General features: G+C 40.3%; 7 protein-coding genes across 7 annotated transcripts; 1 reads left to right on the top strand and 6 right to left on the bottom strand.

Annotated features, from left to right (window-relative positions):
* The first annotated feature begins 5,522 nt into the window (after nt 1–5,522).
* Nucleotides 5,523–6,464, top strand: LOC110146687 (olfactory receptor 1J1-like). The gene has a single exon (XM_020907623.2). The coding sequence runs from the start codon at nt 5,523–5,525 to the stop codon at nt 6,462–6,464; it is 942 nt and encodes a 313-aa protein (XP_020763282.2).
* Nucleotides 6,465–11,587: 5,123 nt separating this feature from the next.
* LOC110146682 (olfactory receptor 1J21-like) lies at nt 11,588–12,523 on the bottom strand. Its single transcript, XM_020907619.2, has one exon. It carries the CDS (start codon nt 12,521–12,523, stop codon nt 11,588–11,590), a length of 936 nt encoding a protein of 311 aa, XP_020763278.2.
* Nucleotides 12,524–26,688: 14,165 nt separating this feature from the next.
* On the bottom strand, nt 26,689–27,630 carry LOC139037315 (olfactory receptor 1J4-like). Its single transcript, XM_070473733.1, has one exon. The coding sequence runs from the start codon at nt 27,628–27,630 to the stop codon at nt 26,689–26,691; it is 942 nt and encodes a 313-aa protein (XP_070329834.1).
* A 6,547-nt stretch (nt 27,631–34,177) lies between these two features.
* LOC110146686 (olfactory receptor 1J4-like) lies at nt 34,178–35,128 on the bottom strand. Its single transcript, XM_020907622.2, has one exon. The coding sequence runs from the start codon at nt 35,117–35,119 to the stop codon at nt 34,178–34,180; it is 942 nt and encodes a 313-aa protein (XP_020763281.1). The 5' UTR covers nt 35,120–35,128.
* A 9,564-nt stretch (nt 35,129–44,692) lies between these two features.
* LOC139037286 (olfactory receptor 1J4-like) lies at nt 44,693–45,634 on the bottom strand. The gene has a single exon (XM_070473732.1). The coding sequence runs from the start codon at nt 45,632–45,634 to the stop codon at nt 44,693–44,695; it is 942 nt and encodes a 313-aa protein (XP_070329833.1).
* Nucleotides 45,635–58,108: 12,474 nt separating this feature from the next.
* Nucleotides 58,109–59,047, bottom strand: LOC110146685 (olfactory receptor 1J4-like). The gene has a single exon (XM_020907621.2). The coding sequence runs from the start codon at nt 59,045–59,047 to the stop codon at nt 58,109–58,111; it is 939 nt and encodes a 312-aa protein (XP_020763280.2).
* Nucleotides 59,048–68,386: 9,339 nt separating this feature from the next.
* LOC139036966 (olfactory receptor 1J4-like) lies at nt 68,387–69,325 on the bottom strand. Its single transcript, XM_070472813.1, has one exon. It carries the CDS (start codon nt 69,323–69,325, stop codon nt 68,387–68,389), a length of 939 nt encoding a protein of 312 aa, XP_070328914.1.
* Nucleotides 69,326–71,970: the final 2,645 nt, after the last annotated feature.

The following is a 71,970-nucleotide window of genomic DNA, read 5'->3' as shown; positions in this document are numbered from 1 at the left end:
TCCCCTGGAGGAGGAAATGGCAACCCACTCCAGTATTCTTGCCTGGAGGATCTCATGGGCAGAGAAGCCTGGTGGACTACAGTCCATGGGGCCATAAAGAGTCAGACATGACTGAGAAATCAAGAACATACACATTACAATAAAATGGGAAAGCTACTATCTACCTCGAAAGTGATTGAGAGGGTTAAATGAGTTCCTAGATGCAAACATCCTTTAAATGAATCTGAAATAATAAGTCCTCATTTGTATTCCCAAAGGAATTGACTGTCTGTAGTGTCTGGTGAAGATACATCCACTGGGATTGGTTAAGGGAAGTGCATTTATCACTCCCAAATTGTTACTTGACAGAAATTGGTGTCCTTGGTCTCCTGGGTCCCAACCTAGCTGCTAAAAATGGATACCTTTGTCATTGCCTTGGATCTGGTGAAAAGAAGAGTGTACATCCTCCCACTTCAAGACTGAGTGTGTGACTTTTTCCTTTCCCAATATCAAAGTATTTTGGAGAGAAAATGAAAAATTAGTTCATACCCTTGCATACTGCATGATAAGTCGCTTCAGTCATGTCATACCTTTGAGCTCACACTGAATTCATCACTCCTGTGCTAGGTAAGGGTGGTATTTATAGATTTCACTCAGTAGTGTGTGTGTGCACGTGTTTGTGTGTGAATGAATGGTCTGGTACAAAATCTGAAAGATGATTATACTGTGCTTGGCACCTTTATAATTTTGTTGTGTCATCTCAATAACTTAGTTAGACATAATAACCATAATTTCTTGGAGTTTATATCTTCCCCTTTAATAAATTGTTCTCTTTTTCACAGTTTTGATGGATATCTGGCATGCATGCAAGCTAAGAACAAAATCTTCCAGGTTTAATAATAATAATATAATCTGTGTTGTTTTTGCAAATAGTAGTAAACATGTGTGTGCTCAGTTACTCAGTCATGTCTGACTTTTTGTGACCCCATGGACTGTACCCCGCCAGACTCCTCTGTACATGGAATTTTCCAGGCAAGAATACTGGAGTGGGTTATCATTTCCTACTCCAAGGGATCTTCCCAACCCAGGGATCAAACCCAAGTGTCCTGTGTCTCCTGCACTGGCAGATGAATTCTTTACCACTGTGCCACCTGGGAAGCTTTCTATTATGTTCCTTCAAAAATCATACTACAAGCTTAATGAATTCATTTTATCAGCCACATGATATTACTTCCAATAGATGTTTACCATAATTGTCTTAACCTTTCATTCATTGATAGAAATTAGGTAGTCTATGAAAAATACTGATCAGAGTTTGATCTGCTTTTGTACTGGAGCTCTGAGAAATTCATTTTGTAGGCAGCTGTCTTTGTAAATTCAGTAGCTGGTCTCCTAGTCTCTCTATCCACTTCTGATTATTTATTTAAGGACTGATGCAGTACATCCACCCAAAAGCTTTGGGGGAAATTACAGATCTCACCTTTTCCTCTTTACTGAGGAATATGTATCCAGATGTCTCTTTTTTGTCAGTTGACTCTGCTGGAGTCAGTGTAGCATGGTGACTGGGAACACGTGCTTGAAATCAGATAAATATGGAATCGAATGATCTGTCCATCATTTTCTTGCTTAATGATTTATGGCCAATTATTTACGCTTGTAAGTGCAACTTTCCAACTGTTTAAGTGAGAATGATGCCTTTTTGTGGTCCTTTTAGATATGATATGATATATAGTACATCACAGCAGCTGGCCCATGTTATTTGAACAATAAATATGTGGTTAAAAGATGATTGATAGTATAATTTTATTATCATTATTATTGACATGACCATCTAGGCACTTATCTTGAAACCACAAACCTTCCACTCATCCTCAAACTTCCTGATTTAATTCTGGGTATTTTTGAACGTTCTTAGGCAGCAAGTACTGTCTTATCTGAGGATATAGGTAATGAGGGCATGTAATATAGTAATGTAATAGCATGTAATATAGGGAAGAATATGATCTTTGAAGCCAGGTAGACATGGGATCAAATCCCAGGGTCACGATATACTAGTGCTATAAGACTGGGCAAGTTTTATCACTGAGTCTCAATGCTCACCTCTCTAATGAGGATCTGAATACCTATGTTGAAACGTTTAGGGAAGAAGTAAAGAGTATTTGAAAATCACCTGGTGCAAATCAGGTGCCAAATCAACGTGACTATTTCTAGCCCTATCGTAGTCGTCTGGCCAAACTGGAAAGACAGGAAACTGGCCTCTGTCTCCAGCCTCTGCTCGTATTCTTCCTATATTTCCCCACTTTGTCTGAAGAGGTCAGTGCCCTTGTTCAGCCACCCAATCTGGCCCCCAAATGTGAACAGTTCCCGGTCATTCTATCTCAGTGAATCCCTATGGCTCTCTCCCCCAGGATTACTTATTTCTAAACCTCATCTATAATTGGAACCTTAAAGTTTGTTTTTTTTTTTTTTTTTAATCTAACTGAAAGAATTTTGGGTACCAGCAGCCTGTGGAGGGTGGAATTCTGGGTAGATATACAGAAAGTTCAATGTTGATCTGCAAATCACACTGCACAGTCATAACTCTGGATGTCCCCCAAGAAAAACTGTCCCCCAAAATCTGAATCTCGAGAATATTACAGAGAGTATTGCATTGCTCATTTCTCCCACTCCATGAAAATTTTGGGGTCGGGGTTGGGTCTAGGTGCTAGAAATCTGGCCAGAAAAGCTTCTGCCTCTAGGACTAAGTAGCAAACTATCTTTCATCTGTTTCTGGGAGACTTAAAGGTAAACAATTCATAGATAAGCTAATCTGATATCTGATTCCCACATTATTGGTTCCTTTGCTGTAATCTCTGAAATCACATCATTTGACATGGATTTTCAGCTACTGGATTAAGTTGGTTTGTTATTACACTGTTCCTTTCACTCAGCTGGGGGTGGGGAATTGGTGGTACATGGTTTCCTTTGGAATCCAGTTGACAGAGTGATGGTGAGGCCAAGTCTTCATTATAAATGTGTCTTTGTTTCTAGACTCTCTGTTCCTCTCCACTGCCTTATTGCTCTGTGCTTCTGAAAGTATATCATTTGTTGTAACTGGTATAGCTTTATAATAAAGTTTGATAGGTTGTAATGAATTCTTACCTTCTCTTTTAAAAATATTTATAGAAATTTGGATAAGGAGATAAATATCTCCTTATTTTAGAGACACTGAAAAAGATTAGAATTCCTTTTAAAAATTACATTTGGCTTTTAGATTGTTCTTACTTGATTGTCACAATGTATAGGAAATAAATGACATGGGGCCCCTGAACGACTGGGATTAATCCTGGGTCTTGAACAAGACCTGATGTAAGTTTCTGGTTTTTTCCTTGTCCAACCTTTTAATAACCTGCTTGTTGTTCCCAAACCACTGTTTATTCTTCCCCCCTCACAGCTCACTCCTCACCCAATGCCCCAACAGTGGCAGCCCTATTGCTGATCTATTTCCTCCTTCACACTAGGATTTCGAAATGTATTTATTATTTTTTAATTGGAGGATAGTTGCTTTACAATGTTGTGTTAGTTTCTGCTCTACAACAACGTGCATCACCTGTAAGCATACAGATAGCCCCTCCCTCCTGAGGCTCCTCCCACACCCATTCCGTCTCTACAACAGCATGAATCACCTGTAAGCATACAGATATCCCCTCTCTCCTGAGTCTCCTCCCACGCCCATTCCGTCTCTACAACAGCATGAATCACCTGTAAGCATACAGATATTCCCTCTCTCCTGAGGCTCCTCCCACACCCATTCCGTCTCTACAACAGCATGAATCACCTGTCAGTATACGGATATCCCCTCTCTCCTGAGTCTCCTCCCACACCCATTCCGTCTCTTTATCATGGAGCGCCACGCTGAGCTCCCCGTGCTGCGCAGCGGCTTCCCGCTAGCTGTCTATTTTGCACGTGCTAATGTGTACATGTCAGTGCTGCTCTCTGTTTCATCCCACCCTCTCCTTCTCCTGCTGTGTTTGCAAGTCCATTCTCTATATCTGCATCTCACACTGGTCAGAATGGCCCTCATCAAAAAATCTACAAATGGTAAGTGCTGGAGAGGATGTGGGGAAAAGGGAACACTCCTGCACTGTTGGTGGGAATGTAAATTGATCCAGCCACTACGGAAGACAGTATGGAGGTTCCTTAAGAAACTAGAAATAGAACTACCATATAACCCAGCAATCCCACTAGTGGAATATAACCTGAGAAAACCATAATTCAAAAAGACACATGCACTCCAATGATCCTTGATGTAAGTTTCTTAAAGGGGCCACCATAATGTGTTTAATTGGATGTGACATCTTGTATTTGATCAACAAACTTACAATGTGTATGCATTAATTGTCTTTGATAAATTCTGGGTCTACAACCAATGAACAAATTAGAAGTAATCATGGAGGGTGTACAGAAGAGGATGCAGAATTAAACATATTGTTACACACAAAATTATGAAAGGCAAAGAGATTTCTTTTTGTTTGTTTGTTTGTTTACTCCCCTATTTATTTATTTTTCATTTATTTTTATTAGTTGGAGGCTAATTACTTTACAATATTGTAGTGGTTTTTGCCATATATTTATGTGAATCAGCCATGGATTTACATGTGTTCCCCATCCCGATCCCCTCTCCCGCCTCCCTCCCATTCCATCCCTCTGGGTCATCCCAGTGCACCAGCCCTGAGCACTTGTCTCATGCATCCAACCTGGGCTGGTGGTCTGTTTCACCCTTGATAGTATACTTGTTTCAATGCTGTTCTCTCAGAACATCCTACCCTCGCCTTCTCCCACTGAGTCCCAAAGTCTGTTCTGTACATCTGTGTCTCTTTTTCTGTTTTGCATATTGGGTTATCGTTACCATCTTTTTAAATTGCATATATTTGCGTTAGTATACTGTATTGGTCTTTATCTTTCTGGCTTACTTCACTCTGTATAATGAGCTCCAGTTTCATCCATATACACAATGGAATATTACTCAGCCATTAAAAAGAATTCATTTGAATCAGTTCTAATGAGATGGATGAAACTGGAGCAAAGAGATTTCTGATGTCAAATAATTTGTTTTGTTTCCAGAGAACAAATTCTGGAGTCAACATGCTTGGGTCCAAATCCCAGCTTCCCTTCTTACCTCAGGGTCTGTTGAGACTGTCTGCTTCAAGTACCCCATCTGGAAAGTGGAAATAATAATATTAATAGTATCTACATGGCTCCCATTCTGAAGAATATTACATTAGTTACTACACAGAAGCCATAAGAACAATGAATAAGGATAGTATTTAACAAAAATTAACTGTTAATATTGTCATTCACAGAATCTGGCACCAGATTGAGAAAGAAACATACACTTTTGCTACATTTATCCAGAAAACATGGTATAAATGTAAGAAAAGATCGGTGAAGACCTTCCCTAAATCAAAAGAACATCTTTATCATGCTCTGCCACGATGATCACATTATTATCCCAAGACATTCACCTTTTCCCTTCAACTTTCCCTACTAATCCCCTTCAGCTGATGACCATGGAGAACCAGAGCAGTGTGTCCGAGTTCCTTCTCCTGGGGCTCCCCATCTGGCCAGAGCAGCAGGGTGTGTTCTTCGCCTTGTTCCTGGGTGTGTACCTGATCACGGTGGTGGGGAACCTACTCATCGTTCTGCTCATCAGACTGGACTCTCGCCTCCACACCCCCATGTACTTCTTCCTCAGCCACTTGGCCCTCACTGATATTACTTTCTCATCTGTCACTGTCCCTAAAATGCTTATGATCATGCAGACTAAGCACAAATCCATCCCCTATGCAGGGTGCCTTTCACAGACGTATTTTTTCATACTCCTTGCTGATCTGGACAGCTTCCTGATCACTTCGATGGCCTATGACAGGTATGTGGCCATCTGCCACCCTCTGCATTATACCACCACCATGAGCCAGACTGTCTGTGTCACGCTGGTGCTTGGATCCTGGCTCATTGCTTGTGCTTTTGCTCTTTGGCACACCCTTCTCCTAGCCCGGCTGTCGTTCTGTGCGGACAACACTATCCCCTACTTCTTCTGTGATCTTGCTGCCCTGCTCAAATTGTCCTGCTCAGACACTTCCCTCAACCAGTTGGTAATCTTCACTGCAGGGTTAACAGCCATTATGCTTCCATTTGTATGCATCCTGGTTTCTTATGGCCATATTGGGGCCACCATCCTCCGGGTACCCTCTGCCAAGGGCATCGGCAAAGCCTTGTCCACATGTGGCTCTCATCTCTCAGTAGTGACTCTCTACTATGGGGCAATTATTGGTGTATATTTTCTTCCATCATCCAACAACACCAATGACAGTAACATAATTGCTTCAGTGATGTACACGGTGGTCACTCCCATGTTGAACCCCTTTATTTATAGCCTGAGAAATAAAGACATGAAACGGGCCTTGAGAAAACTCTTGAGCAAGAGAACATATTCTTCCAACTGATATTTACCTTTCCTTTAAAAACAGTCCCTGTGATTCTATTTCCTCAATTATATGTAAATACAAATTATTGAAAATATGGCTCCCTTGTCTTCCTTTCTTAGCTGTCACTCAGAAATCTTTATTGACAGTATTCTTATACTTGTTGGGGAAAAAATAAGGGGGGATATGCTTTATAAAACTTAATTTGCTCTTTTCTTGGATAATGGGGATTGGAAAATACTTTGAGGATGCTATGCCACTTTGGCTGCTGCCATTAAATGGAAGCTGTCAGGGCTGGCCCTTCCCCAGATTTTAAAGTTTTATAAAATGTACCTGAACATTCATATCCCTGTTTCTAAAGAATTTTCCATTTTGGTGAGAATATGGTTCCTCTTGCTCCCAGACACCCAGGCATCCAGAGACCCCGAGTCCTGCTACAACTTGCAAGGAAAGAAAAATAATTTTTTTTCACTTTTTGGCCACACTGCAAAGCATGTGGGATCTTTTAAGTTTCCCAACCAGAGATCGAACCCACATCCCCTGCAGTGGAACCACCAGGGAAGTTCTCTACAACATACTCAATTTTTCTCTTCCCACATAATAAATGTACTTCTTTTGTTCTTCAGGAATAGAACCCACACTTACTTTCTCCCAAGACCTTTGCAGATAATCAACAACAAAATAAATGTCACCTCTATTGTTTCAGGTGCCAGTCAAATAATTTACTATGTGATAAAATCTTCTACTTTAATCCTGACAGCAACCCTCAGAGACATGTTGAGAAACTCAGGCTCAAAGAGGTGGCGAACACTTTAGGATCACAGTTAGTGAAAAGAAGGATTGAATCTTGGCTGTCTAACTCCAGAGTGGAGTCAGTGTTGTTATTGTTTAGTTGCTCAGTCATGTCTGACTCTTTGCAACCCCATGAACTGTAACCCGCCAGGCTTCTCTGTCCATGGAATTCTCCAGGCAAGAACACTGGAGTGGGTTGCCATTTCCTTCTTCAGGGGATCTTCCTGACCCAGGGATCGAGTCTGCATCTCCTGCATTGGCATTGCCAAGGACTATAGTCATGTATATGGAACACTGTGTCCTGGGGAGGAAGAATAGTTAGCTCAGCCTAGTGGCAGAGGATACATGAAAAGCTTCCTTGAGAAGATGTCACTTTACTTGAGACTTAACAAATCAGAACTATCCAGACAGACACATTCTAGCTCACTCTGATGATCACTGGTAGTGGGGGCAGTGTGTTTCAGGACAACAAATTGGCTATTTCAACTGAGGAACCAAGATCTGATAGACACCAGGTAACAAAGTGAGTTGTAAGACATAAAGTGAAGATGTTTATAGGAAATGTCCAGTAATCAATGTCATAACTCCTAAGACTCCCAAGCTAGAGGAAGGCTAAAGATATAGATTGTTAGACCTAAAAAGTGCTAAGAGGTGGGCATGAGAGGTTTTTGTAAAGATGTTTCTTTTGAAGAAAACGTTTATGTTACTTACAATTCAGAGGGTTGGTTGAGGCTTGGCTGACTCAGTTCAGAATGGTGATTTTTCTGGACATGGCAGGTCTCACTCATGCTTCTGTGGCCAGTTGCAGGTTGAAAAATGAAAGTGAAAGTCACTCAGTCGTGTCCGACTCTTTGAGACATGTATAGTCCATGGAATTCTCCAGGCCAGAATACTGGAGAATACTGGAGCCTTTCCCTTCTCCAGTAGATTTTCCCAACCCAGGGATCAAACCCAGGTCTCCCGCATTACCAGCTGAGACACAAGGTTAGCTGATCTAAAATGGGCTCATTTTGGGTGGTTTTGAATCACACATCCCTCACCTTCTTACTAGGACTTGCAGCCTCCTACCCAGCCCCACCTTTCCTTATGCACTACTAGATTGTCTGTTGTGAATTTAGCATCATCATCACCCACTTCTAAGTCTTCCCCTCCTTGTAGCAATGAGGTTGGAAACATTTTCAGATTTTTCCTTTCTGTATTATTCAAGTTTAATGCTTTCTAATAAGAACTCACGAGAAATTTAGAAGGCAGTAAAGAAGAAGGTGTTACTTTCTAGAGGTAATTACATTACAGGCAAAAACAGGCATAAGTGAAATTCACAGAAATTTCCCAGTGGACTTCTAAGAGCTGCCTGCATGGCTGCAGCAGGTTGAGACATTTTGTGGAACTTTTCAGTATTTTTTTAGATTTTTCAGCTACTACCCATCAAACTTTTAAAACCATCTATTTTACATTTTAGGTTGAAATCTTTAGTTGTCGCTATTTTAGTCTTCAAGGGTCACTCCTTTGACCTTCATTCTCCAGCTCTTGTAATAGTTGGCTAAGCAAGCCCCTTTGTTCTACTCTTCTGAGCAAATCCTTATGGAATACTTTGCATCAAAATTACCCATCATTTATCTGAGTCTATTTTTTGGTATAGAGATGAAATTGCCAGATTGGTATTTCAATTTTAGTCAGGGACATCTATTGCAGAGTAGTGAAGAAAGCATGAACCCTTTAAAAATTAAATTTTAGAAGTTCATTATTACTATGAAGAAACATTAAACTAAATCTTTATTTCCTACTGCATTAAAAACAACTCCATGTGTTTTAAGAACTAAAGGCAGGGAATTCCCTGGCTGCCCAGTAGTTAGGGCTCCATACTATCACTGCCCAGGGCCAGGGTTCGATCTCTGTCAGGGAACACGAACCACATGTCAGGGAACACATGTCAGGGAACATATATTTTATAGCCAAAAAATAGTAAGAACTAGAGGCAAAGTTTTTAATTTTTACATAAATGTGACACTATGTACATGAATCAGGGGAGTCCTTTCTTTGCTTTTTAAAAATTCAGATATATTTCATATAAACCACACTGAAAATCACACAATATACTACCAAATGCTACAACAAAACCCTACTGAGGCATGGATGTCCAAAGTGCTACAAAAACTGAAGCCTGTTCAATTGTTAGCAAGAAATACACTACTGATATTCTATTATTCTATTCTGATGACAGGTAGCTCAGGTTCTTGTGCTGTATTAACAAGTACAGGGGCATGGGTTTTACTCTAGACTCTCAATTGCTGCTATTTTCCAAAGTCACGAACCTCCCCGGGACTCTGGACAGTGCCTTGTACATAACAGTTGTTAGTCATATGGTGTTTGTGTGTGTTCCGTTGATATTAATTGATGCTTGAGTTTGGAAGACATTGACACTGACAGTGCAGCACCATATCTGTCTTTTTTAAAATTATAGATCTTACGGTTTAAGAAAAGTTTTAGGTTTACAGCAAAATTGAGTGTAAAGCATGGAGTTCCTATATACCCCTGTCACAGCACACCCACAGCCCCTCGACTCCACCAGAGTGATATGTTTGTGACAGTCAGTTAACCCACATACCATAACTGTCTTGTTGTAGACTATTTTGCTAAACAACTCTACCCTGTACAAGGTAGACCCACCTAATGTTGAACCCACCTATAATAAATTGTATTAGAGGATATTACACTGGGGTATTCCTACTATTTATGCACATTCATGATGCTGACAAGAAATCTGAGTCCACCTTTCTTCAGACCCTACATTTTTCTGATGTCACATCCTTTCTTGTTGTCTGTAAAATACAGTGGTTGCCATTTTCAAGGTGACTTTCTCAAGGAAGCACTTTAAAGTCAATAATGCAAATCATAAAATGATACATTAAAATTAAATTTAATCACATTAAAATTAAAATATGGATAGAAAGTAAGAAGCAAAAGTAGCAAGCTTCCAATAATGGACAGCATTTAAAATATATACAAAATGACAAAGGATTAGTTTCAAGATTATATGAAGTCTATCTGTACTACAGTTTGCCTTTTCCAGCATCTTATATAGTTGGAATCCTACAGTATGTAGTCTTTTAAAACTGACTTCTTGGTACAACTATTTCAGAAGATTTTGCAGTGATAATTAAGTTGAACATAGACATCTACAATCCAATAATTCTTTTTCTGGGTATATAATTTACATAATCTCTTGCTTGTACACAATAAGTAATGCACAAAAATATTTGTTGCTACATTGTTCATAATAACATAATGCTTAAAATAAACAAAAAACCCCAGAGAATAAAACAGATTAGTGTTTCTTTTATAAGAAATTATAAACAAAAGTATACAATGTGATGAGTTGAAATACATATATATTGTGAAATAATTACCAAGATTAAGATAAGTAACACACCTATCACCTCCTTTAGTTAATCTTTTCATGTGTGTAGTGATGCTTGTGAACTATCTTCAGAAACTTTCAAGTATGCAATGCCATGTTATTAACTAGCCATCACACTACACTTGGTTCTCAGAACTTATTCTTCTTCAAGCTAAAACTTTGAACCATTTGACCTACATTACCCACTTCTCTCTACACCCTGCCCCTGGTAATCACCATTCTATTCTCTGTTCCTATGAAACCAGCATTTAAAAAGTTTCCACATATAAGTGATACCATATAGTATTTGTTGTTGTCTGGTTTATCAAATTTTCACATTGTACACTCTAAATATATACAATTATATTTGTGAACAAAAGATAGCCACAGAAAAAGAAATGTTTCAAAGAAAGCTTAAAAGGGATTTAAAAAATGTAACAGGAGGTTGCTTTAAAAGTAAAAACATAGTAATATGTTGAGAAGAAATTAAAGATAGAATTAACACTAGATTTCTAACTAAGGTCAGTCAAACGATAAATTTTAAATGTATTATGGAATTAAACTAAAAATAAAATCTCAAACCAACCAGAAATAATATTTTTGTTATCTTGAGAAGGGGAAAATGCTTTGTTACATAAGGTCTGTAAATTATCCACACCCCCTCACCAAAATAGTGAGAGTTGTGACTACAAATTTTTTTTTTCAATGTTTGTGGAACAATGGATACCACAGAAAAAAGGAGGGGGGAAGGAAATGGTAGTTGTGCAGGTATATTTGTAAAATCTTTCCCTCTCTATAATGAGCAAAAAATTAAACAGAGAAGAAAGTATGTCCAAGCTGAAGCAGAGACTGAAGATAGAAGGCCACATCGAGACTCACTAAGAAACAATTAGAGAGGAAAAGATGCTCACATTGTATGTATGGGATTCAATTAATAGGGAAACAAAGGTTATCCTTATGAAAATGTTCCTCTACTAAGTATATTTCCCAGAGCGCCTTTCATATCCTTATTCCTCAGACTGTAGATAAAAGGATTTAGCATGGGAGTGATCAGAGTATACAATACAGCCACAATAACATCATTGTTATTGGAGTAATTAGATGAGGGAAAAAAGTACAGTCCACTAATTGTTCCATAGTACAGAGCCACCACAGAGAGGTGGGACCCACATGTAGACAAGGCTTTGTAGAGTCCCTTGGTGGAGGGGACCCTAAGGATGGTGGCCCCGATGCAACCATAAGAGACCAGTATGCATGCAAATGGCAGGGTAATGACCACCACTCCCACAGTGAGGATAAACAGCTCATTGACTGTGGTATCTGAGGTGGACAGTTTAAGTAAAGTGGCGAGGTCACAGAAGAAGTGAGGGAGAAGGTTGTCCCCACAGAAAGAGAGACGGGCCAGGAGGAGGGTGTGTAAGATGGCACTACCAGAGGATAGGATCCAGGACACAATTACTAACAGGAGACACAGGCTCTGACTCATAACTGTGATGTAGCGGAGGGGGTGACAGATGGCCACGTACCTGTCATAGGCCATTGAGGTGAGAAGAAAGCTGTCAAGACACCCAAGCATTAAGAAGAAATACACCTGAGAAATGCACCCAGCATACGAGATGGATTGACTCTGTGTCTGCATATTCATGAGCATCTTTGGAGTTGTGACTGATGAAAAAGTGATATCAGTGAAGGCCAAGTGGCTGAGGAAGAAGAACATGGGGGTGTGGAGGCGAGGGTCCAGCCTGATGACCAGGAGGATGAACAGGTTGCCCAGCACTGTGGTCAGATACATGCCCAGGAACAGGGCAAAGAACACACCCTGCTGCTCTGGCTGGATGGGGAGCCCCAGGAGGAGGAACTCAGACAAGTGGCTCTGATTTTCCCTCCCCATGGTCTCTTTTGCTGGAGTTGAAAAAAAGAGATGAAAATGTGGAAGAATGAGAAATCATTATGACTATCACATAATGAAACATACTTTTGAACAAGTCAGTACATGAATCTTAACCTGAATGGCTCATGCTTTTTGCTCCACTAATGGACTAGGAATGGTCTGGATAAAATTGTCCACCTAGAAACCAGCACTCTTTCTTTTGGGGAAACCATGTAACATCAGAATTATTGTTATATCAAATCAGGTTCAAACCCGAGGAGTTCAGGAGTTTATAACAGAAATCTGAGATTATTAATAGAATATTAGATTGCATGGCTATGTCAGTAACCTGTTATTAGAAATACCAGTAGATACTCTACAAGTTGTCTGTTGGCCTTTCTTAACCTTCTGCATACGTCTCACACACTTTAGCTTATACTCTGTTTCATGGATTGGATCAAGATGAGACAACCCAATGGACTGCTCTGTATCTCCCAGAAATTGGGATTTGGAGACTTGGTGAAAACATGTAACTGGTCAAACAAAGGCACTAAAGATAGGAGTCTTTGTCAATAACATAAAAGATCTAGTGACATACCATGTAATATAATCAATTCTTAAAAAAATGCCTTCCCATTCCTCAACATTTTCAATCTGCCATCATTTTTGTAGAGAGATTTTCTTGAGACATGGAGGGAAAAAAAACCGTTTCCCTTCTAAATTCCAAACTTATTTCCTCAGTTCTGACCAGATCATTTTATTCAAGTTTTCAAAACACCAGTAAATGCTTTGACTTCTGCCAGTCATGTTCTGGATCTGCCAAAAAAAAAGAAAAAACTCATCTTAAGTATCTGGCCAATATAATTTACCGAATAACTTTCACAGTCCTAACGTAGGTTTTATGCCAGTGATTCATAACTGATATTTCCTTGTTGTATTCTAACACTTTTAACACTTTGCTAACATTATCATTTTTCTTCTTCACATCAGTTAGATTTGCTCATGTGAATGCTCATGAAATAATAGAGAAAGAGAACATGGTGGTCTGTTGACTAAAAAATAGAATCCACATACTCTATAAGCATATTTACTCTAAAGTTCTCTCTCTCTTTGGGAGCTGAGAAAGTATCTCACAATAGAACTCGTCTTTCATCCTGGGGGTTAACTGAAGTTTACATTATCTACCAGTTCTCCCAATTTGACTCAAGTTATCTCTATAATTTTTATATTCCCCAATTTACTGCATTAAAAAATCCTATTTACTTAATATTATTACCTGAGATGAATTACACATTCAGTGTTGCTAATTATTACTATGCTAGTACTAATCAGTTTATCACAATAAAAGTGCTAACTAACTGTCTATGGGCATTTAGATTGTTTCTAGTATTTTACTATTGCCAATGATACATCATTAGTAACATTGTTCAAATGCCTTTTTCACATTAGCTTATATATCTGTAGGATAAATTCCTAGAAAGGCTATTGGAGGCTGTATAAATTCATGATAGTGATAGATACTGTTAAATTACAACCTGAGGTGATAAGGAAGTCTGTCCTGACAGGTTCTTTAAAATGAGTTCTAGATAATAAAAATCCTGTTGAATAAAGCTTATAAAGACAGGCTTTGTAGTTATGTTGGATAGTACAGGACTGTGGTGTTTGAGGAATAGGTAAAATTCAGGAGCAATGTAAGCACAGGAAACTTACATGGTTGGAGAATTATCAGTCAGCTTATAAGAATTATAAGAATTATAAGTCAGAATTATAAGTCAGCTTATTTAAGACCTTTTCTGCTGTGATTGAAAGCTTTGATTCTATTCTCAGAGCAATAGACACCTATGAAGATATTTAAGTAAAGGACTGAATGAAAAATTCTAGGTTGTATGCTGGCTACTGGATAGAGAACAGATTACATTGATAGCAAGGCAGGAGTGTTAGGAAGAATTTTAACAGGAGGTATTGCAGTAGTTCAGGTACAAAAGAATACCTGCTTATTATACCTGGATCATAACAGCAGAAATGAAGATCATCACAGATTTAGGATAAAATTTAGAGGAAAAGCCAAAAAGACAACAGTGAGGAAGAAAGATAAGTAAGAAGAGATATAGTTTTCCCTATCCTCTCAAAGATTGGCTAGAGGATCAGTTTGAGATAAATTATTCTACATGGAGCTGTCTGTTATATGCTGGTGAGAAAAGTGGTAGAACTACAGGAGGGGTCAATACTACACACTGGACATACGCACAAACATATGCATCACAGTACTGAATAAATTCTACTCCTCCTCTTGCCTCTTAGGTGGTGAGCACATATACCTTCAGCTACAAGGCATGGGAATGTTCTTCCATTCCTCTCTAGAAGACAAAAAGTACACTGAAACAGTAGAGGCTCTAAGGATATTGAAGAAGCCTTGCAAAGGGGAGAATTAAGAGTTCAAAACCAAATAAGATAGATGTTCTAACACACATTTTCTTATAACCCCTGAGCAATGGGAATGGCTTTTAAATTTATGAGTAATGGAGAGGACCAGATTGGGGATGGGAGGGGAACCCCCACTGCTAGTTCCAGGCTAGAGACAAATGGGAAATAATTCCTTCGTTGTCTTTGGTTCCCTTGAGGGAAGAACTGTCTGTTGACAGCAGGAAATAGGAGAGTTCACCCCAGAGGAATAATGGATAATACCCACAAAGCAACATTTAGGAACTTGGTGATTCACAAAGCTTTTTGCTTTCTCAGTTGATATTGGGGAAAATGTGTTTCAGAGTCTATAACAAACCAAACTGGAGCTTGAGTGAGTTAACCAAAGTCTCTTCTTTCTGGATTCCATGTTATTTTAAGAACACCAGAAACACTTTAATACTCTTGTTCTCTGAACAAAAGATTGAGGGATTTTATGTCTTGTCACCACAACTGTACCCTGGGGAATGGACTACAGTTTGTTTACACATTATGATTAAGTTGATGATTTCTTAAGTTTGAATACAGTCTAACAACCCTGCATTCTTACTCCCTGCAACTACATTTAATTTTTTTGCATCATATTTTACATCCTTTTATTTTGAACATCCCTGAACTACCTATTGTGACTATAGATGATTCTACTGCTTTTTCCTTTACTCTTTCTACCAGCTTTATGACTGGAGATTCTATTATTTTTATTGGAGTAGAATTGCATTACAATGTTGTGTTAGACTCTGCTGTACAATGAAGTGAATCAGCTACATGTATGTGTATACTCTCCCTCTTGGGCCTCCCTCCCACCCATCTAGGTGTTACAGAACCCTGAGCTGAGCTTCCTGTGCTTAATGACAGGTTGTCACTAGCTGCCCATTTTACATGTATATATTTTTACTCTATGTTTGCCTTTACCAACAAGATTTTTCATTTTATCATTTTCATTTTTCCAGTTACGGTTTTTTCTGCTTAGAGAAGTCCCTTTACTATTTCTTGAAAGTCATTTTAGTCTTTTAGCTTTGGCTTGTCTGTAAAATTCTTTGTCTCTCTTTCAAATCTGAACAATAGACTTGTTGAATATAGTAGCCTTGGTTGTAGTTTTCTCTTTCCAAACTTTGAATATGTCATGTTACTTCCTTTTGGACTGCAAAGTTCCTGCTGACAAATCAGCTGCTAGTCTTATATACATAATGAGCTGCTTCTCTCTTACTGCTTTTTTAAACGAGATTTACTTATTTTATTATTTCTGACTGTGCGTGGTTCTTGATTGCCGCACGCAGGCTTTCTCTAGTTTCATTGAGGGAGGCTCCTTTCGTTGCAGCACACAGGTCTCTCATTGTGGTGGCTTCTCTTATTGCAGAGCACGGGCTCAGTAGTTGTGGTGCATTGGTTTAGTTGCTCTGAGGCACGTGGGATCTTCCCTGCTGCTTGCATTGCAAGATGGAGTCTTAACAACTGGACCACCAGGGAAGCCCTCTCTTATTGCTCTTTACATTCTCTCGTTATCTTTGATTCTTGTCACTTTAATTATGTGTCTTTGTATAGAGTCTCTATACTTCCTGGATCTAGATACCTGTTTACTTCCCCTGGTAAAAGAGTTTTCAGAAATTATTTCTTTAAATAAGTTATTGACTCTTTCTCTCTCTCTTTTCCTTCTGGGACCCCTATAATGTGAACGTTAAGTTGTCCCAGAAATCTCTTAACTCATCCACACTTTAAAAAATTCCTTGTATTTTTTTTTTCTTTTCGCCTTGGTGATTTCCACTTTCTTGTGTTATCTAATCTATTGATCCATTGATTCCTTCTAGTGTATTTTTATTTCAGTTTTTGTACTCTTAGATCTGTTTTGTATTCTTTTATCTCTTTATATTTTCTAACTCATAAGCATCTCACCATGTTCATCTATTCTTTTCTTAATTTCATTGAGCATCTTTAAGATTCCTGGAAGAAATATCAACAACCTCAGATATGCAGAAGGTACCACCCTAATGGCAGAAAGAAAAGAGGAACTAAAGAATCTCTTGATGAAGGTGAAAGAGGAAAGTGAAAAGGTTGGCTTAAGACTCAACACTCAGAAAACTAAGATCATGGCATCCAGTCCCATCACTTTATGGCCAATAGATGGGGAAAAAGGAAACAGTGACAGACTTTATTTTCTTGGGCTCCAAAATCACTGATGATGATGTCTGCAGCCACAAAACTAAAAGACGCTTGCTCCTTGGAAGAAAAGTATGACAAACCTAGACAGTGTGTTAGAAAGCAGAGACATCACTTTGCTGACAAAGGTCCATCTAGTCAAAGCTATGGCACTTCCAGTAGTCATGTGTGGATGTGAGAGTTAGGCCATGAAGAAGTCTGAGTGCCTAAAAACTGATGCTTTTGAACTGTGGTGTTAGAGAAGACTCTTGAGAGTCTCTTGGACTGCAAGGAGATCCAACCAGTCAATCCTCAAGTAAATCAACCTTGAATATTCATTGGAAAGACTGATGCTGAAGCTCCAATACTTTGGCCATCTGATGTGAAATGACCCTGATGCCGGGAAAGATTGAGGTCAGGAGGAGAAGGGGGCGACAGGATGAGATGGTTGGATGGCATCACTGACTTAATGGACATGAGTTGAGCAAACTCTGGGAAATGGTTAAGGACAGGGAAGCCTGGCATGCTGCAGTCCATGGGGTCACAAAGGGTTGGACATGACTTAGCAATTAAATGACAGTGACCATTACCTTATCTCCACTTTCCTTAGTTCTTCTGGGCCTTTGTCTTGTTCCTTTTTTTGGAATATATTCTTCTGTCTCCTCTTCTGCCTAATTCTCTGTGTTTATTTCTATGTATTAGGTACATTGGTTATGTTTCCCAGTATTGGAGAAGTAATCCTACATAGAGATGTACCATGTGCCTAACAGCATGCTACCCCCTGGCCATCTAAGCTATATGTTCTAGGGCTGCCCCCTATGAGGGCTGTGTGAGTCCTTCTGCTGTGGAAGGACTGGCTATTGTAGGGAATTTGTAGGTAAGAGTGGTCCCTTATCCAATTGGCTGCTTGGCTCTTCTTCATGTGTTGGCTGCTGGCTCCAACTGGGCGGGGCCAGGTCTGGTGTGACTACTAAGTCATCCCTGGGTTGGTGTCAGCCCACTGGTGGGGGTAACTAGGCCACTGGCTATTGAGGGATCTGGGACTGGTGGTTGGGTAAACCTCTGGTGCTAATGGACTAATGGCACTAATGGGAGAACCCCCACATGGCACTTGCCAGCAGCGGTCTTCTTATGGTAGAACAAGCTTCTACGAATGGCTGCTGCCAGCATCTATGCTCACAGATGGAGTCCTAGTTGGTTGGCTCTTGTCTCTCTGGGAGGTTCTCCAAGATCAGCAAGTGAATCTGAGGTGTTCCTTTCAAATTATTATCTCTGCATGGGGACTCAGAGGATGTGAAATTTAGCATGTGCCCTTTCAAAGTAGAGTTTCTCTTTCCTACAGCCCTCTCCCACATGCAAGCCCTGCTGGCTTTCAAAGCCAGACATTCTGGGAGCCTGTCTTCCCTGTGCAGAACCTCCAGGCTGGGGAGCCTGATGTGGTCCTTGGACTCCTGGCTTTTAGGCGAGAACTTCTTCAATTGTGATTATTCTTCCTTTTGTGGGTCCCCTCTCCAGGGGTATGGATTTTGACAATATCACATCTCTACCCCTCCTACTTGTCTCACTGTTTCCTTCTTTATATATTTAGTTGTGGAAAATCTTTCCTGCTAGTCTTCAGGCCATTATCTTAGATAATTGCTCTGTAAATAGCTGTAATTTTGGTGTGTTTGTGGGAGAAGAGGAGCTCAGGGTCTTCTTACTCTGCCATCTTGGCCACCATGCATCTTTATTTCTTCTTTTTGTAGATAAGAGCATATCTTAATCTGTTTCAGCTACTGTATCAGAATACCAAAGACTGGGTAGCTTAAGCCACAAACATTGTTTTCTCATAGTCCTGGAGGCTGGGGAGTTCAAGACCAAGATGTTAACAGACTTGGTGTCTGGTGAGAGCCTGCTTCCTAGTTCATAGACAGTCATCTTTTTGCTGTGTCCTGACTGAGCAAAGGGGGTAAGGGAACTCTCTGGGGTCTCTTTTTCAGGGCACTGATACCATTCATGAGGGCTCCACCCTCATAACCTAATTAACATTAAATATCATCATGCTGGGGAATAGGTTTCAATGTATGAGTTTTGGAAGGACACAAGTAAATACTAATTATGCAGTCAGTTCAGCTCAGTTCAGTCACTCAGTCATGTCCGACTATTTGCGACTCCATGAACAGTAGCATGCAAGGCTTCCCTGTCCATCACCAACTCCTGGAGTTTACCCAAACTTATGTCCATTGAGTCGGTGATGCCATACAACCATCTCATCCTCTGCTGTCCCCTTCTCCTCCTCCCCTCAATCTTTCCCACCATCAGGGTCTTTTCCAATGAGTCAGTTCTTCACAGCAGGTGGCCAAAGTCTTGGAGTTTCAGCTTTAAGATCAGTCCTTCCAGTGAACACTCAGGATTGATCTCCTTTAGGATGGACTGGTTGGATCTCCTTGCAGTCCAAGGGACTCTCAAGAGTCTTCTCCAACACCACAGTTCAAAAGCATCAATTTTTCGGTGCTCAGCTTTCTTCACAGTCCAACTCTCACATCCATACATGACCACTGGAAAAACCATAGCCTTGACTAGATGGACCTTTGTTGGCAAGGTAATGTCTCTGCTTTTTAATATGCTGTCTAGGTTGGTCATAACTTTCCTTCCAAGGAGTAAGCGTCTTTTAATTTCATGACTGCATTCACCATCTGCAGTGATTTGGAGCCCCCCAAAAATAAAGTCTGACACTGTTTCCACTGTTTCCCCATGTATTTGCCATGAAGTGATGGGACCCAATGCCATGATCTTAGTTTTTTGAATGTTGAGCTTTAAACCAACTTTTCACTCTCCTCTTTCACTTTCATCAAGAGGCTCTTTAGTTCTTCCCTTTCTGCCATAAGGGTGGTGTAATTTGCATATCAGAGGTTATCGATATTTCTCCCAGAAATCTTGACTCCAGCTTGTGCTTCTTCCAGCCCAGCATTTCTCATGATGTACTCTGCATATAAGTTAAATAAGCAGGGTGACAATATATAGCCTTGATGTACTCCTTTTCCTATTTGGAACCAGTCTGTTGTTCTATGTCCAGTTCTAACTATTGCTTCTTGACCTGCACACAGGTTTCTCAAGAGGCAGGTCAGGAGGTCTGGTATTTCCATCTCTTTCAGAATTTTCCACAGTTTATTGTGATCCACACAGTCAAAGGCTTTGGCATAGTCAATAAAGCAGAAATAGATATTTTTCTGGAACTCTCTTGCATTTTCAATGATCCAGAGGATGTTGGCAATTTGATCTCTGGTTCCTCTGCCTTTTTTAAAACTAGCTTGAACATCTGAAAATTCACGGTTCACATATTGCTGAAGCCTGGCTTGGAGAATTTTGAGCATTACTTTACTAGCGTGTGAGATGAGTGCAATTGTGTGGTGGTTTGAGCATTCTTTGGCATTGCCTTTCTTTATGCAGTAGATTGTAATAATTCCCTCTGAACATTTCACTTTATTTCACTTGCTTTGACTGGTTTTCCATCTCAAATTAAACTATTTAACACTGCTACCAGGGTGACTGGGGCTTCCCAGGTGCTTCAGCAGTAAGGAATCCACCTGCAATGCAGGAGTCACAGGAGATACAGGTTTGAATCCTGGATTGGGAAGATCCCCTGAAGGAGGGCATGGCAAACCACTGCAGTATTCTTGCCTGGAGAAAACCATAGACAAAGGATCCTCTTGGGCTACAGACCATAGTGTCGCAAAGAGTTGATACAACTGAAGCTACTTAGTATACATGTCCCAAGGTGACTTACCTATTTTTCTTTTCTCTGAAATTTTGGATATATATTTGAAGGTTATTTTCTATATTTTTCAAATCAATAACAGTTATGACTATTTACTTCTTTCTCAGTATTATTTCAAACCAAGGTTTTCTTGTTTCTGATATTCTTGGGCCTCTGACTTCTTGTAGGGTTAAGCCATGGGAGGAGATTTTAGGTTGAGATTTCCTCTTCTCTGCCAGACTAGGGTTTGTTTTGCCTTTGTCCCTGTACCTATAGGTTGTAGTTCATCTCAAGTAGCCTCTTTCTCACAGCTAGAATACTCATGGCTTATACTAAGAGTGGTGCCATAGTAAAGAATCTCCCTACTAATGCAGGAGATGCAAGAGACGCAGGTACGATCCCTGGGTAAGGAAGATCCCTGGACTAGGAAATGGCAACCCACTCCAGTATTCTTGCCTGGAAAATTCCATGGATAGAGGAACCTGACTGGTTACAGTCAATGCGGTCATGAAGAGTCAGATACGACTGAGTGCATTAACTATGCTGACAGTGCTTTCACATCTTCTGTGTTCATAACTATGAATGGTGACTCCTTCTTACTATATGAGTGCATAATTGTTTGTTGTCAGGACCCTACATAAAATAGTAACTGAGAGCAGGCATTGTCCTTGTTAAAGGACAGACAGACTAAAACCAGAATTCTGAGATTGGGTTGCTCATATATTTGAAAAGCTCCTGAGTCACCTTCATGACAATGAGTGGTGGATAACCTTTGGGATATGGTAGCATCCTGATTGCTCAAATTATCACTGGTGGTGGCTGGATACATAATAAAGATGGAGGACAAAGCATTGGAAGATCAAGTCACTATGGCATAGAGTCATTAATGTAACACAATAATCACAATATTTATGGGGTGGGATTGCTGATTCTGACTACCCAAAGAGTATGTAGAAGTCAGCAAAAAACCCAAAGACTTAATGTAAGTACAAGCATCAGAGTGCCCCTGCTGCTGCTGCTGCTGCTGCTAAGTCGCTTCAGTTGTGTCCGACTCTGTGTGACCCCACAGATGGCAGCCCACTAGGCTTCTCTGTCCCTGGGATTCTCCAGGCAAGAATATTGGAGTGGGTTGCCATTTCCTTCTCCAATGCATGAAAGTGGAAAGTGAAAGTGAAATCTCTCAGTCTTGTCCGACTCTTCATGACCCCATGGACTGAAGCCTACCAGGCTCCTCTGCCCATGGGATTTTTCAGACAAGAGTACTGGAGTGGATTGCCTTGCCTTCTCTACAGAGTGCCCCTAGAGCACCCTAAATAGAAGCATTTCTCTTTACCTCGGGTGTTTGACTGTGACTGAGAATCTGACCGAAACTATGTTGTAAAGATTGTAATGTTCATAGATTAAGTTCTTAACACTGCCAGTTTTATCATACTAGTATAAAGGCTCTGGTTGGAAAGTAGAGTAAAAATTATTAATCTTTGTTTCATTAAAAATCTTGGAGGCAAGCTTAAAAATGTTACCATGAAATATGCTCTTTAGTTTTTCAAAAAAGAGATGTTCTTTATCAGAATTGTTTTATTCTTTTATAAGAATTTTTAGGATTAGGGTATAATGACATATAAATTATATTGGTTTTAGGTGTACAACATAATGATTTGATATTTAATATTTACATATTATAAAATAATCACCACAATAAGCCTAGTTAACATTTGTCCTCATACATAGCTCCAAAAATATTTTTTCTTGTGATGTGGACATTTAAGATCTGCAGTCTTCAGTTCAGTTCAGTTCAGTCGCTCAGTCATGTCTGACTCTTTGCGACCCCATGAATCGCAGCACGCCAGGCCCTCCGTCCATCACAAACTCCTGGAGTTTACTCAAACTCATGCCCATCGAGTCGGTGATGCCACCCAGCCATCTCATCCTCTGTTGTCCCCTTCTCCTCCTGCCCCCAGCCCCTCCCAGCATCAGAGTCTTTTCCAACGAGTCAACTCTTTGCATGAGGTGGACAAAGTATTGGAGTTTCAGCTTCAGCATAAGTCCTTCCAATGAACACCCAGGACTGATCTCCTTTAGGATGGACTGGTTGTATCGCCTTGCAGTCCAAGGGACTCTCGAGAGTCTTCTCCAACACCACAGTTCAAAAGCATCAATTTTTTGGCGCTCAGCTTTCTTCACAGTCCAACTCTCACATCCATACATGACCACTGGAAAAACCATAGCCTTGACTAGATGGACCTTTGTTGGCAAAGTAATGTCTCTGCTTTTTAATATGCTATCTAGGTTGGTCATAACTTTCCTTCCAAGGAGTAAGTGTCTTTTAATTTCATGACTGCAGTCACCATCTGCAGTGATTTTGAGCAACTTTTGAATATGTGATATAATATTATTATTAATAATTATAGTCACCATGCTGTACATTACACTCTCAGGACTTCTTCATTTTAAAACTGGAAAATTACACCTTTGGACTCCTTTTGCCCGTTTCATGCACATATATACATACAATTATCGTCTTCATCCATTCACTCACTGATGGACACTCAGGTTGTTTCCATATCTTGGCTCTTGTAAATAATGCTGTAATGAATATTTGGATGCATATATCTCTTTTAAAATTACTGTTTTTGTTTTCTCTGGAATAAATTTGTATAATTTTTTTCAAATAAATATTACTTGGATAACATCCCAGATGTGAAATTACTGGATTCTATGGTAGCTTTATTTTTGATTTTTTGAGGAACCTCTATACTGGTTTCCACAGCGGCTTCACCAAATTATATTCCCACCAACAGTACACAACCATTCCCCTTTCTCCACATTCTTGCCAACACATATTACTGTTGTCTTTTTGATAATATCCATTCTAATGGGAGTGAGGTGATATCTCATTATGGTTTGATTTGCATTTTCCCAATGTCCACCAGCAATGCAGGAGATCCAGTTTCTATCCCTGGGTTAGGAAGATCCTCTGGAGAAGGAAATGGCAACCCACTCCAGTATTCTTGCTTGAGAAATCCCATGAACAGAGGAGCCTGGTGGGCTACAGTCCATAGGGTCACAAGAGTTGGACATGACTTAGTAACAAAACCAATGATTAGTGATGTTGAGCATCATTTCGTGTGCCTATTGGCCACCTGTATGTCTTCTTTGGAAAAATATCCATTTCATATCCTCTGCTCATTTTTTAATTGGATTGTCTGATTGTTTTTAATCTAGTTGTATAAATTCTTTATAATTTGGGGGGATATTAATCCCTTTTCAGATACACTATTTGCAAATATTTTCTTCCATTGTTAGGTTGCCTCTTCATTCTGTGGAGATTTCCTTTGCTGGGCAGAAGCTTTATAAATTGATGTAGTACCACCTGTTTACTTTTGCTTTGGTTGCCTTTGCTTTTGGTGTCAAAATTTTTAAAAATCACCATCAAAAACAGTGTCTAGGAGATTGTAGCCTATGTCATTTTCTAGGATTTTAATGGTTTCAAGTCTATGTTCAAGTCTTTAATCCATTTTGAGTTAATTTTTGTACTTGTTTTTGGAGTATAAGATAGTAATCCAATTTCACTCTTTTTCATGTGGCTGTCCAGTTTTCCTAACACTATTTATTGAAGAGACTGTCCTTTCCCCATTGTATATTGTTGGTACTTTTTTGGTAAACTTAATTGACCATATACATGTAGGTTTGTTAATACTTCCAGTCTCTCTATTCTGTTCCACTACGTCTATGCATCTGTTTTAAGCTAATGTCATACTGTTTTTATTACTATAACTTTGCAATATAGTTAGAAATCATGATATGTGCTGCTACAAGTGTTTTTTTCCTTCAAGATTGCTTTGGCTATTCAGGGTCTTTTGTGAATCCAAAACCCAAAGTAGGCAAAACAAAGAAAATGATAATAAAAAAGCAGAAATATGTGAAGAGAAAACCGAAAAAGCAATATATAATAACAATAAAACCAAAAATTTGTTCTTTGAAGAAAATAAAATTTGTCAACCAAGCTGATTAAGAAAAAAGACACAAATTGAAACAGTAGGTAAAGGTGAAGGGAGGGCAGGCTTACAAAAGCATATGAGGAAACTGTTCAGTGTGACCTTTGAGGATTATAGATATGATTGTTATCTTGATTATGGTAATTGTTTCACATGTGGATGTCAAGATACCTACAGTTGAACATTTAAAAACTATATGTCAATTACACCGCAATAAAACTGCAAATGAAAATGAAGAAATAAGACATGCAGGAGTCCCCTTGGACAATAGAGAAATTTTCCATTGAGACCCCCCTCCCCATTATCTTAATTAACCCAATTTTCATATCAGGGAAGACTTTCCACACAAATGTATTTCACAAAGAAATTAACATGGAAATATGTTTTTTTTTTCCATCTTCATTTTCCAAGAAGATTCCTTTGGAAATAAGCTATTTTTCCATCCAGCTACTATCTAAAGGATGGGAGATCAGAGTTACACCTGCCATATTGTAATGTCTCATTAAGGGATGATTCTTTGTGTTTGGTTTCGGTCCACATTTCATTATCTACAAGGCTCCCAAGGATAATTGCAAAACTTTGGCAAAATTTTACTCTTGTGTTCTACCATATAAATTCTCTATAGCAATTCCCAGTATAGGTACAAAAGTGAAAGTGTTAGTTGCTCAGTCGTGTCCGACTCTTTGCGACCCCATGAACTGTAGCCCACCAGGCTCCTCTGTCCATGAAATTCTCCAGGCAAGAATACTGGACTGGGTTGCCATTTCCTTCTCCAGGGAGTCTTCCTGACACAGGGATCAAAACAGTGTCTCTGGCAATGCAGGCAGATTCTTTACCATCTGAGCCACCAGGAAAGTCCAGTGTAGGTACAGGTGTTTTTAAGATACAAATCTTGACTCAGTTTTATGTGCTTCTCTTAATCACTTAGTCCAAGTGTCCTCAACCTCGACTGTGCATTAGAATCAACTGTCAGAAGTTTGATATTGTGTTTAGACTTTGAAAATCCATAAGAAGCATTTAATTGATCAGATGATCCTATAGCTAAAGTAGCATTTTGAATGTTCCTACCCTAAACTTACAAGTTAAGTTGAGACAGCTATAGAAAAAAAATATGATAAAAATTGAGAGTGAAACTAAGTTGATTGTTAAAATATGGGTTATTATTAATTTTATACAGCCATTTTAAGAGTGATCTAATTACCAACACCACTGTTTCACAAACATTGATACAAACTCATATAAGAGGTTCACATAAACACTACAAAGGATAACCATTTCCAAACCACAGCACATTTGACATTTCTAATATTCTCAACATAGGCATCAGAAACTTAAAGAATGAGAAGACATAGCTGTTTAAAATGCCTAACAAATCTAAATAGCAAATAAATTAGCAGTCAAAACTTCTTTTTCTTTGAAGAGGAAACATATGTATCGAAGTAGGGATTTTTTTGGTCTACCCATAACTATAAGTCAATAGTGTAATTGTAAAAGATGACATTTCCTACTCATGACTTAAAAGACACTTGGTGCTTTGAAGACAACTAAGATGATGGTGCTCTAATGTTGCCAGATCTCAAGGCTTATGAAACATAAAAGAGACATAAAATAAAGCTAAAACAAAAAGAAGTTGGTTTAAAATGACACAGGTGGTTACAACAAATAGCACTTGGTGTGTCTATGCCTGGAATTCACTGGTTTCAGGAGGAGCAAACAGAAAAGAACAAGCAACACAAGTGGCTGGAAACATGGGAGTGCAGTGGATACCAGCAACAGGGATGGTCTTCGGCATGGTTTTCCATGGAGGAATGTCTGACACCGGTGCCATTCATTGAAGGAAGAACTGAAACGGTGAAGTATGGCTACTTAGAGAAGAAGATCCCCCTCCTGGAAAGTCTCCTGAGAGCCCTCTTCATGTCTCTGTTCCTCAGACTGTAGATGAAAGGGTTCAGCATGGGTGTGACCACTGTGTACATCACTGAAGCTATTATGTTCTTGTCATTAGAGGTGCTGGATGAGGGTAAAGTATAAAGTCCAATAATTGTTCCATAAAATAGGAAAACCACAGAGAGGTGGGAGCCACATGTGGACAATGCTTTGCAGATCCCCTTGGTGGAAGGGACCTTCAGGATGGTGACCCCGATGCGGCCATATGAGATCAGGATGCATACTAGTGGGAGGACAATGACGGCCACTCCTACTGTGAAAATGGCCAGCTCATTGAGGGATGTGTCTGAGCAGGAGAGCTTCAGCAGGGCATCAAGGTCACAGAAGAAATGGGGGATAGTGTGGTCAGCACAAAAGGACAGCCGGGTCAGGAGGAGGGTGTGACATAGGGCGCTGGCACTGGAGAGAATCCAGGACACAGTTACTAGTAAGATGCACAGCCCCTGTCCCAAGGTGGTAGAGTAGTGGAGAGGGTGGCAGATGGCCACGTACCTATCATAGGCCATTGAGGTGAGCAGGAAATCATCCAGATCAGTAAAAAAGAGGAAGAAATATGTCTGTGTTACACACCCTACATAGGAGATGGATTGATGCTGAGTCTGCATGTTCATGAGCATCTTAGGGACGGTGACAGATGAGAAGGAGATGTCAGTGAGGGCCAAGTGGCTGAGGAAGAAGTACATGGGGGTGTGGAGGCGAGGGTCCAGCCTGATGAGCAGGATGATGAGCAGGTTACCCAACACTGTAGTCAGGTACATGCCCAGGAACAGGGCGAAGAACATGCCCTGCTGCTCTGGCCGGATGGGGAGCCCCAGGAGGAGGAATTCAGAAATGCTGCTCTGGTTCTCCCTCCTCATGCTCCTTGTCTCTCTGCTTAGATTGGAAATGTCCCAGATGATAAATCATGATAACAACAATCACTGTAGGGCTATCTACTTTCCACTGAGGAATTCCTCAGGATATTCCTCACATGCTATCACCTCAATCCCCACCCTCCCCCAGTGGAGCAGGAGGAAGTTATCAGAGCTCCAATGAGCAAAAATTGCCCTTCAGTGTATACCAGGGGAAACTTATTTATTTGTTTAACAATATGAGAGACAAGTTAAGTTCTATCAGGAGACTCTTTGCTGGAGAAAACAAAGACAGAGAAAGACCCTTCCTTCAGGGAGTTCATATGCTCAGGAGTAGCCTCTTCAGAAACTTGCTCAGTTCATTGTATTTGTGATGAGATTTCTAGTGGGTTCTGACTCCAAGACTTTCTAGTTATTTGCATCAACTTACTCTCTGCCAGCTTCATTTTGAACCTCTACCAATACTCACAGTAGAAGAATTAAATGATTCAGTGTGAGTTATGATATTAGTACAATGTTCACATAGTAAGGGCAGAGATACATCATTTAATATCTTCACACCAGCGTGAGTATCCAGATAGATCCTGGATTAATCTTCAGAAACCCATTCGTTACACCAGGAATGGGAGGAGACCAGGTAGCTGATCTCAAAGCTGTGCTAATCTACATGGACTCCTAATGTCCCAAGGGAGATGCAGAGACACAGACACACACACACACACACACACACACACACACACACCCTAGACCCTGTGGTTAATTTCCTGATAGAACTTAACTTGATGCATTTTGTTTAATTTGGAGCAAAATAAATTGTATTTCACCCATCTCCATTGTTGTTCATTTCCCTGCATCTACCTTTAGTGAATCAAATTGCCTCAATCTAGGTAGTCATATGCAGTGAGGCACTGGAACATTTGCCCTAGGATATCAGAGATGGTAGATGCTATATGATAAGTGATGCCTATTAGAATTAATATTTATCTGATTTCTATGGCTAGTCCCCACTATCAGTCATAATGTAATTGACATTTACTGAGCATGGGGTCTACTATGCACCAGAATCCAAAATAAATGGATTTTAGTATACACATCATGTGTGTGTGATGCTCAAGCTAAGAGATGCTAAGAAACCAGCCCTTGATCACACAGCCAGTAACTGTGAGAGTCATCACTCTACTCAACTTTTTATTAAGTCTCTACTCTTATTTACATACTCTCCCTTCCCTTATTTAATTGATCAGAAGAGCAATGCCTTTGAGACATGTTATTTCAGTCTTTGAAAGAGGATTTCTATGCTCAATATGACCTCAACCACCAGTGCACCCATCTGCCATCCCTCATACCTATATCCATTTAGATTCCCACAGCCTACACTGTACAAATGGCTTCCATATGCTTTCAATTATATGCAATCAGCATACATTTTGTGTCTGAGAAAGAGCGAAAACAGTGACTTATTTTCTTTCATTCTACTAATGTGAGAAGTGCGTCACTTACAAAATGTATTTGGTGGTAGAACTTGAGAAGGAGCGAAAACAGTGACTTATTTTCTTTCATTCTACTAATGTGAGAAGTGCATCACTTACAAAATGTATTTGGTGGTAGAACTTGATCTCGAAGTCTGCTGATACTCTGTTCATTAGGGACAGACTTCCCATTTGGGGGTAGGGGAATGGGTAATGGAATTAAAATACCCAAATGCCTAGAAGGGGCTTCACAGGTGGTGCTAGTGGTAAAGAACCCACCTGCCAATGCAGGAGACATAAGAGACATGGGTTAAATTCCTGTGACAAGAAGATCCCCTGGAAGACAGCAGGGCAACCCACTCCAGTGTTCTGCCCTGGAGAATCCCATGGACAGAGGAGCCTGGCAGGCTATAGTCCATAGGGTTGCAAAGAGAAGGACACAGCTGAAGCAACTTAGCATGCATGATGCATGCCTAGAAGAGGAAACTGACATTAACACACAGGACTGCATATCTGATAGTAGTAGATTCTTATTCCAAACCAAGGTGATTCTCAGGAACACAAGGACACTAGGAGGAAGGAGGTGACCTCCCACCCTATGGGCTCTGGATGCTTATTGACAATTTTTGGGTGAAACCTCAACCAAGCGCTCTGGCTTCTCTGGAAGGGAGAGTGCTGGATGGGGTGACCAGGAAGCCTGAAGCAGGCACAGAGCTGCCTGTCAAGAAGTGAACCAGAAGAAAGGAAGCATTCATCATGTGTTTAAATGGCAATGTGAGAGATACTCAGGACTGAAGCTGTAACCTAATGTTTGGGAGAGAATCTTTGCATGAACTTTCTGTTCTAACTGACATGACATACTCTCCCATGTTAGAGTTACCCGAAGAAGAGCCAGGGACATTAGCCTCAATCTTGGAAATAATATGCAGCTGGCTATGTCTTACTACATGCCTGACATGCAGACAATATTTCATAGCATATTGTTACCTTATTTTACATTTAAGGCTGCAGGCCTCAGAGAGATCAAATGTTAAGCCCAGAAAACTATTGCATGGCACCACCAGATTCCTAGGGCACCAGAACCTGGACACTGAACCAGGTTACCATGCTCCTAAAGTGTCAATATGAACAATACTGAAGGCCCGAGTGGGACATGTTTAGGGCTCTGGGCACATTATAGGAAAAGTCAACTGCAGCAATAGGTCTTGAGGAGGATCCAATTTGAAAGTGCCTTGGTGGATTCTGGTCTGAATCAAGAGGAACACCGAAAAGACTGTCCTATACTCAGGCACACATGTGCGTGTATACACAAACACACCTACACACACACACACAGCTTTACTAGAATTTAATCCCTTGCATTTCCCGTATCACTTCTGGGTGAATTTAGTAGAGATGTGAGTCTGTTAAATACAGTACAGACACCTCTACACCTGTAATTTCTCTCTTTCTCCCACACGTATACTTCACAACACACATACTGTTAAATGGTAATTTCCTATTCTCTCTGACATATGCATGCCATGGATGAAGATGATCAGGGTACAAATCTGTTTCACAGAAAGTTCATAAATAAGCATTCTCTCATAGAGCAAAGCACACATAACATACAAAGAGTCCCACAAAGAACTGACAAAAAAACATGTAATAGAAATGCATATGTACAGGCACTCCCAGACAATCACAAATATTCAAATCACAACAACACAGAGAGTCACACAAACACTTCACAGGCAACATAGATTTAACCACTAAAGCACATACACTGCTCATATATTTCTAGCCATGCCTGGTCAATGCACATCCCAGGTGGAGATTTTCCATATATGAGTCAGCAACACACATATAGAAAACACAGAACATGCACACTCAGTCTCATAATCACACACAGTTTACACGAGCCCCTTCTGACCCATGTTTGTTATCAATATGCTCAAATACCTTCTGCTCTGGGATATTACCTTAGTCCTTGCTTTCTTTCCAACAGATCCAGGAGCCAAAGGACTAGATACAGCCTCTGTGGTTCAGGGACTGTAATAGACTTGCATGTCTATTTATCAGTAACAGAACAATGGGCAGGAGGCTTTTATTTTATAGCAGAAGGAAGACATGAGGGAAAAACACCCAGGATCATCAATAAAGAAACAGTCAATGTGGGCTAATTGAACAACATTCCTGCTGGCCTCTAGGGGAGGGGCCTGTGCAGGGGCCAGAGGTGCTGAAACCCTGGAGTCCCTGGGGACAGTGTTTCTGATGTTGGTGATAACTTGGTCTCCTTTCTGTCTGATATGCTTGTTTCAGGTGGTGGCAAAGGGACCAAAGTCAGTCTTGGGCTTCAAAAATGTTCATGGAGATAAAGTAAACCTGCTCCCATGTCAGATCACGGTTCCTGGACCTCTGGCACAAGCCATGCCCAGAATTCACTGGTTTCCCCACTGCCTGGAGAGTCTCCTATAGAGCAGGGGCTGAGCCTTGCTCAGAAGATTGAAGAACAGAAGAATGTACCCCATAGGTCATGACAAAGACACTGTTGAAATTGATTTTGGACTCCGTCACTTACTGTGAGCTCCTAAATAAGAGCTCCTAAACAATATAATTCAGTTCTACAGTATTCAGCCTGAAATGTAACTTGGGGTTATGAATCGTACCTTCCTCAAGAGGTTGTTGTGAGGATTAAATGAGATAATACACATTAGCATTCTTATTGCAGTGCCTGGTACATGAAAATGTATAGTAATTGTTAGGGGATATCAGCAATAATTTTTACATCTCAGGACATTTAATTAACTTCATGTATTCATGTGTTCTTTCTGATATATATTGACTAAAGACTTTACAAAGGTGACAAGCTAGGCTGTGGAACACAGAGTGAATAAAATACAAACATACTGGAGTGGGTAGTCTTTCCCTTTTCCAGGGGATCTTCCCAACCTAGGGATCAAACACAGGTCGCCTGCATTGCAGGCAGATTCTTTATCACCTGAGCCACCAGGGAAGTACATGTTATCTGGTATAGCTTGCAGTTTAAGGGGAGGAAACAAAAACCCAAAACAAAACAAGTCTACATAGTAAAACAAGAACACAAAAAATCAAAATAGTACAATCTATGACTTGGCAGTTGGTAAAAATCATCATGGTGTTAACAGATCAGGATAGGGATATGAGAAATGACTAGAAACACATTTAAGCAAAGTGGTCAGAGTAGGCATCCTGAAAAAGTTAGATATGGGTAAAAAATAGTTGATTCGAATGAGAGTGTTTTCATAACATTTAATGAAAGGAGGAAGAAACTTCTTTCTGAGGAGGAAGCTTCACACTCCAACAAATAATTTATTAAATCTGTAGAGAACTGACTAATATACTAATCTACACTTTGCCTTGCCATTCTCAATCAACCCACCATCACAGTTGCCACCACCATCATTGCTGGGATGGCCACCTCCAGGATTCTCCATCTCTCAAAAATGCATGATTTTCTAGGTCCTGCTCAAGGCTGTGTATCATTTTAAGAAGCTTCCCAAATTATCAGCCTGAGACACACACATTTGCCTCCAAATATGATGAGGTTCGTTTATTCTGACCCTAAAAAGTTGCATGTATGCCAAAGACACCTTGGTTGATGTTTCTCTTTGTTCAGCTGCCTAACACAGGCCTGCCCACATAGACGGGCTCAGTAATAGTTATAATCAGCAGATCAGCTCCCTTTCTACAGACAAAGGAGTAACAAAGCTAAATCAAAATCCAAAATACTGACAATGCTAAATGCTGGTGAGGATGTGGAGCAATAAGAACCCTGGTTCAGTGCTAGTAGGAATACAAATTGGTACAGCCACTTTGGTAGACCCCTGTTTGTCTGAGGTCTAGAGGCTAGGAAGTCCAAGATCAAGGTGCCATCTGTTCATGTGTATGTCAAAATATCTTCAGTTGAACTTTTAAAAACTGTATGTCAATTACACCCCCAATAAAACTGTAAATAAAAATGAAAAATTAGAAATAAGCCGGAGTCCCCAAACAACAGAAATATTTTCCATTGAGACCTCCCCCCCCCGCCGCCATTATCTTAATTAACACAATTTTCACGCTAGGGAATACTTTCCACACAAAGACATTTCACAGAAATATTAAACGTGAAAATATGTTTTTATCCATCTTCATTTTTCAGAGCAGATTCCTTTGGAAGCCTGTCTTTTGCAGTCAGCCACTATCTAAAGAGATCAGAGTTATATCTGCCTTATTGCAATGTCTCATCAAGCAATGATTCTTTGTGTTCGGTTTTGGTTCATATTTCATTATCTACAAGGCTCCCAAGGATAAGATGCTCTTTCAGCTGTGGCAAAACTTTGGCAAAAATTTCCTCCTGGATTCTACCATAAAAATTCTCTATAGAATTCCCAGTGTAGTTGTAGACATTTATTTTTTAGAATATGTATCTTGATTCAGTTCCCTGTGCTTTTCTTAATCACTATAGTCCAAGTATCATCATCTAGTATTCTTGACATAGGCATCAGAAACTTAAAGAATGAGAAGATACAGCTTTTAAAAATGTTATTTTTTAAAATAACATTAAAATTAAAAAATTGTTATTTGCTCTAACACATTCAAAGAGCAAATAAATTTGCAGTCAAATTTTCTTTTTCTTTAAAGAGGAAACATGTATCAAAATAAGGGGTCTTTTTGCCTGTTCATAACTATAAGTCAATAGTGTAATTGTTAAAGATGACACTTTCTACTCATGACTTAAGAGACATTTGGTGCTTTGAAGATAGTGAAACGATGGTGCTTTAGTGTGTTGCCAGATCCCAAGGCTTATGAAACAGAAAGAGACAAAAAATAAAGCTCAAGGAAAAAGAAGTTGGTTCAAAAAACACAGATGGTTACAACAAATAGCACTGTCTGTGTGTTTATGCCTGGAACTCACTGGTTTCAGGAAGAGCAAACAAAAGAACAATAAAGCAAGTGGCAGGAAGCAGGGACGCACAGTGGGCATGGCAACAGGCTGGTCCTTGGCATAGACGTCCACGGGGGAGTCTCTGACAGGTGCCATTTGGTTCTTCAGAATCAGAAGCTGAGAAGGTGAGGTATTGTTACTTAGAGAAGAAGATCTCCCTCCTGGAAAGTCTCCCGAGAGCCCCCTTCATGTCCCTGTTCCTCAGACTGTAGATGAAAGGGTTCAGCATGGGCGTGACCACTGTGTACATCACTGAAGCAATCATGTCTTTGTCACTGGAGTTGTTTGATGGTGGGAAAATGTACAGAACCATAATTGTCCCATAGAATAGGAAAACCACAGAGAGGTGGGAGCCACAGGTGGACAAGGCTTTGTAAATCCCTTTGGTCGAGGGGACCCTCAGAATGGAGACCCCAATGCGGACATAAGACACTAGGATGCCAGTGAGTGGTATGATGATTCCCAGTGCCCCCACAGTGAAGATGACCAACTCATTGAGGGAGGTGTCTGAGCAGGAGAGCTTAAGGAGGGCAGCAAGATCACAAAAGAAATGAGGGATTGTGTTATCAGCACAGAAGGACAGCCGGGCCAGGCTAAGCGTGTGGGACATTGCACTGCTACAGGAGAAGATCCAGGACACAGCCACCAGTGAAATACACAGGTTTCCTCGCATGATGGTGGTGTAGTGGAGAGGGTGACAGATGGCCACGTACCGGTCGTAGGCCATCACTGCAAGAAGAAGATTATCAACACAACCAAAAAATATGAAAAAATACATCTGTGTTACACACCCTGCATAGGGGATTGATTGATCCCGAGTATGCATGTTTATCAGCATCTTAGGGACAGTGACAGATGAAAAGGAGACATCAGTGAGGGCCAAGTGGCTGAGGAAGAAGTACATGGGGGTGTGGAGGCGAGCGTCCAGCCTGATGAGCAGGATGATGAGCAGGTTGCCCAGCACCGTGGTCAGGTACATGCCCAGGAACAGGGTGAAGAACGCGCCCTGCTGCTCTGGCCGGATGGGGAGCCCCAGGAGGAGGAACTTGGACACGCTGCTCTGATTTTCCCTCCTCATGCTCCTCTCCTGTCTGCTGGGGATGAAGGATACAGGGAAATGTCAGAAGCTTGACCACACTAGGGTCTCAAAGTTACTCTCAGAGAAAAAGAATTTTCTCCTAAATTTCTTTTATTACCTAGTATTGCCAAAGCAAGCGACACATCCTCAATGCTCAATATGGTTCCTTTTGATGAAAACCAGAGCACATTCATTCTTCAATTTTCTTCTTAATTAACCATGCTTCTGGCATTAAGATTTTGAGTGGAGATACAGGAATAAACAGGACACACAGGATCGCTTCTCTTTGGATACTAACCCTCTAGGGAACATCTGCCAAAGGACTGACCAACATTATGGACCTGAAGCCAGATTCCTCGTGTTGCGATCCTGCCCCCACCTCATTTTAGCTAAATGACTTGGGTTGCTAAATCTCCCTTGGCCTCACATGTGCCTCTATAATGCAAAGATACTAACATCACACAGTCATAGAGTTAATAAGAGCATTCTATTTCAATGCATATTAATATCTAAGAACAGTGTCCTACATAAAATACATACAAAATTTTCTCAATTATTTTTTGTGATAGGACAAGTAGCCAAAAAACTCAGTATCAAATTCAAGGATTTAATAAAACAGTATTATGAGATGGTCAGCACAAAGGTCCAAGAAACTGGCCTAAAATTTGCATCTATCTGAGCACACACACACTAAGGTGAACAGAATTCAGATATCACTGGGGTCAGTTCCCTGGTAGAACTTGTCTTAATGCATGTTTATCTTCTGGCCAAGAAATAAACCTTCTTTCTGTACATGTATCTCCATCCATTTCTGGTGCTTCATGTTGGCTCAGATCTGAGTGTTCATAGGTAGGAAGACACCTGAGATCTGAGATCTGGTTTCTGAGAGCTGAGAGATACTGAAGGATTGGAGGGTCTATTAGAATTCAGTTACCTGACTGACCATTCACTACTTCCCAAAATTGATCTTCACACTGGATAATTACTGACATTGAATGAACACTATATCAAACTAAAACATTTTTGGAAAATAGCCTCACTAAATTTTTTCAACAGTCCTAAGAGGTAGGTGTTATTAAACTTCATTGTAAACATACTGAGAAGTATTAGGAAGCTAGCATGGTCAAACAGTAACTTCTATAGTCACAATTGTCTCTTGTGTTTTTTTAAATGTATTGGAATCTCTGCTCTTATGACTCTACTATTTCTCTTTCTCTTTAGTTAGACAGAATAGGCAGGATCTTAAGAAATGTTATTTCAAAATTTGAAGGATTCTCTCTGCTCAGATAACTGTCAATACTCAAATTCCTGCAGCCCTTTAGTTTGTAAATGGCTTTTATTTGCTTCATTTTTGTTCAGTCCATCAGTGTTTATTTGTATCTGGAAAATAGTAATTTTTCACCATCATTTCACTAACAGGAGTAGTGAAATAAATTAAATAATCTCACATGGATACTGTATAGTGGAGCCTGCACTCAAAGGTTGATTTTCTGATAATATTTTCACTAAAGAGAGGACCCACTCATTTATTTTTATGGGTGGTAGAGATGTGAAATATGAAAAGTTAAAGTGAAAAGGTAAAATACGCTTGGGAGAGAAAAATAAACATTAACATTGTGTAAGGATCTCTCACTAGATGCTTGCTCCCGACCAGGAAGTTGCTCGAGGTCATTAACTTACTCAGTTCATATGGCAGAAGAAGGGTCCGGCTCTGGACTATTCTGCCAAGGACTGCCTTCTCCCTGAAAGTTGCTAGGTCAGACTTAACCCAGGATCACAAAGATCTCCTGAAGGAGAAACAGAGCACATAATGACAACAAGGAGCTGGGAATAATACAGAAGTGGCTCTATGATTCCATCAACACCATGTGGAAAGAGGTGGTCATGGAATTGCTCAGTAATAAAGAGAAGTGGCAACCTGGGGGAGTGCGGCCTGGAGAAGGTTGGGAAAGAGCCTATGGATGGGCTTAATTTTCCTGTCTTCATACCAAATTTTGCCTCCTGATTAGTGGAGAAACGGAGGGTCAGGTGTCCTAGCCTCCATGAGTCTACAATTTACTATTGAATAAGAGCTTGCAATGTGTCTAGAATGTCTGAAGCACCTTGCATACAAGATCTTTCAGCAATCATCAGGATTCCATGGACACTAGAGGATGCTGAGCATCACCAAGGCCAAATCCAAAGCTATTAAGTGGGGGAAAGACAAAGATTTGAATGTAGACATTTGTGACATCAGAAATGAGCATTTTGTTTCTAAAATGTATTCCCCAAATTGAAGGAGGATGTCAAAAGTGTTGGGTTTCCCCTACTGTTGGAATATTTACATCACTGACAAATGGATGTCAGAAGTGCCTCCAAGTGGGCTTCCTTTGGAGCTGCCTGTGTGGATTCTTGTCTCAGCCAAATGGAAAGCTAAAATATGAGACCTTTATGCACACACACACACACACACACACACACACCCCCTACCTGTATCTTCTGTGTGAAGTAAGTCAAGATGTGGGGTTTTTTACACAAAGGCACTCACACAGCATCACAGACAAACACTTGCCAAATGGATTTTTATTTTTCTCTAACTTGGGCTTCCCAGGAACCACAGTGGCACACAGGAGACCCAGGTTCAATCCCTGGGTTGGAAAAATCCCCTAAAGTAGGAAATAGCAACCCACTCCAGTATTCTTGCCTGGAAAATTCCATGGACTAGAAGACCCTGGTGGGCTACAGTCCATGGGGTCGCAAAACAGTCAAAAATAACTTTGCACATACATACACACACATGCTCAAACTATTAATAGGTGAATACAGTCAGGATGTGAGTCAGCTTCAAATCTATGCAAAACTCACAAACAAAACACACATGTGCAATACAGCTACACACAAACTCTCAAGCATCCTATACCACAGACATTGCAGACCAAGAAGTCACACATATTCAAATCATGAGTCATGCACAAGGCCTTACATTCAGCACACAGCAATGAATGGAAGTAAAAGGAGCACACACTGATAGGAAATTTCCAGCTTTTCTGGAAATCTAATTACACATAACACATAGTCATACAACACAACACACACAGATACACACAATGTCTCTCATGGTCACACATGCACACATTTACACACAGACACACATGTACGACTATGGAGATTTCTGGGCTTCTTCTGAGCTATAACAGTGCTATGAATTCAGATACCTTCTGCTTCTTTCTGTTACCTGAATCTTCACTTTCTGCTCAAAAGACCCAGCATCCAAAGAAAAAGAGCAAATCTTGGTGGTCCGAGGACCTTTACAGACTCATGTCTGTTCAGCAGCCTCAAAACAACAGGCAAGAAGGTCTCCTTTGGCTCATCAGAAAGAAACCCTAGAGGGAAACAGCCACCAATCCCTGACTAGAGAAGCAGTTAACTGGGGGCTAATTGCCCAGCTTCCTCCTGGCACCCAGGTGGGGAGTATGTTTAGGGTCCAGAGGGACTGAGCTATACCTGGGGCCCCAGGAGATATTGTCCCTAAAGTCAGTGGTACCCTGGGCTTCTGGTCAAATCTCTGGGTGGGAAGTGGAAGTTCCCCTATTGCCCACAGCTTCTGCGCTGTGAGTTCAGGTTCTCTGTACAGAGATTGTAAGGAACTCAGCAAGCTTCTGCAGGCTCCCCAACACTTACATAGGTTTCCACTAAAACACAAAGACCCTTAAAATGTACAGGGCTTTTTGATAGCAGCCATTCTGACCAGCATGAGATAGTACCTCATTGTGGTTTTAATTTGCATTTCTCTGAAAATGAGTGATGTTGAGCATAAATGCTGGAAAGCGTGCAGAGAAAAGGGAGCTCTCTTACACTGTTGGTGGGAATGCAAACTAGTACAGCCACTATAGAGAACAGCGTGGAGATTTCTTAAAAAACTGGAAATAGAATTGTCATATGATCCAGCAATCCCACTCCTGGGCATACACACTGAGGAAAACAGAATTGAAATAGACACGTGTACCCCAGTGTTCATCGCAGCAGTGTTTACAATAGCTAGGACATGGAAGCAACCTAGATGTCTATTGGCAGACGAATGGATAAGAAATCTTTGGTACATATACATAATGGAATATTAAAAAGAATGCATTTGAATCAGTTCAAATGAGGTGCATGAAACTGGAGCCTATTACAGAGTCAGTAAGTCAGAAAGAAAAACACGAATACAGTATATTAATGCATATATATGGAATTTAGAAAGATGGCAACAATGAAAGACAGCAAAAAAGACACAGATGTAAAGAACAGACTTTGGACTCTGTGGGAGAAGGCGAGGGAGGGATGACTTGAGAGAATAGCATTGAAACACATATATTACCATATGTGAAATAGATCGCCAGTCCAGGTTCGATGCATAAAACAGGCTACTCAGGGCTGGTGCACTGGGATGACCCTGAGAGATGGGATGGGGAAGGAGGTGGGAGGCAGGTTCAGGATGGGGGACACATGTACATCCATGGTTGATTCATGTCAATGTATGGCAAAAACCACTACAATATTGTAAAGTGATTAGCCTCCAATTAAAATAAATGAATTATTTTTTTTTTAAATGTACAGGGCTCCCTTTTCCTCAGGAGTAGGGAGATTGAAGTAGGGCTTCTCTTGTAGCTCAGCTGGTAAAGAATTCACCTGAATTGTGGGAGAGTGGGGTTCGATACCTGTGTTGGGAAGATCCCCTGGAGAAGGGAGAGGTTACACTCCCGTATTCTGGCCTGGAAAATTTCATGGACTGTATGATCCATGGGGTTGCAAAGAGTTGGACATGACTGAGTGAATTTCACATTCACTTTCACTGAATCTATAACTCTGGAAAAAAGACTCAGGGTTCTCCCTCTAGTAAGAGAGCACACCTGAGCAAGTTATCAAAGAGTTCAGAATCAGCTTCTTAAACTTGGAAACAATGATCATATTCTTCATGTGAGTTTGAAGGATGCTTACGTGAGCACATAATGAAAGTTTAACAAATGGTAAGGTTTGTTGTCAGTGTCTTTGTATCACTAAGGATCGGCTATGGCTCGCAATAGACAATTCTGATTAGTAATTGTTGAATGAATTCATCTGTTCATTTATTCATTCATTCATTCACTTAAATAATCATTAAGACTCTCTTTAGAGTAAACACTGATTTATGCTCTGAAGACAAAACAGCAAATAATATCAACAGAAATAAATCCTTTCTGTGGAACACATACTGAAGTGGGAGGGGTGTAGAAAAAAATTATTAATGCAAAACGAATGGCAGGTAAATGGTGAAAAGTGCTGGGGTCTGATAAAAATCAGGCAAGGAGCTAGGGAGAATCAAGAAGCTCAGAAAATACCTAATGTCACAAGATAACTTTTTCTCAGAAACCCAAACGTTTATCCAATCAAGTGGCTCCAGGTCTGTAAACTGGTTTGCACTACTTTACGCCCATAAGATTGGCTAAAATGGAAAGAACCACTGATACAAAATGTTGAAGCTATGACACAACTGGAACTCATTTACACTGGTCAGTTTGGAAATTTACTTAAAAGTTAAATATATACCAAAAAAGATAACTAATAAGGAACTACTGCATAATACAGGGAACTCTATTCAATACTCTGTGATGAGCTATATGGGAAAAGAATCTAAAAAAAAAAGAGTGGATATATGCATATGTATAACTGATTCACTTTGCTGAACAGCAACTAACACAACTTTGGACATAAACTATATTCCAACAATATTTTAAAAATAGAAGTAGTGTAAAGGGGAAAAAGTTCAACATGTACTACCTGGCATGATTAGATATTTGTCCAGAGAAAATGAATGTATATATCTATACATAGACTGACACAAGAATGTTCATAACAGCTTTATTTAATAGCCAGAAACTGGAAACAGCCCACATACCCATCAAAAAAAAATCTGTGGTATGTCCATACAATAGAATACTACTCACCAATTTTTAAAAATGAACTACTGATGCACAGTACAACACGAATGAACCTCAAAATGCTTGTGCTGAGTGAAAGCAGGCAGCAAGAAAAGAACACACACTGTAATAAACTTAAATAACTTCTTAAATAAACTTGTAGAAGATGCAAACTAACCCGTGCAACAGAAACAGATTAGTGTTTTCCCTGGGGACAGATGGGAAGAGCAAAGAGAGAGCAGACATTAGGAAAATTCATGATCATGATGGCTTATACAAATGTCAAAACTAGGCAAATAGTGTACTTTAGATATACAAAGTTTATTGCATGTCATTTATAACCCTCCAAATCCAGGTGTTTTTAAAGAAACAATAACAAAATCAAGTATGACCATGTTTTTCCTCTACTGAATTCCTTTCAATGGGTTCCCAAATCCTCAGAATGAAAACCAGAAAGTCTACTAGAATGGTTAATTTATGTGTCAACTTGGCTAGGCTGCAGGACCCAGATATTTGGTCAAACACAACCCTATATGTTTCCATGAAGGTATTTTTGGATGAGATTAACATTGCAATCTGGACTCTGATTAAAGCAGATTGTCCCCCATAATGGAGGTGGGCCCTATTCAATCAGTTGAAAGAAGTGTTAATCACTCAGCTGTGTCTGACTCTGTGCGACCTATGGATTGTAGTCCACCAGGCTCCTCTGTCCATGGAATTCTCCAGGCAAGAGTACTGGAGTGGGTTGCCATTTCTTTCTCCAGGGGATCTTCCTGACCCAGGAATTGAACCCAAATCTCCCACATTGCAGGCAGACTCTTTACTGACTGAGCCACTAGAAAAAGATTCCCCTAAAGAAGAGGCACGTTTGTCCCCAGACTACCTTCAGACTCAAACTGCAACTTGTCCATGGGTTCCAGGCTGCCAACCCACACTGCCAAATTTGGACTTGCTAGTATCTGCAATTACACAAGCCAATTCCAATGAGTCTCTCTCTCTCTCTCACACACACACACACAGAGACACACACATGCACACATCCCATTTGTTCTATTTCTCTAGAGAACCTTGACTAATACACCTGCTATGACCTTAAGTACCCTACAGATCTGGTTCTCTGATATCTCTAAACTTACCACCTGCCATCCCTCCCCTACTCGTCCCTGTCCAGCTATAGAGGCCCTTCAGTGTCCTTGAAACAGCCAGGCACCATCTCACCTCAGAGCATTTCTAGGTGCTAATTTCTATGCTTCAAATACTTTTGCCCAGATACCTCCATGACTCACTTCCCTGTCCTCACTAACAACTTTGGATGTTATCCCTTCAGTGAACTCTACCTGGACCACATGAAATCAAATTATGAGTCTCACCCCTAACACTCTTGAACCCACTTTTTGTGAAAGTTGGGCTTCGCTGGTGGCTCAGACCGTGAAAGAATCTGCCTGCACTGTGGGAGACCTGGGTTTTATCCCTGGATTGGGAAGATCCTCTGGAGAAGGGACCGGCTGCCCACTCTAGCATCCTGGCTTGGAGAATTCCATGGACAGAGGAGCCTGGCAGGCTATGGTCCATGGAGTTGCAAAGAGTCAGACCTCACCCCTAGCACTCTTGATCCCCCTTTTTAAGTCTCCTTTATTCATAGAAGTTTTTACCTACCAACAAACCTAGAATTTATTTGTATCAGACAAAACCCATCTTCCGTAGAGCTTACATTCCAGTAAAGTAACAATGACAAAAAATAAGTAAAGCTAATGGTGTGTTGGAAGGTTCAAAACTACTATGGGAAAAAAAAAAAGGAGCATAATGAGCAGGATGGGGAGTGCTGAAATGTAAACTCTACAAGGGGATCAATTTTTTTTAACTTGTATTACTAGAATGTAGAAAATTGCCTGACCCATAGTAGTCATGCAGTAAATATTTTTGTGTACATAAACTGTGAGTTCATGCATTTAGTTTTATCCTAACAAACGTGTGATATCTGGGTAAAAGACAACACTTACTTTCCCATGCTAAAAGTAATCAGACAGCAGAAGCCTGTTCTCAACACAAAAATCCAATTTAGAGGGGAAAAATTGTAGTCTTCCTAGGATGGAGAAATTTGGTAATCAGTTTGACTACTCTGTGGTCTGCTACTGTCACAGGTGCAATCAAATTAGAGTCTATTTCAGTTTTAGCAAACCATCAAAAGTACTTTATTAGCTAGATTCTGCATTGAGAAGCTAGCATTCTGGACTTCATTAAAACTAAAAATTAGGAACTTAACTGAATATTTGTGCCTGGGAAACAATTGACAAGAAAGAAGAAATAAGGGACTGGTTTGTGTCTCATTTATTTCAGCATATAGAAACTCAAGTTATAATGAAAAGTTATATCACCTATTACTAAGGAGGGTTCTTTAACTTATAAAAAGAATATTCCCTAAAACTTAATCTGACTCTACTTGAGATTCCAAAATGCTCATTTCATCATAGAAAGTGAAGTGCTGTAACGCGTTGGAGAATTCTGACCATCCACCACTTGAGGATCAGAAACCCAGTGTTTGAGAAGGAACATGTGTGCAAGTTTGCTAAGTGGCTTCAGTCTGACTCTTTGTGACCCTATGGACTGTAGCCCACCAGGCTCCTTTGTCCATGGGATTCTCCAGGCAAGAATACTGGAGTGGGTTGCATGGTCTACTCCAGAGGATCTTCCTGACCCAGGGATCTAACCCTCACCTCCTGCATTGGCAGGCAGTTTCTTTACCTCTAAAGCCACCAGGGAAGCCCATGAAGGTACAGCTTGGTCCAAAATACAACCATATTTCACATCTCTAATCTTGGCCTAAATTTAAAACAAACCTGGCTTCATCATTAAAAAGGAAGCGTAAAATGCTACTGTCATGATTACCTTTTGAGAGAGGTGGTTGATGTGTGTTGTTGTCTTAGCAAGTCTTTCTCTCTTCAGGAAGATAAAACAATAGGGCAGCATACTCATGAAACCTTCCTGGTGGTCGAGTGATTAAGAATTTGCCTTGCAAGCAGGGGGCACAGGGTTGACTTCCAGTTGGGAAACTAAGATCCTACATGCCATGGAGCAGCTAAGCCTATGTGTGGCAATTTCTGAGCCCCTGGGCCACAACCAGAGAGTCTGTGTGCTGCAAAGAGAGATCCCACATGATGCAACAAAGATCCTGTGTGCTGCAGCTAAGACACAGCCAAATAAATAAATACTAAAAACCAAAACAAAACCAAAAACACATAGCACAATGTATTCAGAATGATCAATCACATGTCTCACTAATACGGCGTTTGGTGCTTTGAAGACCACAAGTTGCACGTGTGTTGCGGGGCAACGGAAGAATGAATGGAAAACAGATATGACTAAAATAAAAGGAATTGGCCCAGTGACATAGTGACCATTTAAAGAATTCAATGTATGACAAAAACCACTGCAATGCTGTAAAGTAATTAGCCTCCAACTAATTAAAAAAAAAAAGTTAAAAAAAAAATAAAGAATAACTGGGCTGGTAACTAGCCTCCAACTAATAAAAATAAATGGAAAAAAAAAAAGAATAACTGGGAAGAAGCTAGAGACATGTGCGGTCAACACGCAACTTTTTAAGAGGGTGTTTCTGACAAAGTCAGTGGGTTTAAATAAGAACATAGTTAGGTGATTCTCACTTGATGAGAAGGTTATTCCTTCTGAAAAGAACTCCCAGAGCCAATTTCATGTCTCTGTTCCTTAGGCTGTAGATGAAGGGGTTCAGCATGGGGGTCACCACTGTGTACATCACTGAAGCAATCATGTCTTTGTCATTGGACTTGCCTGATGAGGTGGAAAAGTACAGTGCCATAATGGTTCCATAGAATAGAGACACCACAGAGAGGTGGGAGCCACAGGTTGACAGGGCTTTGCAGATCCCCTTGGAAGAAGGGACCCTCAGGATGGAGACCCCAATGAGGCCATAAGAGACCAGAATGCCACTCAGTGGAAGAATGACAACTGCAGTCCCTACAGTGAATATGAGCAGCTCATTGAGAGAGGTGTCTGAGCAGGAGAGCTTGAGCAGGGCAGCAAGGTCACAGAAGAAATGTGGGATGATGTTCTCCGCACAGAAGGACAGCTGAGCCAGGAGGATGGTGTGGGACAGGGCACCGACACAAGAGAGGAGCCAGGATCCAGCCAGCAGAAACATACACAGCCCCCTGCTCATGATGGTGGTGTAGTGGAGAGGGTGACAGATGGCCACGTACCTGTCATAAGCCATCACTACAAGAAGAAGGTTATCAGTGCAGCCAAAAAATAGGAAAAAATACATCTGTGCTATGCACCCTGCATAGGGGATGGATTGATCCTGGGTTTGCATGTTTATCAGCATCTTAGGGACAGTGACAGATGAAAAGGAAACATCAGTGAGGGCCAAGTGGCTGAGGAAGAAGTACATGGGGGTGTGGAGGCGAGGGTCCAGCCTGATGAGCAGGATGATGAGCAGGTTGCCCAGCACTGTGGTCAGGTACATGCCCAGGAACAGGACAAAGAACACACCCTGTGGCTCTGGCCGGATGGGGAGCCCCAGGAGGAGGAACTCGGACATGTGGCTCTGGTTCTCAGGCCTCATGCTCTTCTTATCTCTGCTGGGGATGAACAGAATGGGAAAGGTCAGGAACTTAGACATATTGAACATGGCAATTACCATATGGTTACATACTGTCTTCCAGTAGCTGTGTCATTGTACAGACAAATCTCACTGCATTTCACTCAGACATTGATGCCTCATCCAGTGTGGTGAGAACAATGAAAATGTGATCTGTCTGAACACTGACACAGTCCCTTGGAGACACCAATAACACACTAATGAATGAACATCAATAAGACTCTTCAATGGAAATCATAACACCTCATTCTTTTTTAAACTTAGTGGAGACACTACTATAGACATTAGAGGGAGAGTAATAAATAAGATACAGTCCCTTCCATGACTTTACAACCAGCCTGCTTACGTGCTTGTGTCTGTCTTGTGCACGCACAAACAAAAACACACACTCACACAGATACCACTTAAAGCATTATTGTAAAAGTAATACACCATGTACAAAATAAGCGTTCAACCCATAAACTCACCTCTTATCATTAGAATGACATAGAAAGAAAAAAATGGAGGGAGGGAGAGAGGAAGGGAGAAAGGAAGTAATGAAACATTATGTCAGTTCCTCAAAAAATTAAGCATAGAATTACTATATGATTCAGAAATTTCAGGACTTCCCTGGTGGCTCAACGGTAAAGTATCTGCCTGCAATGCAGAAGACTCAGGTTCAATCCCTGGGTTGGGAAGATTCCCTGGAGAAGGGAATGGCAACCCACTCTAATATTCTTGCCTGTAGAATTCCATGGACAGAGGAGCCTGGTAGGCTATATATAGTCCATGGGGTCACAAAAGAGCTCAGTTCAGTTTAGTTCAGTCACTCAGTCATGTCCGACTCCTCGTGACCCCATGAACCACAGCAAAATAGAGTGAGATTTGTCTGTATATTGACACAGCCGCTGGGAGAAAATGGTAATGTATGGTAATTGCTATGCTCAGTATGTCTAAGTTCCTGACATTTCCTACTTTCATCCATCACCAACTTCCGGAGTCCACCCAAACCTATGTCCATAGAGTCAGTGATGCCATCCAACCATCTCATCCTCTGTCATCCCCTTCTCCTCCTGCCCCCAATCCCTCCCAGCATCAGGGTCTTTTCCAATGAGTCAGCTCTTTGCATCAGGTGGCCGAAGTATTGGAGTTTCAGCTTCAACATTAGTCCTTCCAATGAACACCCAGAACTGATCTCCTTTAGGATGGACTGGTTGGATCTCCTTACAGTCCAAGGGACTCTCAAGAGTCTTCTCCAACACCACAGTTCAAAAGCATCAATTCTTCAGCACTCAGCCTTCTTTATAGCCCAACTCTCACATCCATACATGACCACTGGAGAAACCATAGCCTTGACTAGATGGACCTTTGTTGGCAAAATGATGTCTCTGCTTTTAAATATGCTGTCTAGGTTGGTCATAACTGTCCTTCCAAGGAGTAAGCATCTATTAATTTCATGGCTGCAATCACCATCTGCAGTGAATTTGGAACCCAGAAAAATTAAGTCAGCCACTGTTTCCCCATCTATCTGCCATGAAGTGATGGGACTGGATGCCATGATCTTCGGTGGACATGACTAAGTGACTAACACCTCAGAAATTTCATTTCTGATAATATGTCCCAAAGAACTGAAAGCAGGGGCTTAAAAGGTATTTGTATAGCCATGTTTGAAGTGAAGTGAAGTGAAAGTCGCTCAGTTGTGTCTGAATCTTTGTGAACCCAATGGGCTGTAGTCCATGGAATTCTCCAGGCCAGAATAGTGGAATGTGCAGCCTCTCCCTTCTCCAGAGGATCTTCCCAACCCAGGGATTGAACCCAGGTCTCCCATATTGTAGGTGGATTCTTTACCAGCTGAGCACCAAGGGAAGCCCATGTTTAAAGCAATATTATTCACAATAGCAAAAAAATGAAAAGAATCTGTATCTACTGACAAATGAATGGATAAACAAAATGTGGTCTCTACATGCAATGGAATATTACTCAACCTTAAAAAGGAAAGAAATCCTGACATGTGCTACAACATCAATAAATCTTGAGGACATTCAGTTCAGTTCAGTTCAGTCACTCAGTCGTGTCTGACTCTTTGAGACCCTATGAATCGCAGCATGCCAGGCCTCCCTCTCCATCACCAACTCCCACCGTTTACTCAAACTCATGTCCATCGAGTTGGTGATTCCATCCAGCCGTCTCATCCTCTGTCATCCCCTTCTCCTCTCAGCATCAGAGTCTTTTCCAATGAGTCAACTCTTCACATGAGGTGGCCAAAATATTGGAATTTCAATTTCAACTTCAGTCCTTCCAATGAACACCCAGGACTGATTTCCTTTAGGATGGACTGGTTGTATTGCCTTGCAGTCCAAGGGACTCTCAAGAGTTTTTTCCAACACCATAGTTCAAAAGCATCAATTTTTCGGCACTCAGCTTTCTCTACAGTCCAACTCTCACATCCATACATAACCACTGGAAAAACCATAGCCTTGACTAGATGGACCTTTGTTGGCAAAGTAATGTCTCTGCTTTTTAATATGCTGTCTAGGTTTGTCATAACTTTCCTTCCAAGGAGTAAGCATCTTTTAATTTCATGGCTGCAATCAACATCTGCAGTGATTTTGGAGCCCAAAGCAATAAAGTCTGACACTGTTTCCACTGTTTCCCCATCTATTTGCCATGAAGTGATGGGACCAGATGCCATGATCTTAGTTTTCTGAATGTTGAGCTTTAAGCCAACTTTTTCACTCTCCTCTTCCACTTTCATCAAGAGGCTCTTTAGTTCTTTTTCATTTTCTGCCATAAGGGTGGTGTCATCTGCATATCTGAGGTTATCGATATTTCTCCCAGAATCTTGATTCCAGCTTGTGCTTCATCCAGCCCAGCATTTCTCATGGTGTACTCTGCATATAAATTAAATAAGCAGGGTGACAATATACAGCCTTGATGTACTCCTTTTCCTATTTGGAACCAGTCTGTTGTTCCATGTCCAGTTCTAACTGTTGCTTCCTGACCTGAATACAGGTTTCTCAAGAGGCAGGTCAGGTGGTCTGGTATTCCCATCTCTTTCAGAATTTTCCACAGTTTATTGTGATCCACACAGTCAAAGGCTTTGACATAGTCAATAAAGAAGAAATACATGTTTTTTCTAGAACTCTCTTGCTTTTTCGATGATCCAGCAGATGTTGGCAATTTGAACTCTGGTTCCTCTGCCTTTTCTAAAACCAGCTTGAACATCTGGAAGTTCATGGTTCATGTATTGAGGACATTATGCTAAGTAAAATCAGCCAGTCACAAATATGTAATTACTGCATGATTCCACTTAAATGAGATTCCTAGAATGGTGAAATTCCTAGAGACAAAAAATAGAATGGTGGTTGCTGGGCCTTGCATGGGGGGATGAAAATGAGGAATTATTATTCAGTAGATGTAGAATTTCATTTTGGGAAGATAAAAGTGTTCTGTAGTGGATGGTGGTGCAACAATATGAACATACTTAATGCCACAGAACTGTACACTTAAATATCATTGAAATGGTGATACTTATGTCATATATATTTTAGCACAATAAAAATTTGTTAATTTAGAAATATGTCACAAGGGTTAATAAGCATTGACTAAAAAGAAGCAGTCAAAAGGAGAGTGACCCAAAAACTATATAACGCAATCCATTACTTAGGCAAAATGAATGACCAAGATCCCAGATCAGAAACTAAATATAACAAAGACATGAGAAGACCATCAAGCAAGATCAAGAAGCTTCCTGAAAATGTGTGTTGACTTCTGGAGTCTCCCTCTCACATCCAGGGCCCAGACTATGGTCCCTAAAGATGAGCACATCCATAGCACTTGACTCGCTACACTTAAAAAAATTTGGAATACATATTAGTATCTGCCTTCCGAAATCTGCCTGACAATATAGATGATAAGATGCAGGAAATGCCAGTTTGATTCATGGGTAGGGAAGATTCCCTGGAGGAGAAAAGGGCAACCCACTCCAGTACTTTTGTCAGGAGAATCCCATGGACATAGGAGCCTGGCTGGCTACAGTCCATAGTGTCAGAAAGCTTGGACGTGACTTGAGTGGCCAAGCATGACACACATAATTGTCTTCATGTACGCCACTGTCTCTCTCTTCCCTTCTCCAGTGTTTTAAAATGGCTGAGTGACAGCCACTAAAAAGAATTCATTTGAATCAGTTCTAATGAGGTGGATGAAACTGTAGCCCATTCTACAGAGTGAAGTAAGCCAGAAAGATAAAGACCAATACAGTATACTAACGCATATATGTGGAATTTAGAAAGACGGTAATGATAACCCTATATGCAAAACAGAAAAAGAGACACAGATGTACAGAACAGACTTTTGGACTCTGTGGGAGAAGGCGAGGGTGGGATGTTTAGAGAGAACAGCATCGAAACATGTATATTATCAAGGGATCAGCCAGCCCAGGTTTGATGTATGAAGACAAGTGCTCAGGCCTGGTGCACTGGGAAGATCCAGAGGGATCGGGTGGAGAGGGAGGTGGGAGGGGGATCGGGATAGGGAATACATATAAATCTGAGAGAGTAACAGGCAGGAAGGTCAGGGGTCTCCAAACGGAGGAAATAGGCTGCAAGTGCCAGATATTTTTATCTTTCTTAAGCGGCAGGAGGAAACAAACCAGCGATATTTTTTCCTTCTCTATACAAAACGGGGTTTCTCTTAAAATGCTGTTGTTGCCATGACACCTGGTTTCACCTGAAGCTAACTATTCTCAAACCTTGAGTTAACCAATACATTTCTTTTTCTTATGGAAATGTTTGTTTTAAGATATGTTAATTTATCCCAGTCTCTGTAAGTTCCGACAAATGACCTAACCTACTTACTCAGATATTGTTCCCCTAATCTATGTAAATGAAACTATTTGTTGGTAATCTGCCCTTCTACAAGATTCAAGTCAATCGTTTTATGGCTGGGGATGAATTATCTGGTGCCATTCTAAATTCTAAGACACTCCTTTCTTCTCATTAACAGACTCTGAGTGATTATATAACTTACAGCTAAAGACTAGGAGGTGGGGCACTCTTTCTGCCCCCTTCTGATGCCTATGTCAGAAGCTTTCTCAATCTCCTTTATACTTTAATGAAACTTTATTACACAAGAGCTCTGAGCGATCCAGCCTCGTCTCTGGCCCCGGATTGAATTCGTCTCCTCCGGAGGCCAAGAATCCCGGCGTCTTATTAGTTCAGCAACAACCTTTCAAATCCACAGCTGATTCATGTCAATGTATGGCAAAAACCACAATACTGTAAAGTAATTAGCCTCCAACTAATTAAAATAAATGGAAAAAAAAAGAGTTACCAGACATTCTTCAAATATACTATTGTAATGATACTGAATAATATAAATAAATAAATAAATAAAATGGCTGAGTGAGTTCTGAGCATGCTCACAAAGTGAGTGACATGAGAACTTGCCCAGCGTTGTGGTCAGAGAGTCAAGACATTACAGATGCTGTAGGACCAAAAAGTTGTATCAGAATTCACAATCATCAGGTTAACTAGACAGGGTTCCAGAATTGACTCCACCACGTCCTCCAAAGTAGAAATATGGAAATAATTAAATGTCGATGAAAAAAAAGCCCTGGAGAACTTCGGTAACCTTCAAGCCACCAGGACAAATTGCTACCAACTTGGCATATAGAAGACTTTGTATAGAGCTGCCTGTTTATGTATAGAGCTGAGACAAGAGAAGAGTCAGACTGCGAGGTTCTCTCCCCAGGCCAAATGCATACACTTGTTTCTAAGTCCCTCACTTAGCTCACGCCACTCTACACTCATTCAAAGAGAGGAGAATTAGATTGTGAATGTGTTGTACAGAAAACAGACACATAGAGTGGTAGAGAAACAAAACCCAAGGTGCTTCTTTTTGACCCTTTCTGACTTATCATATAGTAAAGTGAAGAGGTTTTTATGGACTCCGACCAACTTACACACAGCTTTAAAATTAAATACTTTGTCTTTATACAACTTATATATCATGCAAACAAAAACCCTTCTACACTGTTGGTGCAGATGTAAATGGTGCAGTTGCTTTGGAAAACAGTATGGAGTTTCCCCCAAAACATTAAAAACAGAATTACCATACGATCCAGTGATCCCACTTCTACCCAGAAGTGGGTATACATCAGAAAGAATAGAAATGGGTATAGAAGTGGGTATATATCAGAAACAATAGAAATCATCTACTCCCATGTGTATTGCAGTACTATTCACAATAGTTAAGTTATGGAAACAATTCAAATGTCTATTGTCAGATGAATGGGTAAAGAAAATATGGCATATATACATACAATGAAATATTATTTTGCCTTTAAAAAAGGAAATTCCGACATTTGTGACAGTGGGGATACACCAGGAGGATATTATGCTAAGTTAAATAAACCAGTTCATTAAGGAAACATATTGCATGATTTCAGTTTAAGAAATTCACAGAAGCAGAGAATGAATGAAGATTATCAAGGGCTGGAGAGGAGGGGAAAATGTAGTATATTATTCAATCGATATAAAGTTTCAATTATGCAAGAAGAATTAATTCTAGACACCTACTATACAGCATATTGCCTAGAGTCAAAAATTCTATATTGTGCACTTAAAATTCATTAAAAATTCTTAAAAATTCATTTCTTACCACAAAAAAGGGACAAAAGGAAATTTTTAGAGTAGATAGATATGTTGATGACTTGATTGTGGTGATGGTTTTACATGTGTGTACATATGTCCAAACTCCTCAAACTGTGTACATTAGATATGTACAGTTTTATATAACAATCACACAGCAAAAGCTGTTTTAAAAAAATATGCCAAGACCACATCCAGTCACCCAGACAGTTCATAAACAATACACCCACACAGAGAAACTCCACTACACACAGTGAATCACCTATAGTCAAACTCAACACACAAATAACACACACATACCAATACAAGCCAATACCCATGCATTGCAAGGGAATTCCAGCCCTCCATGGTCTGTTATCAGCCCATTATAGGACGTTCTACAGTGATGGAAATATTCTACATCTGCTTGGTTCAATACAATAGTACTAACCTCATGTGAAATATTTCATGGGAAATAGATGTGGAAACAGTGTCAGACTTTATTGCTTTGGACTCCAAAATGACTGCAGATGGTGATTGCAGCCATGAAGTTAAAAGACGCTTACTCCTTGGAAGGAAAGTTATGACCAACCTAGATAGCATATTAAAAAGCAGAGACATTACTTTGCCAACAAAGGTCCGTCTAGTCAAGGCTATTGTTTCTCCAGTGGTCATGTATGGATGTGAGAGTTGGACTGTGAAGAAAGCTGAGTGCCAAAAAATTGATGCTTTTGAACTGTGGTGTTGGAGAAGACTCTTGAGAGTCCCTTGGACTGCAAGGAGATCCAACCAGTCCATCCTAAAGGAGATCAGTCCTGGATGTTCATTGGAAGGACTGATGTTAAGCTGAAACTCCAATATTTTGGCCACCTCATGTGAAGAGTTGACTCGTTGGAAAAGACCCTGATACTGGGAGGGATTGGGGCAGGAGGAGAAGGGGATGACAGAGGATGAGATGGCTGGATGGCATCACTGACTCGATGGACATGAGTTTGAGTAAACTGCGGGAGTTGGTGATGGACAGGGAGGCCTGGCGTGCTGCGATTCATGGGGTCTCAAAGAGTCGGAAACAACTGAGCGACTGAACTGAACTAAACTGGCTGAACCACATGTGACTACTAAAGACTTGAAATATAACTAGTGCAAGTAAGAAAGCAAATTATTAATTTTAGGTAATTTTAATTCATTTTAAATTTATGGCCACTTGTGTGGCTGGTAGCACCATTTAGTCAGTGTGCGAACCAAAACACTTTTTCTCTCTCTTTCTCCTAGTCCTCACACCAATGCACATTTCTAGGAAAAGAGATGGTTCCCCACCTTGCTCAGATCGATGTTGATGTTTGCTTGTCCAGGCTGCTACTTAAACACCCATCTCTTATACCTCCATGATCTAAGGATCTTTAGCACCTTCCATGCCTGATTACAAGAGCTAGAACTATGAGCAGGAAGATTCATTTCTACCAATAGGACCAAGGCCCCAGGTAACTCAGCCCCAAGCTTCGGGTTAGAGAAAAAAGCAACTAAGCTAATTGGCCAATTTTTGCCTTCCTCTTGAGATAAATCTTTGCAGAGGGCAAAGGGCTGAGCCACAGGAGTCCTGGGAGAAGATGTCCCTAATGTCACCGACATGTTAGCCATCCCTCTGCCTGGTCAGGAGGAGGAGGAGAAGAGGTGAATGCCCTTGACCTTTGAAGAACCCAGCAATGGATTCTGCCTCCCCATATATCATAGCAAGGTCCAGACTGAGCAGTATTAACCCTTGAGAGTCCCACACCACTGACATCGAACTGTATTAGAGCACTCGTTTCACTGTCACTATTTATTCCATCCATATAGAACCACAAAAGACCCACAGAAGCCAGAACAACCTTGATGAAAATGAACTAGGATCTAATAAACTAATACCCATAGGCAACAGGTCAGGAGTGGAACAGAAAGAATGTGGGATGGGAACCAGTATTGATATGGAATATAACATTTGAGCTTGTTTAGACATATTAAAATCCACGAGCTCATGTTGATACATACCCAATGCAAGCTTGACACCATAGAGTTCTTTCCAGCCTCTGCTTTTCCATGTACATGGCATCTTTCCCCAACTGATGAATTACTCCCTTTTCCAGAATAGGTCTATTTATTTGCTAAATCTTTGAATACAAGTAATTTCAGAATCTTGAACTCAAACCACTGTTAATGACAAACTAACTTCAGCTCAAACACTTTCTTAATGTTTTCTTTACTGTGAGAGCAATTTACATACAAAATTCAGTGTTTGATAATTAATTAGTTTATTTTCCCCTTTAGTCTGATTATGGTATTAATTTGAAATATAGTTAAGCTATTTTTTGTTTTATTCTACTTTGCTTTATTCTCCATTATCTTCTATTTATTTTTTAGTAGGTAAAAGATAACACAGTCAAATTATAAAAACAAATATACTCATCTCCTCATCTTTTCCTATCCTATTCCCACCCACCTCCTGTAGGTAAACAGTCCCATTAGTTTCTGATTTATTGTTTGTGTGCTTCTTGCTCAGTGAGAAGTTACATGTATATATTGGGTTGGCCAAGAAGTTCATTCAGATTTTCCATACCATTTTATGGAAAAACCCAAACAAATACTTTGGCCAACCCAGTATTAGATTCCCGTCATTTTTACACAAGAAGTAGCATTCTATAGATGCTCTTTCACACATTTCTTTTTTCCATTTAATAATATAGCTTTGAAATCCCTCCACATTGATTCATAATTTTTGTCATTATTTTTTCATACCTGCAAAGTACTCAATTGCAATGATGTTCCACAGAGTTTCCTTTGAAGCCCTAGAATAGGAGAATAGTGATAAATATACCAAATGCCATCGAACTGTATACTTCAAATGGTTAAAATGGTACATTTCATGTTGCATCATTATACTACAATGGGCTTTCCGGGTGGCTCAGTGGCAAAGAATCCACCTGCAAATAATTGCAGGACACAGGAAATGCAAGTTCTATATCTGGGTTGGGAAGATGCCCTGGAGAAAGAAATGGCAACCCATTTCAGTATTCTTGCCTGGGAAATCCCATGGACAGAGGAGTCTGGCAAGCTGCAGTCCACGGGGTTGAAAAGAGTTGGATACAACTGAATGACTGAGCACACACACATATTATACTACAATAAAAAAATGTTTAAGGAAAAAGCAAGACATAATTTCTACATAAAGCACAGAAGAAGAATTGTAAAATAATAATATATGATTATTATTATTCAATAGGGAGGGAGGTGAAATAACAAAATAAATGTTTAATTAATCAAAAAAGAGTAAGAGAAGAGAAGATAAATGTGAAATCAGATATCTTAATTAGAAAACTTGTAGATATACGGAGACTTCCCTGGCAGTCCAGTGGTTAGGACTCTGTGCTCCCAATGTGGGTAGCATGGGTTCATTCCCTGGTTGGGGAACTAGAATCCTACATACCACAAGATTCAGCCAAAAAAAAAAAAACCCCAAAAAACAAGCAAAACAGAAACAAGAAGAAAACATATAGAAATAATGGACAATATAAATTCAAATACATTCTATCATTTTTTATTGGATGTTGAGATAAATTCTCCAGAAATACAATGATTGTCAATCCACATAAAAAGAGCAAAACCTCTGCTAGTGCCTATTCTAAACTTTGTTTCCTAGTGCTTGTATTAGTAAAATTTTCTCTTAAAAAAAGTAACTTAATATATATATATCCTTTCTTCCTTTTAGTCCCATCTACCACTGGATTAATCTTTCTAATTACTTCTTAAACTCTACATTTTTTCCCCAAAATGTTTAATGTCATTCTCTTCTTAAAAATCTTTTGTGACCTATATCCTTTTATTTATATCCTTTAACTACTCAATGTTCTGTTCAAAATGTGCTTGATGCCCTGATTTCTCATATCTTTGTTCACACCCATTTTCCTCTGGCTTTTCTTTGTTTTGAGGTCTAGTAGAATATTTGTAGCAAGCTCCATATACAACTGCAACAGATATAAAGGAAGAGGATTATTCTGAATTGAATTTGTGGAGAAAAATCTTTTCACAGAGTAATACAAATAGATATTAGAATGCTTATCAGTTCTACTCAGTAAATAAATATTTCACTTCTATAAAAAAAAAAAAAAGCAAAACCCAACTTTACACTCCTAGCAACTGACACTTTACAGATAAAGCCATAAAAAAGTTTCAAGCAAAGTGGTGGAAAAAATACCATATAAACAACACTAACCAAAAGAAAGCTGGGAGTGGTTTAGTCACTAAGTCACGTCTGACTCTTGCGACACCTTGGACTGTAGCCAGCCAGGCTCCTCTGTCCACGGGATTCTCTAGGCAAGAGTACTTGAGTGGCTGCCATTTCTTTCTCCAGAGGATCTTCCTGACCCAGGAATCAAACCTGGGTCTCTTGCATTGCAGGCAGATTCTTTACTGACTGAGCTATGTGAGAAACCCCAAAAGAAAGCTAGTATATCTTACTAACATCAGAAGTAAATGAGATATTATGTTAGGAGCCATTACTAAAGAGAAATGTCTCTTAACTATAAATGCAGTGGTATTCCATTAAGTGAATAAAAATGGCTCTCTACTGTAGGAGAGACTTGCTTTGTAGTATTTGCTAATTTCCATAGTGTTCCATTTATTTCAGTTCAGTCCAACTCCTTGTGAACCATGGACTGCCTCACACTAGGATTCCCTGTCCTAAAACAACTCCCAGAACTTGCTCAAAAGGGTAATTCTCCCCAATTATGATTGATTTCAATCCACTAGCATGCTTTCATTGAACATGGATTTGGAATAAGGCATCCCCAATCACCTTGAAGCCAATGCATCCGATTTCAGCACACTTTACATAAAAGAATCAGTACACCAGGAGCAAATCATGATGCTAAATCTGTGTGTCCTCAACAACATAGTATACAAATGTTTTGCATAATATTTTTCACATATTTTATGAGATAATGAAAAAACAGAAAAAAACAAATTTAAGAATATAAAAGAAAAAAAAAGAATATAAAAGAGTCCAAGTAACAAACTGGACCTTGTTGGAATATTAACAACACTACAACATGACAACTGGTCCTATCACTTCAAGGCAAATGGGGGGGAAATGGAAATATTGACAAACTTTCTTTTCTTGGGCTCCAAAATCACTGCAGACAGTGACTGTAGCCATGAAGTTAAAATGTACTTTCTCCTTGGAAGAAAAGCTGTATCAAAACTAGACAGCATATTAAAAAGCAGATATATCACTTTGGTGACAAAGGTCCATATAGTCAAAGGTACAGTTTTTCCAGTAGTCACATATGGATGTGAGAGTTGGACTGTGAAGAGTGCTGAAGAACTGATATTTTTTAACTGTGGTGCTAAAGAAGACTCTTGAGAGTACCTTGGACAGCAAGGATATCAAACCAGTCAATCCTAAAGGAAATCAACCCTGAATATTCACTGGAAGGACTGATGCTGAAGCTCCAATACTTTGGCCACCTGATGCAAAGATCCAACTCATTGGTAAAGACTCCGGTGCTGGGAAAGATTGAGGAGTAGAAGGGGACAACAGAGGATGAGATGCTAGAATGGCATCACCGACTCAATGGACATGAGTTTGAGCAAACTCTGGGAGATAGAGAAGGACAGGGAAGCCTGGCATGCTGGTGTTCATGGGGTTGCAAAGACTGGACATGACTGAATGAGTAAACAACAACATGAAAGCAGAATGCATATTCATTTGAAGTTACATGGAGTTGCCAACCATAGAATAATTTTAGAAGATATATGTCACTGTGCTCAAGACTGTAAACAGAGGATTTAGTGATTCTCATCTGAAGAAGTTACCCCTAAAGACAAATATTTCTAGGGCTTGTTTTATATCTTTGTTTCTGAGGCTATAAATAAAGGGGTTCAGCATGGGAGTAACCACTGTATATATGACTGAAGCAATTATGTCTTTGTCATTGGAGTCCCATAATGAGGAGAAAAAGTAAGCACCAGCAAGTGTCCCATAGTATAAAGATACCACAAAGAGGTGGGAGCCACAGGTGGAGAAGGCTTTAAAGAGTCTCTTAGTGGAGGGGACCCTCAGGACGATGGTCCCTATACGAACATAGGAGCCCAAGATGATACTCAGAGGCATGATGAACAGCATTCCTCCTTCGGTAAAGATGACCAGCTCGTTGATGGAAATGTCTGAGCAGCTCGTCTTCAGGAGGGCAGAGAGGTCACAGAAGAAGTTGGGGATGGTATTTTCAGCACAGAAGGAGAGTTGGATCAAGAGGAGGGTGTGCAACAGGGCGTGGATACAGCAGAAGAACCAGGACACAGCTACCAGTGAGATACACAGCTCCTGCCTCATGACAGCGGTGTAGTGAAGTGGCTGACATATGGCCACGTACCTGTCATAGGCCATCACTGCGAGAAGGAAGTTGTCAAGACAGCCAAAAAGTATGAAAAAATACATCTGGGAAATGCATCCCACATAGGGGATGGATTGTTGCTGAGTCTGCATGTTCATCAGCATCTTTGGAACTGTGGTAGTGGAAAGGGAAATGTCAGAGAAGGCCAAGTGGCTGAGGAAGAAGTACATGGAGGTGTGGAGGCGAGCATCCAGCCTGATGAGCAGGACGATGAGCAGGTTGCCCAGCACTGTGGTCAGGTACACGCCCAGGAATAGGGCGAAGAACATGTCCTGTTGCTCGGCCCTGATGGGAAGCCCCAGGAGGATGAACTCGGACATGCTGCTCTGATTTTCCTTCCTCATGCTGCACTCATGTCTGCTGGGGATGCAGGAGAGGGGGAAATATCAGAAGCTTTGATGTTGAGATTATGACTGCCACACTACGGTCTCTCTGGCTTCCCTGGTGGCTCAGAAAGTAAAGAGTCTGCCTGCAATGCGAGAGACCCAACTTCAGTCTCTGGGTTGGAAAGATACCCTGGAGAAGGAAATGGCAATCCACTCCAGTACTCTTGCCTGGAAAACCCCATGGATGGAGGAGCCTGGCAGACTACAGTCCATGGCGTTGCAAAGAGTCAGACACAACTGAGAGACTAACACACACACACTAAGGTCCCTAACTTATTCATAGAGAAGAAGAATTTTCTCCTAAATTTCTTTCATCACCTAATGTCAGAGCAAGTGACAAATCCTCAATGCTCAACAGATTAATTTGGATGGAGACCAGAGTAAATTCATTCTTTAGTTTTCTTTTTAATTAACCATGTTTCTGGCACTAAGCTTTTGACTAGAAAGTGAAAATTGCTCAGTCGAATCTGACTTTTTGTGGCCCCAAGGACTATACAGTTCATGGAATGCTCCAGGCCAGAATACTGGAGTGGGTAGCTGTTGCCTTCTCCAGGTGATCTTTCCAACCCAGAGATCGAACCCAGGTCTCCCACATTGCAGGTGGATTCTTTATCAGCTGAGTCAGGATACAGGAATAAACAGGATGCACAGGGCCTCTTCTGTCTGGATACTAAACGTCTAAGGAACACCTGCCAAAGGACTGACTTACGCTATGGACCTGAAGCCAGATTCCTCATGCTGCGATCCTGGCCATGCTGCTTTCTAGCTGTGTGACTTGGGATGCTAGTAGAGGCTCGTAGCCTCTTGTTGTGCCTCTGTAATGCTGAGATACCAATATCACACATCACACATTCATAGAGCTAATCAGAGGGTTATAATTCAATGCACATTAATTAGTTCATTAATTATCTAAGAGCAGAATCCTGCATAAAATGCATACAAAATTTTATCGATTACTTTTATGACAGGATAAGTATCCAAAAACCCAGTATCAAATTCAGGGACTTAATAAAACAGTGTTATGATCAGCACAAGGACCAAGAAACTGGCCTAAAATTTGCATCTGAGTTCTCACACTCTTAAGGTGAACTTCTGAGTTTGGATCCTATTAGTGGGATAAATTCCCTGGGGGAACATATCTTTGTTGTTGTTCAGCCACTCCGTCATATCCGACTCTTTGCAACCCCATGGACTGCAGTACACAAGGCTTCCCTGTCCTTCACTATCTCCCAGAGTTTGCTCAAACTCATGTCCATTGAGTCGATGATGCTCTCCAAATATCGCATCATCTGTCGCCTGCTTCTCCTCCTGCCTTCAATCTTTTCCAGCATCAGAGTCTTTTCCAATTAATTGATCTTTTCATCAGGTGGCCAAAATACTGGAGCTTCAGCTTCAGTATCAGTCTTTCCAATGAATATTCAGGGTTGATTTCCTTTAGGATTGACTGGTTTGATCTCCTTGCTGTCCGAGGGACTCTCAAGAGTCTTCTTCGGCACCACAGTCCAAAAATTCAATTCTTTGGCACTCAGGCTTCTTTATGGGTCAACTCTTACATCCATACATGACTACTGGAAAAATGATAGCTTTGACTATACAAACCTTTGTCAGCAAAGTGATGCCTCTCCTTTTAATACATTGTCTACGTTTGTCACAGTTTTCTTCCAATAAGCAAGTGTTTTTTTAAATTTAGTGGCTGCAGTCACTGTCTGCAGAAAATAAAGTCATCACTGTTTCCATTGTTTCCCCATCTGTTTGCCATGAAGTGATGGGACCAGACGCCATGATCTTTGTTTTTTTAATGCTGAGTTTTAAGCCAGATTTTTCACTATCCTCTTTCACTTTCATCAAGAGGCTCTTTTGTTCCTTTTTGCTTTCTGCCATTATGGTGGTGTCATCTGCCTATCTGTGGTTATTGATCTTTCTCCTGGCAATCTTGATTCCAGCTTGTACTTCATCCAGCCTGGCATTTCACATGATGTATTCTGTATAAGAGTTAAATAAGAAGAGTGACAATATACAGCCTTGACATACTCCTTTCCCAATTTGGAACCAGTCTGTTGTTCCATGTCCAGTTCTAACTGTTGCTTCTTGACCTGCATATAGGTTTCTCAGGAGGCAGGTAATATGGTCTGGTGTTCCCATCTCTCTTAAAATTTTCCATAGCTTGTTGTGATTCACACAGTCAAAGGCTTAAGTGTAGTCAGCGAAGTAGCAGTAGATATTTTAGTGGAATTATCTTGCTTTTTCTATGATCCAGCAGATGTTGGCAATTTGATCTCTGGTTCCTCTGCCTTTTCTAAATCCAAATGAATATTTGTAAGCTCTTGGTTCATGTACTGTTGAAGCCTAGCTTGGAGGATTTTGAGCATGACCTTGCAAACATATGAAATGAGTGCATCTGTGAGGTAGTTTGAATATTACTTGGCATTATCCTTCTTTGGGATTGGCATGAAAACTGGCCTTTTCCAGTGCCTTGACCACTGCTGAGTTATGAAAATTTGTTCACATACTGAGTGCAGCACTTTAACAGCATCATATTTTAGGGTTTGAAATGTCTCATCCAGGATTCATCATCTCTGCTAGCTTTGTTCAGAGTAATACTTCCTAAACCCTGCTCGACTTCAACTCCAGGATGTCTGGCTCTAGGTGAGTGATCACACCATCATGGTTACCTGGGTCATTGAGACATTTTTTTGTACAGTTCTTCTGTGTATTCTTTCCATCTCTTCTTAATATCTTCTGCTTCTGTTTGGTCCATACTGTTTCTGTTATTTATTGAGCACATCTTTGCCTGAAATGTTCCCTTTGTGTCATTAATTGTCTTGTTTATCTTCTTGTCAAGAAATAAACCATCCTTCTGTACATGTATCTCCAAACATTTCTGGTGCTTCATGTTGACTTGGATCTGGGTGTTCATAGGTGGGAAGACACCTGAGATCTGGGATCTGAGAGCTAGGAGATACTGAAGGATTGGAAGGGTATATCGGAATTTAGTAGCCTAATTGGCCACTCATTATTTCCCAATATTGATCTTCATACTAGATAATTATTGACATATAATGAACACTATGTCAGACTAATACATTTTTTTGATAATAGCTTCACTAATTTTTTTCAACAGTCCTAAGAGGTAGGTGTTATTAACCTTCATTTTCAACATACTCAGAAGGAGTAGGAAGCTGGCTTCTTCATACAGTAGCCTCTATAGTCACAATCATCTCTTGTATTTTTTAAAAATTTATTGCAATGTCTATTCCTATGACTCTACTATTTCTCTGACTCTCTTTAGTTAGAGAAAATAGTCAGGACCTTAAGATGTGTTATTTCAAGATCTGATGGAATCTTCTATTCAGATAACTGTCAACACTCATATTCCTGCTGTCCTTCAGTCTATAAATGGCTTTTATTTGCCTTCAATTTTATTCAATCCATTAGTGTTTATTTGTATCTGGAAAGTAGAGAAAACTTTCTTGCCTTGAAAATTCCACGAACAGAGGAGACTGGTGGGCTACAGTCTGTGGAGTCACAAACAGTCAGACATGACTGAGCACAATTACACACACACACACACACACACACACACACTCAAACTATTAATAGGTGAATACAGTCAGGATGTGAGTCAGCAAAACTCACAAACAAAATGCACATGTACAATTCAGCTACACACAGAGATCTCTCAAGCATCCTCTACACAGATACTGCAGTCCAAGAGGTTATTCATATTTAAATCATGAGCCATGCAAAGGTCTTACAGCACACAAGCAAAGAATGCAAGTCAAATGAGCACACACTGATAGGAGATTTCCAGCTTCTCTGGAAATCCAGTTACACAAACCCACATAGTCATACAACACAACGCACATACAGATACGTGCAATGTCCCTCGTGGTCACAGATGCACACATTTACACACAGACACACGTGCACCACTGTGGAGATTTCTGGGATCCTCCTGAGCTATAACAGTGCTATGAGTTCAGATACCTTTCACTTCTTTCTGTTACCTGAATCTTCACTTTCTCCCTGAAAGACCCAGCATCCAAAGCAAAGAGGAAACCTTGGTGGCCTGAGGACTTTTACAGACTCTCATGTCTGTTCAGCAGCCTCAAAACAACAGGTGAGAAGGTCTCCTTTGACTCATTAGAAAGAAACCCCAGAGAGAACTAGCCCCCAGTCCCTGACTAGAGAAGCAATCAACTGGGGGCTAATTGCCCAGCCTCCTCCTGGCCCCTCAGGAGGGAGCATACTTGGAGTGCAGAGGGCCTGAGCTATACCTGGAGCCACAGGAGAAATTGTGCCTAAAGTCAGTGGTACCTTGGGCTTCTGGTCAAGTCTCAGCTGGGAGGCAGAGGTTCCCCCATTCCCTGTGGCCTCTGCATCGTGAGTTCAGCTTCTCTCTACTGATGTATGATACACACAGTCCTTATGATCTCAGCAAGCTTCTGCAGGCTTCCTAACATCTACACCAGCTTCTGTTAGAACACAAAGTCCCTTAAAATGTACAGGTCTTCTCACTCTTCTGTGAGATTCTCTAGGGTATGGTCTATGCTTTGTTCAGGAGTAGGGGAACTGAATCTATAATTTTGAAAAAAACTCAGGGCTTTCCCCCTAGTAAGAGAGCATGACTGAGAAAGTTATCAGAGAGCTCAGATCCAGTTTCTTCAAAGTAGAAGAAATAATCATTCTCTTCATGTCAATTTGAAGGATGCATAAATGAGTTTTATCAAAAGCTTGACAAATGTTAAGGTTTATTGTCAATGTCTTTATCACTGAGTTTGTGCATACTAGGTCATTTTACTTGTGTCCAATTACTTGCAACTCTATGGACTGTAGCCCACAAGGCTCCTCTGTCCATGGTATTCTCAAAGCAAGAATATTGAAGCAGATTGCATGCCCTCCTCCAGGGGATCTTCCCCACCCAGTGATCCAACCCACGTTTCTTAAGTCTTCTGCATTGGCAGGCAGGTTCTTTACCACTAGTGCCACCTGTGAAACCCCTTTTGTCACTAGGGATAAGCTATGGTTCACAATAGACACCTGGTCATCACTGAATTGGAGAAATGAATGGCAACTCAAGCCAGTATTCTTTCCTGGAGAATCCTATAGACAGAGGAGCCTGGCGGACTACAGTCCATGCTGTGGCAATGAGCCCAAGACAGGACTGAGTGCCTGGATACACACACACACACACACACAAAATCACTGAATGAATTCATCTTTTCATTCATGTGCTTAAATAATCATTAAGGCTCTCATAAAAGTAAACACAATGTATGCTCTGGAGATGTAACAGTGAATAATATCAACATATATATATATATATATATATATATATATATATATATATATCCCTTTTGTGAAATACACACCCAAGTAGGAGTGGTGTAGAAAAAAAATTATTAATGCAAATGAATAGCAGATAAATGGTCAAAAGTGCTGGGGCATGATAAAAATCAGGCACAGAGTTAGGGAGAATGATGAAGTTCTGAAAAGACCCAGTGTCACAGGTTATTTTTCACAGAAACCCAGATGTCCCTCTAATCAAGTGACTCCAGATCTGTAAACTCGTTTGCACCATTGCACACCTATTAGAATGGCTAAAATGGAAATGGCTAAATGAAAAGGACCACTGCTATCAAGTGTCACTGAAACTATGACAGAGTTGTAACTCTCATACACTGCTTGTGGGAATGTGAAACAGTTTGAAATTTTATTTTAAAGCTAAACATATGCTGAAATAGATAATTAATAAGGACCTACTGCATAGCACATGGAACTCTGCTCAATACTCTGTAATGACCTATATGGGAAAAGAATCTAAAGCAGTGGATATATGTATAATTGATTCACTTTGCTATACATCAGGAACTAATATAGCATTGTAAATCAACCATACTCCAATCAAAATTTAAAAAAGTAAAAGTAGTGAAGTGGGGAAAAAAGTTAAAATATACAGTAAGTACCTTACCTATGAACAAGTTCTGTTCTGAGAGTGCGTTTATTAGTTCAGTTTGCTCACAAGTCCAACAGAGTTAGCATAGGTACCCAACAAATTTATATTTTTCACACGATACATAAAAGACAAACACAGAAAAGTAAAGAAAACATTTTTAATCTTATAGAACAGTACCTTGAAAAGGATAATAGTACAATATAACAACTTGCACAAAGGGACACATTTGCATCTTTGGAAGTTTGCAACTTGAGGTTACTGTACCAAGCAGGGGACTAGGTATTTGTCCAGAGAAAAAGAATGTATACATCTACACATAGATTTATACAAGAATGTTCATAACAACTTTAGTTAATAGCCAAAACTGGAAATAGCCCATATATCCATCAAAAAAGCTGTCGTATATCCATGCAATGGAATACTGTTTACCAATTTTTATAAATGAATTGCTGATATACAGTACCACATTCATGAGTCTCAAATGCTTACACTAAGTGGAAGAAGGCAGCAAGAAGTAAATACAAACTGTATGATTTCTTTTAAATTAATTTCTTTTTCTTTCTTTCTTTTTTCTTTAAGTCACTCAGTCATGTCCTACTCTTTGTGACTCCATGGACTATACTGTCCATGGAATTCTCCAGGCCAGAATACTGGACTGGATAGCCTTTCCCTTCTCTAGGGGATCTTCCCAAGCCAGGGATCGAATCCAGTTCTCCCACATTGCAGGCTGATTCTTTACCAGCTGAGCCACAGGGAAGCCCAAGAATACTGGAGTGGGTAGCCTATCCCTTCTCAAGCAGATCTTCCCAACCCAGGAATTGAACAGAGGTCTCCTGCATTGTCCTCTACCAACTGAGCTATCAGGGAAGCCCAGAAGATGCAAACTAATCCACGTGACAGAAACAGATCAGTGTTTCCCCTGAGGACAGAAGAGATGAGCAGAGAGAAAAGTAGGGTAGGTGCCAGGAAAATCCATGATCTTTAAGGTCTGCACTGATAGTTTTATGGGTGTACACAAATGTCAAAACTAGTCAAATAGTGTACATTAGATATACAAAGTTTATTGTATGTCACTTACACTCCCCAAAATCTGGGTGTTTTTAAAGAAACAATTAAAAAAAAAGTGTGGCCCTGTTATTTCTCCATTGAATCCCTTTTTATAAGGGTTCCCAAATCCTCAGACTGAAAACCAGAAAGTCTACTATAATGGTGTATTTTATGTCTCAACTTGGCTAGGCTGCAGGACCCAGATATTTGGTCAAATACAACTCTAGCTGTTTCCACGAAGCTATTTTTTGGATGAGATTAACATTTTAATACTCAGACTCTGATAAAACAGATTGTCCTCCATAATGTAGGTGGGTCTCATCCAATGAGCCAATGGTCTTAAGAGAAAAACTGACCCCCAACCCCGGCCAAAAAAAGAGAGACAAGTCTATTCTCAGACTACTTTCAGACTCAAACTATAACTTTTCCATGGGTTTCCAGGCTGCCAACTGACCCTGCAAAACTGGACTTGCTAGTGTCTACAATTATATGAACCAATTCCAATAACACTCTTTCTACACACGCACACACACACACACACACACACACACACACACACACACACCATTCATTCTATTTCCCTAGTGAACCTTGACTAAGACACTTGCTATAACCTTAAGTGCCCTACAAATCTGACCCTCTGATATCTCTAAGCTTATTGCCTACCATCTCTCCCCAACTCAGCCCTGTCCAGCTGCACAGGTCCCTTAATGTCCCTGGAACAGGCCAGGCCCACACACCTCAGAGTATTTCTAGGTGCTGATGTCCATGCTTGGAATACTTTTACCCAGATAACCCCATGGCTGGCTTACCTGTCCTCACTAATGTCTTGTTTGCTTGTTATCTTCCCGACAAGCTCTACCTCCTGGATCATACAATGTTAAATTATGAACTCCATCCCCAGCATGCTTGCCCTCCCTTTTTATGCCTCCATTATTCATAGAAGTTTTTGCCCAGAAGCAAAACTTAGGATTTATTGCAGACACGAAAACCATCTTCTGTAGAGCTCACATTCCAGTAAAGAAGCAGTAGCAATTAAAAAATAAATAAAGCTTATGGTGTGTTAGTTCAAAGCTGCTATGGGAAAAAAAGGAGTGTGATAAGCAGAATCAGGAGTGCTGGAATAAAAAGTCTAAAAGGGGATCAATTTTTTAAACCTGTATTCCCAGAAAGTAGAAAATTGCCTGGTATATAGTGTCATGCAGTAAATATTTTTGTGTGCAAAAATTGTAAATTTATGCATTTAACTTTTTCCTATTAGAAGTGAGACCTCTGTTTGGGAAAAAGACAACACTCATTTTCCCAGACTAAAATTAATCAGACAGCTGAAGGCTGTTCTCAACACAAAAATCCAACTTAGAGGGAAAAATTATAGTCTTCCTAGAATGGGGAAATTTGGTAATTTGACTGACTACTCTGTGGTTCCCTATTGTCAGAAGCACAGTAAAATTAGTTTACTTCAGTTTAAGCAAACCATCAAAAGTACTTTATAACTAGATACTGCATTGAAAAGGTAAGCATTCTGGACTTTACTAAAACTGAACATGAGAAACTTAATATTTGTAGCCCTGGAAAACACTAGACAAGAAAGAAGAAATATGAAGCTGGTTTATATCTCATTTATTTCAACAGATAGAAACTGCAGATTATAAAGAAAAGTTACATCACCTATTACTAAGGATGATTCTTTAACCTAGCAAAAGAATATTACACAAAACTTAAACTGGTTCTACTTGAGATTCCAAACGTTCCCCATAGAAAAGTAAAGAGCTATAACATATTTGAGAATCCTGACCATCTACCACCTCGAGATCAGAAACTCAGGATACGAAATGTATAGCTTGGTCCAAAATAGAACTGTGTTTCATACCTCTAATCTTAGCCTAAAACAAACCTGGTTTCATCATTAAAACAGAAGTATAAAATGTCAGCATAATGTTTTCCTTTTGAGAGTGATGGTTGGTGTGTGTTATCTTAAGTCTTTCTCTCTTCAGGAAGATAAAACAAAAGTGCAGCATATTCAAATAAGTCACATATTTGACTAATAAGGAGTTGGAGGCTTTGAAGACCACAAATTGCATGTGTGTTGTGGGCAATCCCATATTGAGGATTATGGAAGAATAAATGGGCAGTAGATATGACTAAAGTGAAAGGAATTCATCCAATAACATTGTTACCACTTAAAGGACAGTTGGGAAGATGCTAGAGACATGGATGGTAAACACACAACTTTTCAAGAAGGTATACATGACAAGGTCAGTGGGTGAAATAAGAACATGGTTAGGTGATTCTCACTAAATGAAAAGGTTATTGCTTCTGAAAAGAACTCCCAGAGCCAATTTCATGTCTCTGTTCCTTAGGCTGTAGATGAAGGGGTTCAGCATGGGGGTCACCACTGTGTACATCACTGAAGCAATCATGTCTTTGTCGTTGGACTTGCCTGATGAGGTGGCAAAGTACAGTGCCATAATGGTTCCATAGAAGAGAGACACCACAGAGAGGTGGGAGCCACAGGTGGACAGGGCTTTGCAGATCCCCTTGGTAGAAGGGACCCTCAGGATGGAGACCCCAATGAGGCCATACGAGACCAGAATGCCACTCAGTGGAAGAATGACAACTGCAGTCCCTACAGTGAATATGAGCAGCTCATTGAGAGAGGTGTCTGAGCAGGAGAGCTGGAGCAGGGCAGCAAGGTCACAGAAGAAATGTGGGATGATGTTCTCCGCACAGAAGGACAGCTGAGCCAGGAGGATGGTGTGGGACAGGGCACCGACACAAGAGAGGAGCCAGGATCCAGCCAGCAGAAACATACACAGCCCCCTGCTCATGATGGTGGTGTAGTGGAGAGGGTGACAGATGGCCATGTACCTGTCATAAGCCATCACTACAAGAAGAAGGTTATCGATGCAGCCAAAAAATAGGAAAAAATACATCTGTGCTATGCACCCTGCATAGGGAATGGATTGATCCTGGGTTTGCATGTTTATCAGCATCTTAGGGACAGTGACAGATGAAAAGGAGACATCAGTGAGGGCCAAGTGGCTGAGGAAGAAGTACATGGGGGTGTGGAGGCGAGGGTCCAGCCTGATGAGCAGGATGATGAGCAGGTTGCCCAGCACCGTGGCCAGGTACACGCCCAGGAACAGGGCAAAGAACACGCCCTGCTGCTCTGGCTGGATAGGGAGCCCCAGGAGGAGGAACTCGGACACATGGCTCTGATTCTCGGGCCTCATGCTCTTCTTATCTCTGCTGGAAATGTCAGGAACTTAGACATACTGAGCATAGCAATTAACATACATTACCAATTTCTCCCAGTGGCTGTTTCAATATTACAGACAAATCTCACTGTATTTTGCTCACACATTGAGGCTCATCCAGTCTGGGGACAACAATGAAAATATGATCTATCTGAACACTGACATATTCACTTGGAGACATCAATCAAGCATCAATAAAGCAAACATCAATCAAACTCTTCAATGGAAATCAGGAGAGTTCATTTTTTTAACATAGTGGAGACACTGTAAGAGACATTAGGAGAATAATAAATAATACACAGTCTCTTCCACAGCTTTATAGCCAGACTGCTGCTTACATGTTTGTGTTTGTCCTGCACACAGACGCATACCACACACACACACACACACACACACACACACACACACATTATAGCAGAAAACTTAAAACATAGAATATGACCCAGAAACTTCACTTCTAATAATATATCCAAAAGAATTGAAAGCAGAGGCCAAAGAGATATTAGTACACTATGTATAAAACAACACTACTCACAGTAGCTGAAAGATGGAAACAATCTGTGTTCATCAACAAATGAATGGATAAACAAAATGTGGCCTTTACATACAGTGAAATATTATTCAGCCTTAAAAATGAAAGAAACCCTGACACATGCTACAAGGATGAACCTTGAAGATGTTATGCTAGGTAAAATCAGCCAGTCACAAAAGTGTAAATACTATACGATTCCAATTATATGAGACCTTAGAATAGTTATATTCATAGAGACAAAAAGTAGAATGGTGGTTGGTGATTGCCAGGGACTTGTGTGGGAGAGAAAAGTGAGGAGTTATTATTCAGTGGAAATAGAGATTGTTTAGAAAGCTAAAAAAGTTCTAGAGGTGTCTGGTGGTGATGATTGTATAACAAGGTGAATGTACTTAATGTCACTGAACTGTACACTTAAAAACCATTGAAATGGTAATTTTTATGTTATATATATATGTTTACCACAATAAAAAATGTCTACGTTCAAAAATATGCCACGAGGGATATTAAAGCATTGACTAAAGAGAAACAGTCAAAGGAGAGTGACCCCAAAACCTAAATAAATCAATTCACTATTTAGGCAGGATGAATGATCAAGATCCCAGGTCAGGAACTAATGATAACAAAGATATGAGGGGGCCATCAAGAAGCTTCCTGAAAATGCGTGTTGACTTCTGGAGTCTTGCTCTCACATCCAAAAAAACAATAAGGGCCCAGACCATGGTCCCTGAAGATGAACACATCCGTAACACTTGACTCACTGCATTTTTAATAAATTTGCCAACATATGTTAATAACTGCCTTCATAAATCTGCCTGCCAATGCAGGAGACAGAGGAGATGCCAGCTCAATCCCTGGATCAGGAAGATCCCCTGGAGGAGGAAAGGGCAACCCACTCCAGTATTCTTGCCTGGAGAATCCCATGGACAGAGAAGTCTGGCAGGCTACAGTCCGTGGGATCACAAAGAATTGGACATGACTGAGCAAATGAGCACACTCACACATAATTGCCTTCATATGCACCACTGTCTCTCTCTCCCCTTCCATCTCCAGTGTTTTTAAATGCTTGAGTGAGCTCTGAGCATACAACCAAAGTGAGTGACATGAGAATTTGCTCAATGTGTGGCCTGAGAGCCAAGACATTAAAGATGCTGTAGGACCAAGATGTTGTATCAGAACATCCCCCAAAGTGGCAATGTGGAAATAATTAAATGTTGATAAAGAAAACTTGGGGCTCTGGAGAAGTTTGGTACTTTCAAGCCACCAGGACAAACTTCCACAAACTTAGCATAAAGAGCACTTTCTTTAGAGCTGCCTGTTTATGTCCAGAGCTGAAGCAAGAGAAGAGTCAGGCTGCAAGACTATCTCCCCAGGTCAAACGCAAACGAATGTTTCTAAGTCACTTAGCCCACTCTTCTGTACACTCATTCAAGGAGAGGAGAATTAGATTGTGAGGGTGCTGGACACAAAAACAGACACACAGAGTGACAAAGTGCTTCTTTTTGACCCTCTCTGACTTATCTTAGAAGCATAGAGGTTTTTATGGATTCAGACCAACCTACCCACAACTTTAAAATGAAATACTTTGTCATTACACAACTTAAAAATCATGAAAACAAAATCCTTCTACACTGTTGGTGTGGATGTAAATGGTACAGCTGCTATGGAAAACAGTATGGAGTTTCCCCAAAAACATTAAAAACAGAACTACCATATGATCCAGCGATGCCACTTCTGAGTATATATCAGAAAGAATAGAAATCAGGATCTCAAAGATATTTCTACATTTCCATGTGTATTGCAGTACTATTCACAAAAGTTAAGTTATGAAAACAACCCAAATGCCCATTGACAGGTGAACGGATAAAGAAAATATGGCATAGACATGCAATGAAATATTATTTTGCCTTTAAAAAAGGAAATTCTGACATTTGTGACAATAGGGGTGAACCTGGGAAACATTATGCTAAGCGAAATAAACCAGTCTTACAAGGAAAATTACTGCATGATTTCAGTTTAAGAAATTCACAGAAGCAGAGAATAAATGGAGGTTATCAAGCGCTGGAGAGGAAAAGAGGGGAAAATGCAGTGT

The sequence above is a fragment of the Odocoileus virginianus genome, chromosome 2 (assembly GCF_023699985.2).
Source record: "Odocoileus virginianus isolate 20LAN1187 ecotype Illinois chromosome 2, Ovbor_1.2, whole genome shotgun sequence".
Taxonomy (NCBI): domain Eukaryota; kingdom Metazoa; phylum Chordata; class Mammalia; order Artiodactyla; family Cervidae; genus Odocoileus; species Odocoileus virginianus.
The sequence above is the reverse complement of the archived record's forward strand: the minus strand, read 5'-3'. Positions and strand labels throughout refer to the sequence as shown.

What these genes read in the sequence shown, in the direction of transcription:
- LOC110146687 (XM_020907623.2), top strand. Translation starts at nt 5,523, where the DNA reads ATGACCATGGAGAACCAGAGCAGTGTGTCCGAGTTCCTTCTCCTGGGG.
- LOC110146682 (XM_020907619.2), bottom strand. Translation starts at nt 12,523, where the DNA reads ATGGGGAGGGAAAATCAGAGCCACTTGTCTGAGTTCCTCCTCCTGGGG.
- LOC139037315 (XM_070473733.1), bottom strand. Translation starts at nt 27,630, where the DNA reads ATGAGGAGGGAGAACCAGAGCAGCATTTCTGAATTCCTCCTCCTGGGG.
- LOC110146686 (XM_020907622.2), bottom strand. Translation starts at nt 35,119, where the DNA reads ATGAGGAGGGAAAATCAGAGCAGCGTGTCCAAGTTCCTCCTCCTGGGG.
- LOC139037286 (XM_070473732.1), bottom strand. Translation starts at nt 45,634, where the DNA reads ATGAGGCCTGAGAACCAGAGCCACATGTCCGAGTTCCTCCTCCTGGGG.
- LOC110146685 (XM_020907621.2), bottom strand. Translation starts at nt 59,047, where the DNA reads ATGAGGAAGGAAAATCAGAGCAGCATGTCCGAGTTCATCCTCCTGGGG.
- LOC139036966 (XM_070472813.1), bottom strand. Translation starts at nt 69,325, where the DNA reads ATGAGGCCCGAGAATCAGAGCCATGTGTCCGAGTTCCTCCTCCTGGGG.